Source organism: Ciconia boyciana, chromosome 1 (assembly GCF_034638445.1).
Source record: "Ciconia boyciana chromosome 1, ASM3463844v1, whole genome shotgun sequence".
Lineage (NCBI taxonomy): Eukaryota > Metazoa > Chordata > Aves > Ciconiiformes > Ciconiidae > Ciconia > Ciconia boyciana.
In genome coordinates, this window is record NC_132934.1 from 90,203,937 (window position 1) to 90,276,025 (window position 72,089).

General features: G+C 41.8%; 1 protein-coding gene across 2 annotated transcripts; it reads right to left on the reverse strand.

Annotated features, from left to right (window-relative positions):
• Positions 1 to 7,453: 7,453 nt before the first annotated feature.
• SLC22A15 (solute carrier family 22 member 15) lies at positions 7,454 to 48,271 on the reverse strand. 2 transcript variants are annotated; one of them, XM_072881758.1, is made up of 12 exons: positions 48,067 to 48,271; positions 33,916 to 34,128; positions 30,698 to 30,830; positions 29,497 to 29,577; positions 23,304 to 23,433; positions 21,289 to 21,504; positions 19,819 to 19,959; positions 18,903 to 18,988; positions 15,692 to 15,812; positions 14,658 to 14,730; positions 11,045 to 11,233; positions 7,454 to 7,938 (listed from the first exon to the last, which is right to left on the reverse strand). In XM_072881758.1, the coding sequence occupies exons 1-12, from the start codon at positions 48,151 to 48,153 to the stop codon at positions 7,852 to 7,854; spliced, it is 1,557 nt and encodes a 518-aa protein (XP_072737859.1). In that variant the 5' UTR covers positions 48,154 to 48,271; the 3' UTR covers positions 7,454 to 7,851. The 2 variants fall into 2 exon arrangements, with proteins under 2 accessions (XP_072737859.1, XP_072737848.1); XM_072881747.1 differs by having other exon boundaries at positions 29,497 to 29,661; positions 48,067 to 48,270.
• Between the last annotated feature and the right edge of the window lie 23,818 nt (positions 48,272 to 72,089).

Consider the following 72,089-nt stretch of genomic DNA (forward strand, 5'->3'; position numbering starts at 1 on the left):
CTTACTAAAGCAGGCTGCCTAGGACTATGTCCAGATAGCTTTTGAATATCTCCACACATGGAGACTTCACAACCTCTCCAGGCAACCTGTGCCAGCACTCAGTCACCCTCACAGTAAAAAAGTGCTTCCCTATGTTCAGATTGATCCTCCTGTGTTTCAGTTAGTGTCCATTGCCTCTTGGGCACAGTGGGCACTGACCCACTGCACTCCAACACTGTCAGAGGAGTTTCTGGCACTTCTGCAAAAGCATGTTTAAGAAAGGGCAGTAAATGCCAAGAAAAAGAGATTACAGTGCTACAGCAGTAGGAGGGGAAAAAAGATAAGACCATGCCAGCACAAGAGGAGCAGAAAGGAGAGACAGCTGAGCAGAAGAAATGCCAAAGGAAAAACCATAGGCTGAGAGTAGACTCAGAAGAAGCTACAACTCTAAAGGGACTGCGGCTGGTGAAGAAACCCACACGAGAGCAATTGAGTAAGAAACAAGGAGCAGTGAGAGAACAGCAAGCACAGCAGACCGATCCCAATCTCCTGCGCTGCCTGTTGCCTTGCTGAAGGGGACTGAGCGTAACTTGCAGCCAAGGAATTGGAGACCACTGTGGGGTGGGGGATGGCATGGGGAGAGAGAGGGAAGACTGGTTTCTGGAAGAAAGCAGCAGTGTTTTCCCTAAGTGTTTTATGTATTTTTTTCTTTCAATACCAAAACCAGTAACTAGAAGCTATTTAATTGGCAATAAATTAAATTGATTAGAACTCCCCAACTCAAAACTTATTGCCCCTGAAAAGTCATGTCCTCAACTGAGGTTAGTATTAAATTAAGGGCTTTCTGGCCCTTTTAAAAGCAAACAGTACATACAGGAGAACCCATGTTCTAAGTGTGTAATTATTCTGCTCCTTCAAAATCTTAAGTCTTTTAACTGAATTTAAAAGGCCTTTAAGAAAAACTTTAAACAGAAGGAGGACTTGTGGTCTTTAAGTCATGGGTTCCCACATAAATAAAAAAGGAAATATCTTGTAGTTTCCTAAAAATCAGTTAAATACAAAATTGACAAAAAAGCTCAACATAAAGAGGTAGCTTAAAAAAAAAATCAAAGTATTATTAGATTCTGGAAGGAAAGGTAGTGCAATAAAAGTATCCATACGAAAAATATACTTCCAGTGTCTACATGACTTACTCAAATTTTAACAAGAACAAAATAAAATTTGGGTTAGACTTTGAGGAGTGACAAATACTCTAAATCAGTGTTTAGAGGCATACTTGAAATCACAGCAACCACAATAAATTCTTTTATCACAAATCACCCAGCAGTTGTCTGCTCTATAACAATTTTCATCAGTGTCTGCAACACTGATTTTTTTTTTTTTCCTACAAACTAACATCAGAAATGCCTGTCTCCCAATCAAGTTTTCACCATTTAAAAACATTTTGTTTGAACACAGATGTGCCAGATACCTCTCATGGGACATCTTTAAGTAAACATAACTTCCAATATTGGCAAAGGTTTTCTTACTGCCATACTTTTTGCCTGCCTCCTGATAAAGTAGGTATAGTATGAGCACCTCAGATGTGTTGGCAGGAAGCAGTAACATGCATGCTAAAGACCTGTTTCCTCTACAAACCTTTTGTAAATGAGGGTGGGCAAGTACTTACTTAAACATATGCCATTCTATAAGCTTGCTGTATATGAGAGGACCCTGACACCCCATGATCCTGCTTTATTCTGCATACACACTGGAGAAAGCAGATTATTTATTTTAAACCATTCTTCTGGGGGCAGCCAGCTCTTGCTGCACAAACTTTTAGCCACCTGCCTATTTACTGGCAAACAAGCAGCCATGATAGGACTGACTTGCAGTGAATTTTAGTTGTAATGGGGATTTAAACTCTAGACATTATTTAGCAATGCCTCAAACAGACTGTGCATTTTATAGAAATCTGCTAGATCCTATGAAGCTCCAGGTCAGCTGTTATTACCAATGCTAATTTGTAAGGCTGATGAATGAACTAACAAATTCCAACATGCAGTTTTTAATCAGGTTTTATCAGTCTTAGAGTAAGCTTTGACATTTGCAACTCAGAAGCAAACAGGCTCTGCAGATTTCTCTATAATGGCTACATGGTATTCTGCATGTTCTACAAAACCTACACTTTATCTTAAATCCTTCATTTAATTTCTTTGGTTTCTGAGAAACAAAAGCTACTTAAGTGAACTGAGCAATGAAAGACAAGCAAACAAAGGTAAGACTCTTTCTGTCCCCTACAGCTCCAGAGATACTTGTAAATACCAGTTTTAGCAGGTTGCATGGAAGAATTCCAAATGAATGCAGCTAGAACTAGTCTTGGACCATTGCTTTCCAGCAAAAACTGTCTTTGGCACTTATATAATCCAATTCTCTGATGTTACTTTACACACAGTCCCATATCAAGTTGACTGAGGAAATTAAAGACGACTTTTATAAAACAGGCACTTCAAATTAGAACAGAAAAATCTGTTCCCCATTAGGCAATACAGGAGCTTTTTTCAGAATGACAGAAACAGCAAGTAGTACCAAAAATAAGATGAGAGAGTTCAGCAAGTTCAAACTGTCAGGGTGAAAGTTTTGCCCATCTCTATTAGACTTAAATAACAGTAGCACCTGGAAAATCTGAAGGCTACAATAGACTGGACAAGGCATTAAAAATACATAGCATGGAAAAATTCTGTGTAAATTTGTTCACCCTCCAATTCTACATTTAGATCTGTCACATAAGTTTTCTTATGTAGGTATTTTTCTTCCACTTAATATATTTTGTAGTAAGATACAAGCAATGAGACTCAAACTATAGCTATACCCTAAGTCTCCTGTTTGGTAAACAGCTGAATATAGACATTTCTGACACAGGCGTTAAGTGTGTCAGGCCAGACTAACTTCCACCATCAAATGACAGCACCGCTCTTGGGCTTTTCTGACATATTTACTGCACGGCTCACAACTTGCATGCACAGATGCCTAGATTCAGCTATGCCAAAGAGCATGATCAAAGATGCTCTAACAGGGTGGGAAAAGGTATACATAACACACCATCCTTCAGCTAAAACAAAATAACACTAACCAAATCTGCATTCGGTGATTGTGCAGAAGACTCAGGAACAAGAGTCTTCTCAAATGTTTCCATTAACACACTCTAGGAAAAGTAAGTTTGTTCCTCACTTTCCCCTTTTCCTCAGTAAACAAAAACATTCTCTTGTGAAGTGCTTTTATATGCTTAGGTGAAATAGGCTGGAAAATGTACGGCTCAACTGCATTCCCCATGGTTCTGCAAAGGATATTCTGCTAACCACAGTACATCCATACAGTCCGGAAACCCTGGCATGGATTGTGCATTATGAGCAGAGGAGCATATGGCTGCAATCCTTAAAGCCTTGATGTAACAAAGGTGGCAACTAGCTACAACCTGGTCCATGTTAATTAGGTGTCTCTGGAGAGGTATGGACATGTTCTTCACTCAGCACCCTGACCTGAACACTGAGCCACCTGTGGCCCTCCTTTAACACAGAGCTTCTAAGTTTCTGGTGTGTCAGGGAGTATCTGAACAGCACTTTTCCAATCCCTAAATGGAGAGCACTAGCTTTGTTTTCAGGGGACAGAGTTTAAAAAATAAACTTGTCAAATCGCTTCCCTATACTATTCTCTTCAGCCTATCAAAAATAGCCAGGTAGTAAAATCCTTTTAGAAGGCTGAAGTATCACTTCACAAGAAGTTGTGTGACAAAAATGCATCAAATAATTCTAGTCTTCCTATCTTTCTAAAGGGAAGCTGGCAAATTAAGCGATGACCAGTTATACAGTATTCTCCAAAAGAGAGCTTTACAAATTTTAATGATATTAGTGACATGCCATTTCATAGAAAAGCTGAGTCCAAAAGAAAACTGAAGCGTGCCACATTTTATATTGATCAAAATAAATGTTTCATCACTAAAGTAGTAGTGCTGAACAAAGTTGCCATTAAAGAGGAAATTATGAAACTGGTGTCCCCAATAGGACATCCTGGAAACAATGCTAGCTCTGAAAGGATAAGCTTCAAGTCAACACAAGCAGCAAGAAGGGTATTTCCACCCAATCGCTACTATCTTGTGTTTTCACTTACCCTTGCCCTAAAGTGTTTCTGTTGAATCCTCTGTTCTTTTGACTCCCTCCAGCTAATTCTCCTGCATGCTGTCCCATATGACTTGTCACTCTCCTTCACTCCTAGCTGTATTTAAGTATCACTTGTGAGGTCCCCAGACAGCAGAATCCCAAACATACCTCACCTGAGACAGTATTAAGATCTGACTAATCAGGACCACAGGAAAGCCTCTCTCATCTCTAGCATAATCCCATTAAGTGAGCTGGCTGAAAAAAAAAAAAGACAGCTACAAAACCAAAGGAATTCAGGGAAGGAATTCCTATCCTGGGGGTAGGTATCCTAGTGCCTGTGCAACACAAGAACCAGTTAACAGTACATGCTGCTTAGTATACAAAGCTACTCTAGCTAAAAGTGTGGGATAAGTTTGTCATACTTCACTCAACTATAGCAAGGATATTGGGTCTCAGACTCTTAGCATTACAATATGTAATAACTGTGATAGATCTAGTGCTGTATCAGCCTCTGCTCTCCAGTAGCTCCGCAAAGCAAACTTACTGCCCAAATACTGAGATTTATTAATTGGGCCTATGCAGACTGCTTACATATAACTTCAAAGTCACAAGTTCTCTCTGACCTTCTGACTTGGGCTTTCAAGTAACATGGTTGTGAGACCCGTAACAGCAGACACTGTTCAACTGAAGAACTTCTACTTAGCAATAATTCTCCATCTAGATACAGAAAAATGCTGACCACATAGGCTACAAAACACTGTGCAGCATCTCTCCCCAGTGAATGCTACATATAGCACAAGTATCTCAATATTATAAAGCATTACACCCTATGGGTAAGAAAAAAATGATCCTACAGGTTTCTGTACCAGAAAGCCAGTTCTTATAAAATAAACCTCTCTGAAAAGAAACTTAATGCACCTAATGGATTTGGACTTCAGAACACAGAGGGGGAGAGCAAGCAATTGTAAGAAGCCTGATACTACATTGCTGAGCTCCTCCTGGAGGGATTCTCTCCTATAAAACTTCTGAATTAACTGGCCAGGGAAAGTAACAATAGAGAGTTCCTATGGTTGACACAAAAAAGATGCTGCCCTTTAAAATTCCAAAGACGCAAGCATGGGACAGATTTAAAGTTAAAAAAAGAGCAGCAACTTTTATGGAAAGAAAAAAAAAATTGCTGATGTTTTCTTCACTCTTGTTTTTGCAATTTTACATACGTATACTTACGACATAAAAGTGCATGAGTGGAGAGGTAAGTTTAGTTATAAGTTGAGGACTGTCACCAAATCCAGCTCAGGTCCTGCAAAGAGTGATCTCCTCCACCTGAACCATTACAGCATCCTACTGTTCTAATGAAAATTATGTTGAGGTGTCCCATGGCATGACCAGGGCTGCCAGTAGCAGATAACATCAGTAAAACTATGGAGGGAGGAAGGCTAACAGTTCCTGTCCTGCCTCTCAGGTGACCTACTCCACCTACTGTCCAAAGAGGGACAGAGGCAGCAAACACCCAAAAAAACCTCTTGGGTCTTGGCAGCATGTTAATAATGCCAGGCTTACCAGTGTTTGCTTCTAAGTAAGCACGTTTTATTTATTTAGATGCCATCAGCAACAAAACAAAAAGTCGTTTTTCAGCTGTCCATAATTCAGAATATGAATGCAAAACTAAAAAAATTCGTTGAACAAATAGATTCAACCTTTCCAAGTATTTCTGAGTACCTTATTTGGAGCAATTTTCTTGCATACAAAAGGGCCAAATAAGGCAGAAAGACTATCTGGCTGGGCTTAAAAGTGCCCTGCCACACCTACAACTATTCAACAGTCTGGAAAAAAACAAAGTGAAGACTACAGGCTGCAATTCTTCTAGTGAAGCTCATAACATAGGCAAAAATCACAATACTGACACATTGTCCATAGGGACTGAAGTTCCCAACTTTGCTCACAGTCAATGCCTGGATCAAGTTCAGGCCAAGTGGGAGTACTGCATGTGCGAGCCTGCAGTCTCTGGGCTGCCCTCTACACCAACCAGGGTAGTTGCACTTTGCTCAGTGTTACAGTTTCCAGTGAACAAAGTTCAAGCAGCTAGCTGCAAACTTCAGATGCTATTTACTTTCACTTCCTTTCAGAGTACAGGAGCTTCCCAGTTTAACCAGAAAATATTCAGCAGTCAGCTTTTCGATTTTTTTTTTTTTTAAAATCCAGTTTTTTTTAGTCTAACATCCTCAAAAATGGCTAGCAAGCCTGACAATATACTTGCTGTCATTGTATGGCACTTTGCTAGGAACTCCACGTATAAAGACTAACAAACATTTTATGGAAATCAATCTTAATAAATAGAAAGCCACAGGTTAGAGGATGAAGATGACAATGTAATCAAGAAAACTGAATCCTTGTAAGGCCTCATCTTTGTAGTTGGAATATTTCATATGTTCATGTTTCCTATTTCAAGATTCCATATCCCTCTAATGAAGCACTTACAGAAAGTTCAGTGTAAACAGGAGAGTGAAGTTGTCTTCTTCAACAAGGTCAAGTAACCAAGTGCTTGAGCAAGCACCTGCTTAAGAAACAATATCAAGTAACCAAATGCTGTCTCAAAGAGGTTTGCCCCCCCCCCCATTTTTTTTTTAAATGAAAAATTTATCTACACACAAGAATTTTAAATAAATACTAGCAGCTTCCTGGCAATAATCTCCAAAATGTAACAGCAACCCATAGCCCCTCTTACCACTTCAGAGTTAAGTTTCTTCCAGAAATAGAGACACAGATAGGTCCACAAAAATGAGCTATATATTCTAACACACACCTCACACACACAGTATGTGATAAATACCTCACCTATGTCCCACCCATGAAATTATATCTTTCACAGAATTATTTCACTGCACAGAGAAGTTGCTGAGCTTCAATATTCATGGCAAAGTGAGGACAAGGTAAAAGTAGGCAAAGCTATAAACAGCAGTGCTGAGATGTGGGGAACATGTGGGCATAAGACAGCCCAAGAAAATGCTTGGTGAATGAAACACAGAAAAAAAAAATCAGTAATGTCCTTTACATCTGCAGGCTTTATGGTTGCTCTTTTCTGTAGTCCTTCCTCCCTGCCTTCCATTATCACTAAGTTAATGCACAGCTCATGACTAACCAGCTGCACCCTGTAACTCTATACAGGTGTCTGTGTGCAGAGAGAGACACCTTATGTTCATAGTTGCCTCCCCCCATTCAATATTCAGAAGCCATTTTAGCATACAATTTCAGGAATTTGTTCCCATTGGAGTAGCACAGAGCCCATTCTGTGACCACTTTCACTCTACAGAGAAAAAAAAAAAAAACAACCCCCAGTGGATGTTTTCAAGTTTATCAATTTATACTGAATCAAAATCAACCACCTTGAAAATAAAATACAAACATGTGCTTTGATGATCTGTCTGAATCTGTCTAAGCCTAGGTAATCCTAGGCTTCAGAAATACATGATCCCACCCTTGCAGTCTCACCTAGCTTCACATGTGCTCTGTGCATTGTCATTCTGAACCACAAGAATTTGCACGGCTGTCTTGTATGGAGAGCATCAGTGGTGTAATTAGGCTGAACAGTACTCAAACCTCTCCCCTAGTCAGGAAAAACACAGGCACTTGGCCAATTACATTCCCTGACAGGTGAGGTCCCCAATACTCATCTTACAGCTGGACTGATTGGACAAGTAAGAAAAGGCATAAAACAGGCCAGTGTTTCTTCTTTTCATTACTTGATCATATGAGTCTCTTCATCAGCATCATAAAACTCCTCATCTTCACTTCCACTCCCTGCAGAACTGTCTTTGTCTCCAGACTAGAAACAAAAATGAAGTCATTGGTTAGCACAGAAGCCACTAAATCAATCTCAAAATACATGAGCATGAACCATTACACTTCTGTTGGAATGCTGGTAGAGAAAAAGTAAGAAGAGACAGGTCAAATCACTGTATTAAAACTTTGTAAAAGACATTATGCTAATTAAGATTTCTTTGTGTCCTTGATTCTTCAAAATCTCTTTAAAAGAGATGGGCTTCTAGTGGATGGACCTTCTCTGCTCCATCTGTACACTAGAGAATACATGCAGGAGAGAGACTGGCTAGAATGGTTCTGAAGTGATAATCTGCTCAGCTTTCTTAAATTAAGTCTAAGGTCCCTACTCTGTGGTGAGCTACTGGAAACAGAGGCTCAGAACACACAGATTACGTGATTAGGTAAAAGCTTCTCCATCCTGAATTACTACTTCTCCATGTGTAGCATGGGCATTTTCCTATGCAAGTTTTTAATTAAAAAGATCCCCCTGCAATACTAACTAAAGGTGTTATGGAAAAGGGAAAAAACATTACCACTTCATATGTACAGAAAGTAAACTCCCTATTAGAGGCATACCTACTCCAGCCAGAGTCCTTTTAAAAACATAATTAGTTTGGGTATGTGATATAAAAGTCAGCTATTACAACTAATTGATTTTTATTTGGCCAGTGTAGCATTTTTCCATGGAACTGATACAAATTATTCCACTTAAAAAGATACTCTTGCTAGTATAAACTATCTAGTTTGAGTATTTAGGATTTTTTTCCAGTATACTTGCATCTACCCTAAGACTTCTGCCTGCCTAGTCAAATGCAAAGAAGGGTGAGAGAGAGAGGGTGAAAAAAAAATAGAGAAATGGAAATCATGTTCCTGACTGACAGTACTACGCAAGCAAAATCTGTAGCTTTAGATCTGTCTTCAGAGGAGTTTTGCTACAGCGATGTACGTTAACTGCAAAGGAAATTCAAACAGTTTGAGCACTAAGACCTGTCAGAAGATATAAAGGGAATCATGGTATGCTTTTTTCTGGATTTCTAAAATTATTTGAGGAAAGTCAGGCTATCACTGGGTGCTGTCCAACTTGAATATCACACTCATGTACATTAACAGGGACAAAACCTCCATTCTGGGCAACCAGAATGCATGTTATTCTGAAAGTGGTACAAAAGGACAATGGATTCCACGGGGGGAATTCAGGGTATGCCAAATCAATTCTATATCTTTCTTACAGCAGCTTCATAAGACCTCTCCATGGCCTTGTCAAACAGGGTTAATGTTTAACAGCTTTCCATTTTATCAGCGCTTTCTTTGTAAGCTTTAAAATAAACCCCTAATGTGTCACAGACATTCCAGCTATAACTTCACTGAAGTTATAGGATTACTTCAGGCCTGAACGAACAACTTTTTTTTCATTTGGATTCAATAATTTTAATCCATCTGGGGAAAAGTGTTCCTGTAGAACATTCTTTTTTTTTTTTTTTTTTTTTTCTCCTCTTTTTTGTGGATCCTGTTCAGGTTGGGATTTTTAAGAAGCCTGCAGAAGTGTAAGCAGGGAAGATTTAAACCTGAGAAGACTGCTTGACATAAGTGAACCAAGTTGTGCAACTACTGATAGACAATACTTGTCACCCCAAAGGGTAATGCTGACCTTACTTGGTTAGAAAGGAAAATAAAAATGTGACTTTACCCCTCTAAGTCTAACACCTGCACTGTTTGCTAGAATTGTTTTTTGTTGGTAAACCATCTGCACAGTTAAGATGTAATAATAATGTAATTACCAAAATAACAGCTGGTGTAAACTTGATGTAAATATATATGATGGATTTGTGTACCCAGCAAAAATGTGGTGCCATAACACATTATCCAGTATGGTTAAAAATGTTTATAAAATGTGCATGTAAAGTAGCTAAAGTAGAAAATTAATTGTTACAGGGCTGCCTCTTTCAAGCTTTCTTCAAGGGTGCTTTTGTCACTAAACTGTGCTGTCCTGTCAAGAATTATTACAGCTAAAATTGGTAAACAAGGCAATATGTTGAAGCCTTTGAAAGGAAGCAACTGTTCTCATTCTAGAAATAAATGTTACTCTGCCTCCTGATTTCTGTGAAAATACGTTTATGACTACCTGTGAATCTCAGGCTGCTTGACCAAAAATTAATCAAATGAAAGTAAAAGGTGTTATAAGGATCCTGTCTCATTTCAGCCTAATGGGACAACTAACATTTTTTGTTATGAGTTGCCCTTCAAGTCTTCTGACCACTTATTCAATTTTTATTATTGATACTTAAAATTTTGGGACCAGGATTTAAACATTAAAACCTTACCCAAATTCAAATGCCCCACTCCCAGCTCTATAGCTACTTCTCTCTAATCCCACTCCATTCTCAGAGGAGCAGCCATGTAAAAAAAACCTCCACACAACTGGAAGATGTACACACCTCAAGAGGTGTCCAGGAGTTTGACAAAATGAAGTATAAAGTGATATGAAAAAACAACATTCAAGGAAACCTCACTGAAAAACATGCTGCTGCCACATTTATTTATGCTTATGCCTGGGAGTTTTGTAGTTCCAACATTTTCAACTAATCTCATTTCCCAGAATCAGTGGGACAGATCTCAGAGGTTAGTCTAGCTTTAACCCATTTAAAGACTCTCTAGGATAGACCTAACAATCGACTTTGCAGAACAGCCAGTGCAGGTCAGGGCAGAAGTATAGTGTGCTGCCTTTGAGAACAGCCCTTCACAAACAGGCTTCTGTTTTTGTTAACATCTAAGGCTTCTCAAACTTCAATGGCCATCTTTGCATGAAGTATGCTGCAGCAATCTGTCAGAGATTAGAGAGGCACAGACACCACTGAGTCCTTTATCCCAAAGAAAAAAATTGTAAGCTTTGGGCCTTGAAGGGATGAATTAACCCAGCTATGTTTCAACTTGCATTTCCAGACAACATTTCAGACATGATGGTAAGGTTACTAAACTATCTTCTGTATCTCCTTGGGGCCTACCTTCCACAGGCCAAGAATCACTACCCTAATTCTATTTAGAGTGGCATATTCAAGCTGACAGCTGAAATAAACACAACAGAAAAGTACTAGGAAAAAAAATGAATATACCTGAGAGCCATCTAGGGCTTGCAATGACATGGCTTCATCACCCAGCCTCCAATACGAGCATACTTGCAGGTCTGAAATAGTTTCTAGCAAAGGGCTATTTAAGGTCTCTGGCAACAATAAACTTAAGAGCCCAGACAAAAGACCAGTCGCTCCAAACACAATATAAGGCAGAGACCACTGTACAGATTTCTGGAAAAAAGAAGAGAGAGTTAGGGTGAGATTGGTTCCTTCTAGTTCATATTGCATATTAAAATACTTAACCTTTACAACCATTGCGTCTGGCAAGTGTTTGTGTTCATATTTAGCATAAAAGTTACCAATCCTACTGGTTTGGTTTTTTTTTTTTGTTTTTTTTTGTTTTTTGTTTTTTGTTTTTTTTTTTTAACCGATATTGTCAATTGTATCTTATCAATACTATTAGATCCACACAGATTTTGGGATGGACTTTAAAAGAAATGCCTGCCGAATTTATACTCAATTCTTGTCTATAACATATGTCCTTTTTAACAAACGCAACATCACTTTGTAGTATGGAAGAGATATCACAGAATCACAGACATGCTGGATGGGAGAGATCTTTTGAGGTCATCTAGGCCAACCACCTACTCTAAGCATGACTATAGCCAACACTAGACCAGGTCAATCATAGCTTTGTGTAACCAAATATTGAAAAAACCTCCAAGGATGGAGATTACCCTCTGAGTAGGCTGTTCCAGGGCTGCATTAAGCCTCTCAGGAAATTTGGAAAATAGTCTTTTTATCTAACCCCAAGCCAAAACTTGTGGCCATTAACCCCTGCTGAACTGTTCCACACTGCTGGGAAGATCAGAAGTGCAATATTCCTTCAAGCTTTCATCTGAAACCATGTACTCTAGGCCCCTGACAATCTTAGTTACCCTCCACTGGACCCTCCCCAGATTTTTCAACATCCCTCTAGAACTGGGAGGGAACTTAATCTGTGGGCCACATACTGAATAGGGCCTGATGTAGCTCAGTGTGAAGTTTGTCTGTTTGTGATGAGAGGACACTGCTAGCTCCCATTTAACTTGTCATCCATTGTTGTACCTGGGTCTCTTCCAGCAAGGCTGCTACTCAGCCAGCTGGTTCCCAGCCTGTACCGACCATGTAATTAGTCCATACCAGAAACAGAATTTTATTCTCCTTGTTGGCCTTCATGGGATTTCTGTTGGTCCAAAAGGTCCCACTGGACTCAAGATCTACCATTTGGTGTGCCAATCACTCCTCCTTATTTTGCATCCTCTAAAAATATGAGGAGGTTGTATTCTGTCTTATCTTCCACTTCTCACCAGCCACCAAATACTGAGCCTGTCACTACCCCTTTGATCCTGGTGGTCCATGCAACATTCAAATCTAATATTCCTTTCATCCAGGACACACTTCCTCAGCTTCCAAACAAGAATGCTTCGGGACTGTGTCAAAAGTCTTACAAAAGCCTTTCTTGCTCTCCTCTGTTTCCTCATCCATATAACCTTCTGTGATGAAATGGCTGATTATCAAATCAAACTGGCTGAGAATGAATTGTCCTTAGTAAATCCATGTTCACTGATCCTGATTACCTTCTTGGCCTTCACATGCTCAGAAACAGACTCTGAGAGGTCATGTCCCATGACCTTCTCAGATACTGAGTTTGAGCTGCTCAGCCTGTAACTCCCTGGATCCACTTTCTGATCTTAAAGAGGCACATAGCATTAGCTTCTCACCCCTCCCCTACCACACCCCTCAATTATCAGTGACCTTTCTCTACAACCATGGTTTATCACAGATGATGGACACTTGCCTTACTATCACAGCCAGCTCTTTCACCACCTCTTAGGGAATCCTACCCCCTGGAATGGAAAGCTTTCAGCTTTAAGTGTTCTTGAACCTATTGCTCCTCCACTGTTTGCTGGCCCTCTGCTTCCTCAACTGTGCTGATATGCAGTCTTAGGGTCAGGCTTTGCCTATGAAGGCTAAAGCAAAAGTGTGAAGTAATTCAGCTTATTCCATCTCATCCACCAATAGGATGTCCATCCCATTCAACAACAGGCTAAACATTTTCTCTGAATTTCCTTTAGCTGATGGAATCCATATTTATGCTCCTCGCTAGTTTTAGCTTCAATTGAGGTTTGGCCTTCCTGTCATCACCCCTGATAGCCTAAGCAATGTTTATACTCCTCCTTTGATGCCTGTCCCCGTTTTCACATGGCTTGTTACAAGCAAAACTACACTGGGGAAAGGTGTGTGCAAAAATATGAGTCATCTACAATATAGCTCCAAAATGTGTACATTCACTTTCAGACGACCAGTAAAGCAGGCTTACATATAAAAAGGCAAGAGTTTAGCTGTTTGTTTCAAAAACTCACTTTGTATACTACAGAGCAATTCTACATTGAGAAAATAACAAGCTATGATCAAATGCAAGAGGAACATTTCATCTCTTATCTCAGCAATTAACTTGTCCCATTCCCACCTTTTTTATAAGATCCCCAGAAAAAAAGATACTGAAAATGCATTAAAATGATTGAAGAAATTCCAAAGCACAAAAATACTTAATTCTTTCCTCAAATCAATGTTCATTTGTTATTTAAACAGAGCTATTTCCACTTTCATGGGATCCCTTCAAACACGATGATCCAAGATTTGTGTCTCCTGCAGTGCTAAATCTCTGCTAGATACAACACAATGGATTGCCCCAACTGCTACATAAAAGCTGCCTATTAAATCTACCTGGGAGACCTGCACCAATCTTGGCTTTGCCTGTTGTACCCCAGAGGTGCTTGCACTCTTACCTACCCAATGTTTCATTCTGCAGACTAAAAGGCTCACTGTGCTCATCTGCCCTTTTGCTAGCCCTCTGCCTGACATAACTTTCCTCTGCCATTTGCCATCTTGTTATTCCAGATGAAATCTGCCCCATTAAAGGAATTGTCACTTGACCTCAGCAAGCAGTTTGTGTGAAAAACTGGCACACTCTTTTACCTGCATTTACCTCTTTTACACATAAGACTATGAACATAGAAAAAAAGTAACAGTATCATCCCCATGTTTCATTCTTCAGAATTTTTCTTAGCCTTGACAGACTGCTGTGAAGTTTGTGCTCAAAAGCCCTGCCAGTATATCAGGTCCCCACATCATCATCTTCATTCATTGAAAGATAAACCACTTTGCTGATAATTATAATCCACAGATATTCAGTGAAATGCACTGATAGTAAAACTGATTTATTCTCAGAAATACAAGTTACTGAGCCCGTATGCTTTATCCTGATGCAGTAGATCTTTTAACTATGTGGGTTTTGCTATTGCTTGCTTATGGTTTAAAATCAGGTATCACCATCTTGGTATTTTGAAATTACTATACTGCTGAAGTCCACTAGTTAAGTCTCAAAATTCTTACAGGGCTAAAACACCTTCTGAACTAAATAATGTTGAGTTTTTGTCTAATCACACAGATTATATCACAATGCCTTTGGCCTACCACGATACTGTTAAGACATGCAATTTACATATCTTAGTTTATATACATAATTTATCCAAAATATTCCCACCTCTAAGCTTCTGATACATCAGAGCCACAACAAAAATATACGTAACAGTGAGAAGTTCAGACTAACCAATGAAGGGACGAAAGGAGCAATGATTCCACCAACACGGGAAAACATGGAGCAGGCACCCATTCCAACATTCCTGAGAAGAAAACAAAAATCATTAATCAGTGACATTTGCATAGAAGAAATTATGACTTTTGAAAAGTGCCATTGAGCAAGGAAAAAAAAAATCTGTCATGACCCTGACCACGTTAACTGGCAAAGAAAAGTCAACGTAACTGAAAGCATCCCAAGATGGAAATTAAAACATATGCTTTGTGCTTAGAGAGAAGCAAAAATCCCCTGCACGTTCAGAATTCTAACATACATACACATAGAGAGGGGCAAAAAAAGTGCGATTTCAGTTAATGCATCTTGTGTCTGCCTGAAACTTTGGCTAAATTCCTTTATCCAAATCCTATTTATCAGCAGATTTGCCCACCCATGAAAAAGACCACAGTATAGTTTCACTGGCAGCTGATCATCAACAATAATACCTGGTTAAAATATCTATTAAAAATTGCATCCCTATGATAGATGCTTTTGTCTGCTCTGTCAGCACAAGCATGGAGTACTTCTGCCTCTAGTGAGTGAAACCTTACTGTTGCTTACATATGGCATATGAAGCATCAAGTTACTTTTACAAAGCTTATGGACCAGTCATCTTCACTGTTGCTGGCTAAGTAAGTATGAACGTTTAACAGAGCTGTCTGGTTTATAAAGCACTGAAAAAGTTACAGATATCACTCATTAAAGAAATATCAGCAATACTATTGTTATCCTCATTAGTGGAGAGAGGGCTGTGAGCATACCAAGCAGCCAAAGGACTATTTTACTGTCATAGAAAGAATATGGTTAGTCTGAAGAGAACACTGCAAATTTGAGGGAAGTGAGAAGAAGATAAGGGAAGAAATTTAGCATATAAAACTACAGATAACCATTATATGTAACTAACAATCTCAAATGAAAAGGTATAGTTAATAGAAAAAGTAATAGAGAAGTAAAAGGTGATCAGGTAAGAGAACCAGAAAAACGAAGACCTTAAAATTAACTTGTGTTACCTGATCACTGTGGGATAAAGTTCTGATGTGTAGATGTAGACAATGTTAAATGCAGCACTGATTGTCAGTTTCCCCAGCAAAGACAGAGAGCGACTATTCACCACTGCAAATACTCCAGTATCTGATAAGAGAAAATGTGACTCCTGTAAGGCTTTCGAGCACTTAAATACATCTCCATAATCATTTCAATCACACAACAGTATGGAGTGAAAAGGAATCTACTGAAGAACCTGCTATGACAGCCAAGCGTTTCTGTATTAAAGGACAGTATTTGTCAGAGGTGATCTGTACCGTCAGGAGAACTCTCAAAACCCAAGAGAATCCAAGGAGCCTTCTTTTAAGCAGCAATGGCAGAAATCATCCAACACAGTTTATATTCTGGGTCTACAGACCTATCACCTTTATCTGTGCAATCAAATTTGTACAAAGAGGAAAACTCTCCTTGTAACACACTGTGAAAGAATAACTGAGAAAATGGATTTAAATTCATGGCAGACTTTCTACTACCCCAACATTGTTTCCATTCTATGAAATATAATCCAACATAAAAAGACTGGGTTACATGACTGAACAGTCCCAGAGACTACAGGATGGAACTATTGCTCAATAACAGAAAAAAGAGAACCTGATTTTTCCTTTCCTTGTCCTCAGTGTTACAATAAGTGACATCTTTAAAGCATTAAACTCCTGCCTTAAGGCTCTACTAGAACATGAAATTTTAGAAATGTAAGATAAAAATCCTATAAACATAGTAAAAGCTGAAACTAAAACAACATTTTCTGAGTCTACCACTAATAAAATACTAAAATAGTTCTGTTGGTAAGTTGAAGAAAAGAATAATGGATAAATTTTTCAAAATTGAGCAAGTTCTTTTAGTATCAAGAGCCCTATTCAGTGTCAAGCCCATAGTATGATAACATGCTTCTAACATTATTACTTTGGAAGAAAAGCAAAGGAGAGGAAGATGCTGTAAAGAACTATACCAAATACCCATCCAGCTCAGTTTTGTCAGAATGGCCAGTGCTTATTCGCTAATACCAGGCACATCAGAACATGCATTAAACACCTACCAAGGAAGGCTACAGCATAAGTGCTGTGGTTTAGTGCCACCACCAGGCTTTCCACCACCACCTGGCGGTACCCCACCTTCCCTCATACCCACAATAGAAAGTGGACGTTCTTCTGGCCAGGTGGTTCCTGACATACAGTAATGGTTTCAATATGAAACGTAGATACCAAAGTAAACTCGAGGTCACTGTTTTAATAACAAATCTCCCAGGCAAAACATCACTAATCACTGCAGAGCACAGCAAACTGCAAAAACCAATACCGATCTTTAACATGTACAGCAAAAAAAATGAGCATGGTGCAGATCAGGTAAACCAATATCGAGAACAGATGAATCAATATCGTGGCCCGCAACTATTAACAGATCTAAATTCCTTAATACACTCTGGTTAATCTGTTATTATCTCAAACCCTTCATGCCCCACGTTAGGTGCCAAAAAGGACTGTTGTGGTTTAGCCCCAGTCAGCAATTAAGCACCACACAGCCACTTGCTCACCCTCCCCTCCAGGTGGGATGGGGGGACAACTGGAAGAGCAAAAGTAAGAAAACTCATGGGTTGAGATAAGAATAGTTTAATAATTGGAACAACAACAACAAACTGTAATGAGAAGGAAAACAACAAGAGAGAGAGAGAGGAACAAAACCCAGGAAAAAAAACCCAAGTGATGCAACCACTCACCACCCACCGACCGACACCCAGCCAGTCCCAGAGCAGCAATCCTGCTCCCCAGCAAACTCCCCCCAGTTTATATACTGAGCATGATGTCGTACAGTATGGAATAGCCCTGCGGCCAGTTTGGGTCAGCTGTCCTGGCTGTGCTCCCTCCCAGTTTCTTGTGCGCCCAGCAGAGCATGGGCAGCTGAAAAGTCCTTGACTAGTGTAAACATTACTTAGCAACAACTAGAACACCAGTGTGTTATCAATACTATTCTCATACTAAAATCCAAAACACAGCACTAGACCAGCTACTAGGAAGAAAATTAACTCTATCCCAGACAAAACCAGGACAATAAGCCATTACTGCTTTGAACAAATCGCGCTCAGTAGAGACAGGTGCTTGCTTCTGGCCAGTTAGCCATTTCACTTCCTAAAGTACTTTGCTCCTGGCTGACTTTGGCAGTTCAACACACAGCTGATTTCCTGGAGTCTGGCAGTTCTATCCTCTGAAAAATCTCTTTCTTTTCACATGTTATACTTGGACTGATATGCAAACACTACTTTATGACTGGTACCAGCCTAACCAGAGTATCTCTGAGTGTCTGGGCTCTAGCATCTGGAATACTTCTGGAAACTTCAGTGGCACCCCTTAAAAAAAAGTTTTACCTATTAGATTCATTCCATCTAGAGCAACTTACGCATACTCTCATCAGAAATGTTTAATCTTTTTGAATCATGCTTCAAATGTTTGAAGGATTTTCTCTCCTTATGACAGGTGTTATACATGCACAAATCTTACAAGCTGAGATGAATCTATGTACCTAGTTTTCAAAGGAAAAATTCTTCACTGTGCAATTTTGTTTCTATCATTTGAAAAACATCTGAAAATGAAGAAATGAACATCAGCGTGTCTTTACAAAAAACACATTTCATTTCACATTTCTTAAACACCCCTTGCTTCAGAAGATTTTCAGAATGCTCTCTGGACTATAAGTTATGTGGTCACATTACTAAACCACAATCACACCAGTCTTGAACATTACAGAGCAGTGAGGAAAAGATGGAAACTTGCCCCAAGATTCAATTTGTAGGATCTTTTGACATTGGTCTTTCACTTGGAGAGATACATACAAGTTGCATGGGTACTACTTACACTGACCTATCATTTGGCTAATGGAGATACCCCAAGAAACATAATTCTTTGGGATTAAGTCAGAAACACTGGAAAGGAGTGACTGATGTGATCAGAAGCAAGGGGCAGAATCCAAAGACAAAAGTTCAAATCCAAGCCTTTCTAACAAGCTTTCCTTAAGGTCTTAGGAAGATTGCTGCTTATCCTTTTTGCGAGTTAGCTTCTCTGGCTTCAAAAATTGAGACTCACATGTGGTATGACCTTCATCTACTGGCAAACATGGAATTCTTAGGCTGTAGGATGCTGTGTTTACAACTTATCACATACTCCAGAAACAAAAGGAAATATTTACCTTTCTTTTTAGGAAGAAACATGACAATAAGACAAGCCAATCCTCCCAGGAACAGAAATGCACTCAGTGTTCGCTTCCGACCAAACCTGATGTGCAAGGATAACAAAGCTTTATTCTGCATTAGGTCTGTAGTTTGCAGAGCAATGAGTCCTCTAAATTAACCTTGCCTCTTCATTTGCAGTTGGAAATTCTGAATGCCATCTCTCACAAACGCTTCCTCTCACACTGTTTTTAAACAAGCACTCTTAACTAACTACTGCACTCTTAAAACGAGCATCAAGAAGTCCTTACGCAGTGGCTGACAATTTCTAGGATTTTGATTTGCTTCCCATTGTGCGTGCATGTTTGTAAAACTCCTCAGGAGACATGTAAAGAAGAGATTGGGAGGTGAATTCCACAAAAAGTGAAAGACATTGTCCAGAGTATCATGCCTCAGGAAAAAGCTAAATATCTGAATCAATAGCTCTGCTCACATACTAGTGCACACAGCAGCTATTACATGAAACCACATGACAACTTCAGTTGAGTTTAGTCGCAATAGCTTTGACATAACAGTAAGAATGGGGATTACAAGACAGAGGTGGGAAGAATGCCATCTTGTGTTAGCATGGAATCAGCGCAGCTAGGCTCGACTGATAGAGGAGATCAGCCTCACTCCTGAGCCAAATTTAGATGGCTCATTAATAAGTGAGGTACTGAGAACAAGTTACACTGTTGTTATTTGAAATAAAGATATATTAATGGCACTTTCAAATAAAAATGCATTTCCAAGGAGAATATAATGAAGCAGTAAAATTGAAGCAGGAAGCCTCACACAACAGATAGAAGCCAGGAGATGCAATATACAGCAAACCTATCTTTGAGAAAAATTATAACAAAACAAAGCCCTGAATGGGTTAATAAATTTCACACTTACCATTTTTGGTTAATCAAGTAAATACAGACTGGGTATGCTGGGATTTCTATCAACCCTGAAAGGGCTAAATTGGCATAAATACTTCCACCTAAGTCACCCACATTAAGAGTAAGACCATAGTAAACCAAACTGCACACAAACCTGCAAAAGACAGAAAGGGAGTAAAATTAGAGCTGCTGCTTTGCCTGCCAAATCAAAGCACTGGTCTGGCACGATAAACTATATTTAGTGTTTCAGAAGATAGGTCTAAAATGTTTCTCTGCAAGTGTATGATGCTTTCTAGGTAAAGAAACCATTTTGTTTCTGCACAGACCCAATTCCTGACTTATTACTCAGTTAAACTTAAGACTACACTTAAGAAGAATGTGCATAAACCAGTATAAAGTTAAAATATGATCATGATTATATTATTTGACTTGAGAAATTATGTCTTTGTCCTTTTTGTTTTTATCAGGTTTCACTTTAGTCCATACTTTTCCAATTGTGTGTAGACTCTTTCTCAAACAGTTCAGATGACACTTCTGCCTTCTTTTAATTTCTACACCCTAGTCCAGTTTTAGTCATTCTCCCATTCTGACTTTTTAACTTTTCTTTTGTAACCCCGACTGGCTGTCTTCTTTACAGAGAGGAAAGGAACAGGTCACGAATTCGTTCTGCAGGAAATCAGCAATTCTCATTTAAGGGACAGAAAAATCAACTATTCTGCAGTAAGCATTTGGAAAAGCAACAGGAAAACAGCTCTGTGTTGTCTGCTGACAAAAGAATGCCATTTAGTTTTTTCTTAATCAATACATCTTCCCCAAATATATGCATTATAAAAGCAACTATATGAAGAATAATGCCAGAGGACTCACATAAGGTTTATTTCAAAGTGGCAGCAAAAGACCTCAGGGCTAGCAGTGCTATCTGAAACAAAATAGGCACTTTTGGAGAGTTAAATTTCTGCTAGTGACTAGAGGTAGTTCCTGCTCCCTGTTCCCATCATGGGTTCCTGCTCCTTACTACAGGAAGTGCTAGCACTGGCAGCACTTTCTCTTAAGAAAATAAACACTCATTAGGCAAGGTAGGCCACCCACCTGCTAATGGGCTCCTTACACACAAAACAAAGAATAATACATGTGACTGAAAGTACTGACACATAGCACTGGGCCAAAGAGGAGGACAGCATGACTAGTCTCACCAGCCTTTGAGGGTCAGAAAAGAAGAGATAGTTCTCAACTATTCTGAGACAAAAAGCATGACAGAAATGCAAAGATAAAACACCTCAGAACTAGATTGTAAAAATGGCTTCACATCAGATATGCACTACGGAAATACTATAATACAAGGATCCTTTTTAGGTACAGTGTCCCTAATTATACTGGCTGAGACTAAGTACAATCTGCAGGATAAGCCACTTCTCAGCAACACGTTCTCTCAAAGACTTAGAGGCAACAGTAGCACAGCTGGGCCTACAAGAATTTCAAGTACCAGGTAAACATCATGATCAAGGTGCGTCCCAAGAGAATCTTATATCGGAACAGATCCAAGAAGCTGGCAGCCTCTCTGGAGCTCCTCTCTCCTGGGAGCTTTAATGAAAAAGTGCACTTCTGCTTGCGGTTCCTCTTCGCAATGAGGTAGAGGGCATCTTCTGCTTCATTCAGCCGGCCTTGTGAATAGAGCCAGCGAGGGGACTCTGGTATGAATCTGAAAAACACACACACACAGACAGACAGCTGTAGGGCTTTTCTCTTCTACGAGGCTGGACTTGTCTATGGAAAAAAGGCTGAAACACATTTCAGTATAACAATGAATTTTTCAAACAACCCTTCAGGTATAGAATTCACTTATTGAAACAGAGACGATGCATGTTGAAAGGAAAGAGAACATAAGTCACATGTAATTTAGATAGCAAGAAATTACAGTGAGTATATATATATATACACACGTACTTATACACACAATACTACCAATTACAGTATCATTAGGACTCTCTCTTAGGAGAATTCAGAATTAAGGAGGCACCACATTGCTACAAGTAACCACAGGATGTTTTTGTAACATTAACTAGTTGTCTTCTGTTCCTCATTTTCCAACTTTTTCCCAAATTCTCTCATGTAGACAGGAAGGCAGAGGCTATGCAAAGGTAATACTCTTGCTCCCCATGTGCACTGTTCACTTGATAGGTTTAACTCCAACAGAGCCTACAAAACAAATCTTATTTTATTACTTCCAGATTCCCAAAACTAATTTAAACTCTAGTCTTTTGCCAGAAGCTTTTTAAGATTTTTGCCTCTGACCAGGAGTGATATTTTTTCCTTCAAATTTAAAGGAAAGTGATTCTGTGCTTTTATAAAAGAAAAGATCTTAGAAAGGAACATGTTTTCTTCCTAATGATTAAAAAAATAATAATAATAATTGGATAGCATTTTCTGCAGAGTAATTTTTAAGCAATGTGGAAGGGAGGCAGTGTGAAATTTGGAATAAAAAAAATCCTTTCTTACAGTAAGATAGGCCTCTGAGCACAGTTCTGAAGTCCCAAGCATAAAGCACTTCAAAAAAAATTGTACATATCAATCTGAAAGTTAATTTTTTTTTCCAAAGGCCCCAAACACCACTTTAAGTTTTGAAATATCAGAAGTGTCATCTCTGCTTTTCACCTCATGAACAGCCTCTAAGACCTTTCCTCCAGCTCTGATGCTTCCTTTGAAAGGGTGTGTTGACTCTTTAGCAAAGAGCTTTATTCAAAAAGTTAGTTACTGAAGTTAAATAGATGTTGGAAGGAAAAAAGCCTTAAGTTTAAACAGCAGCTGAAGTTATTTTCTTCTTTCAGTTACTGAGACTTTGCTGTCAGGAAGTATATGAGAAAAGAGCAGCACACTGTATCATACAGCTTTCAGTGCTGAAGCCCACAAACACAAAACCCCTACCATCTTAATAAAGAAGCCTTCTTCCTATTCTTTCCTAATCATATTTGAAAAATAAAAGGACACTGCCTATTTTTTCCTTTTGCATGTCACCTTTAAGACTGTATATGCAAGCAATTTTGATGCTGTTCCTTCTGTGTAAGCACAATTATAAGAGAAACATCATGTTATCACATAACCACAAAAGCATTTCTGTATCTTTTAACATGTATATATAGTGTCTTGTAGCATACCAGACAACAGTTTAGATCATCTACATACACCAGTTAAAGAATAGGATGTGCTCCTACACCACTCTAGAGACTGTTCCCATCTACAGTAAGAACACATATACAATACAATGTACACTTACATTTTCAAATATTGCAGCACTGCTATTTAAAGAAAGCACAGAACATGGGGTGGTAGAGGTTGAGAGAAATACCTTAGTTACACCATTTCATATCATCCTAAGAAAGCACCTTGACTTGGTTGGTTGGTTTATTGGTTGGGGGTTTTTTGTTTGTTTAGGGTTTTTTTTTTTTCTTTTCTTATTTTTGACATCTTTCTTGATGAAACTCAGTTCGAAAAATAACTTACAGAGAGAGAAGAAAGACGACTGTTCCTTCCAGGTTAACCACAACAGCCAGAGTCCTCCAGGAACGAATGAAGTAGCCTAATAAAGCATACTGGGCAATTCCCACAGCAAAGAACAAGCCACCAATAGATCCTAATATACAATTAAAAACAAAACATTATCACTCCTTTAAGGAACATTATTAACTCTCAACACATGGGATCAGACAGAAACTAACACTTCATTAAGAAAAATTCACTCAGCACTACAGACAGAACAACAGCTATTTGACCAAGGAACATTCTGTCCTTCACCCATGCAGGGCAGAAATATTACATCTAATTGCAAAGACCAATACAAGTCCAAAAAGCACCATTCTAGATCCTCCTTACCCAACAAAGCCCCATAAACAATTAAGTCTTGTAATTCCAAATATGTTTCAGCTTTCTATGTGTAAAAAAAAAAACAAACTACAAACCATTGGAAAACTGGTATTTTTAGGAATATATAGTATTCATTTGTGGCTCTCATGATTTATAAGATATTCTGTTTTAAAACAGTCTCAGCATAGCACTTTTTTGGCACTTGTCACAGACTGGGTAAGTCAGGTCCCAGAGTGGTAATGCTGCAATTTATACACATCATATCTGAAGGACAGCTTCAACACTAACAACCAAGACAGTTAAGGGTGTCTGTATCTTTTATTCTAAGGTTGATTACCTCATGGTGTAACCAGATGTAACCAAAATTATTAGTTCATTCTTTTGTAACTAAGCAACATAGAGATAGGAGCAGGTTAGACAATGCTTTAATATTGTGTTTGTACACCTATGGCTATGGATATGCTACTATGCCCAAAGACAATTGGACAAGGAGTAGTACGGACATGCTGCTATGTTCCCAGTACAGCCCCAGCCCATCTTGACAAAGAGTCGAGGGTGGTTAGAATAATTGGTTTGTGTTAAGGGTGCCAAATCATTGTTAGGGACCATGCACCATGAAGAAGGGGAGCAAGTTACATAAGCAAGGTGGGATTGCACATGTCCAGAAGAAGGGGTCAACTAAAGGACACACCTGTACGACCACCAAGGACCACCAGAGACCCCCACGGAAGCCCCTCGGAGCTCAAGGACGCATGCGTAATGACCACACAAATATGATAATTAGTTCCAGGAAATAGAATGAATATGTATGATCATTCTGGGAAACTTGATGCACATGTATGTAACTGGACAATATAAGTTTCAGCTGATGTAACCTGCGGTATGCACGCTAGGTGGAACGATCTCCCGTGCATCCGGCGCCGTAATAAAGAATGCCTGCTTCTTAATACTACATTGGTGTTAAGGAGTTTGATTCCCGATTTCGGTGACCCAGATGGGACTCTGCTTCTGAATTTCGACGGATCCAAGGGATCGCAGGACCTCCAGCTGGCACCAAGGGATTCTCGGGGAGAACCTCCGATCCCCGGACCGAAGAATTCTGAGCAAGATCCCCTGGAACAAGGTAATAAGGCATTCTTCTAATGGGTAACAGAACTTTAGGTAGGACGTGGGTTAGAGTTCCACCAAGCCTGCTCGTAAGGCGCAGCGAAAGCTACGCAGGGTTGGGCTAAGAGGTACCTCGGTTGGTAAGTCTCTGCTAGGCGAAAGCCTGTGGAGCAGGGCCCAAGGGGGAGTCTTCGACAGGGGGTTGAAGTCTCCAAGGTTGGGATTTCTGGCAGGGGGCTGGAATCCCAGAGGGAGCTCCAACAAGGGTTGGGGTCCCTCTGACTAGTGCTTGTGATAGTGCACAATCACAACCACTAGTCTTTTGGGAGATGGGTACATTTCTGAGTAAGAAACCCATCCCACAAAGAACATCTTTGGGATGTATTTCAAAACACTGGAAAGATCTGGGGGGTGATCCTTTGACTCGGAAACAATTAATTGAATATTGCAATCATTGGTGGCCAATGAATACTTTGGGAGGTGGGGAGAAATGGGCAAAGAATAGTACATTGCAATATAATACCATCTTGCAATTAATGTTATTTTGCAAAAGGGAAGGTAAATGAGATGAAAGAGCTTATGAGGTATTTATTTTTGCTTTGAGAAATCATCTGGAGTGGCAAAAACAGTGTGGGATTATCCAGTAAGATTTTATGGTATTGACTTTGGAAAAAAACAGGGAAGGAATAAGAGTTTAAGATGATGTTGCTCTGCCTGTAGCATTGGGAAAAGGGAATGTCCCAAAGTAAGAGAACTGGATCTTTCACTACAGGCAATTAAGTTGATGACTCTGAATGATGAGGACTGAAGGAGACCAGGGGAGTCAACCCCAGCTGAACGCCTGGTTACATTAAAGCTGAGGAATGATGAAGTAGAATTTTTAGTTGATACAGGGGTAACATATTCGGTATTAAATATATGCAAAGGGGGGCTAAGTCATAAAACTATAAGTGTTGTTGGGGAAGCAGGGTGGAAGAAAATCGGCGGTTTTTACAAGCTTTGAAATTCAAATTGGGAAAGCAATGGGTAACTCATCAATTTTTGTATATGCCAGAATGTCCATCATCTTTGTTAGGAAGAGATATATTGAGTAAATTGAATGCACAAAATAATTTTTAAAAACGGGGAGACTCACCTGTTAATACCTGAATCAAAAGCTGTGGAAGCGAGAATTTTTATGTTACAGAACACACCACGACCAAAGGAAGAAATTCCTGCAGAAGTAGAGGATGCAGTAACACCCTTGGTATGGGCTAGTGGAATTCCAGGTCAGTCTAAATTGACGGAATCAGTAAAGGTTGTTCTAAAATCTGGAACTAAACCGGTAAGACAAAACAGTATCCTATCAAGTGGGAAGCTAGAAAGGGGTTGGAAGAATTAATAATGAAATGTTTAAATTATGCATTATTGATAGAGTGTGAATCAAAATATAATACCCTGATATTGCTAGTGAAAAAGCAGAATGGCAAGGAATATAGGTCAGTTCAAGATTTAAGAGCCATAAATCAGATTAAGATGTTCACCCAGTAGTAGCTAACACATATACCTTGCTGACATCCTTAAAAGAAAAACATAAGTGGTTTACTGTACTTGATCTCAAGGATGCTTTCTTCTGCATACCTCTACACAAAGATAGCCAGGCATATTTGCCTTTGAATGGGAAAGCCCCACCACTGGATGCAAGACACAACTCACTTGGACGGTGCTACCTCAAAGGTTCAAAAATAGTCCTACAATATTTGGTAATCAGTTGGTAAAGGAACTGGAAGTGTGGAAAAAAGAAAATTCAGAAGGAATAATATTGCAGTATGTAGGTGACATCTTGATAGCAGCAGAGACACAGGAAGACTGTTTACAAGTGACCATCAGCTTGTTGAATTTTTTGGGACAAGCAGGATACCGAGTATCAAAAAGCAAGGCCCAGATTGGGAAAGAGACTGTAATATATGTAGGCTTTGAAATTTCACAAGGACAAAGAAGATTGGGAGCAGGCAGAAAGGAAGCAATTTGTCAAGTTCCAGAACCCAGAACGATACAGGAATTGCGGACATTTTTGGGTATGGTCGGGTGGTGTCAATTATGGATCCTCAATTATGCAGCTTTGAAAGGATCCCAGGAGAATTACCTGTTGTGGACACCTGAGTGTTGGACAGCTTTTAAAAATCTGAAGAAGGCTTTGATGTCTGCACCTGTGTTAGGACTCTCAGATTAGGAAAGCCTTTTGAATTGTTTGTACATGAGCGATAACATCTTGCTTTGGGTGTGTTGACTCAAAAATTAGGAATCTGGAAATGGGCCGTTGGGTATTTTTCTAAGCAATTCGATAATGTCAGCAAGGGATGGCCTGGATGTTTGTGAGCTGTGGCAGCAACTGTACTCTTAATCCAAGAAGCAAGGAAATTAACCATGGGGCAGAAAATTACAGTTTATGTCCCACATATAGTAATTTCTGTCTCGGACCAAAAAGGGGGGCAATGGTAGTCCCCAAGCTGCCTGCTTAAATACCAGGTCACTCTCTTGGAATAGGATGATGTGGAACTTAAAACTACAACAGCAGCGAACCCAGCAACATTTTTGAGCTCGGAAATGGGTGAGTCTTTACACTGTGATTGTTTGCAAACTTCTGAACAGGTATATTCTAGCAGACAGGACCTGAAGGACAAACCCTTGCCTAATCCTGATTTGGAGCAGTTTACAGATGGAAGCAGCTTTGTCCGAGATGGAAAATGAATGGCAGGCTATGCAGTGGTTACCACCACCCCAAGTGATGAAAGCTGAAGCTCTCCCTGTGAATACATCAGCACAGAAAGCAGATTCACACACATGGAGCTATCTGGAAGGAAAGAGGACAGTTGTCAGCTCAGGAAGAAATTCTTCAACTCCTCCAGGACATCCAGCAGCCCAAGGAAGTAGTGGTAATGCATTGTAAAGCACATCAATTTGGACAAACCGTGGTAAATGTGGGCAACTGATTGGCTGATAAAACTGCTAGAGAGGCAGTGGAGCAAAGCATCCTTGCCCTGGTACCAGTAAAACAGGTAAAACTTCCAACCCTAAAACCAAATTTTGGTAAATTGGATAGATTATTGGCAGAACAGTTGAGAGCAGTAGAAAATGAGGTGGGTAACATCCACCAGACAAGTCATAGTTACCCCACAAATAATGATAAAATAGTAGAGGAAAAATAAGAGAGAAACACATGGGGGAATTGAAGTGATGATTGTGGATTTAGAGAAATCAAGATTGCTGTGTGCACATCCCAAATGTTACAGCTGCTTTGAATGAACAAATAGATGATGTGAAGAGAGTGGCACAGCAGACTCAAGGTTTAAGGAGTGAAATGCAAACAAATTGGTTAAGCCAAATTTTGGAACATTTTTGATTTCTTCTTAAAGGATGGATAACTGAGTTGTTACAGACACTAATCATCTTGATTACAGTTGTTTTGGTGATTTGTTTGGTTTATCAATGTTTAAAGAAAATGTTGACACAGAAATCAGCGATGAAGCATCATACACCAATGCCGGGAGAGAAGCCACCTGCTTATGTTGAGTTATGAAAGATTAAGAGTGGAAGTATTGAAAAGATGATTATTTCAAAACTTCCAAAGGGGGGAAATGTAACCAGATGTAACCAAAATGATTAGTTTGTTCTTTTGTAACTAAGCAACATAGAGATAGGAGTAGGGTAGACAATGCTTTAATATTGTGTTTGTACACCTATGGCTATGGATATGCTACTGTGCCCAAAGACAGTTGGACAAGGAGTAGTACGGACATGCTGCTATGTTCCCAGTACAGCCCCAGCCCATCTGGACAAAGAGTCGAGGGTGGCTAGAATAATTGGTTTGTGTTAAGGGTGCCAAATCATTGTTAGGGACCATGCACCATGAAGAAGGGGAGCAAGTTACATAAGCAAGGTGGGATTGCACATGTCCAGAAGAAGGGGTCAACTAAAGGACACACCTGTACGACCACCAAGGACCACCAGAGACCCCCACGGAAGCCCCTCGGAGCTCAAGGACGCATGCGTAATGACCACGCAAATATGATAATTAGTTCCAGGAAATAGAATGAATATGCATTATCATTCCGGGAAATGTGATGCATATGTATGTAACTGGACAATATAAGTTTCGGCTGATGTAACCTGCAGTATGCACACTAGGTGGAACGATCCCCTGTGCATCCAGCGCCGTAATAAAGAATGCCTGCTTCTTAATACTACATTGGTGTTAAGGAGTTTGATTCCCGATGTCGGTGACAATGGGACAATTTTTTTTTTAATATATAAACAATAGTTATGTCATCTTCCCATTATATAAAAACACTTTTGATTTCTTTTTGAGAACTGCCAGGAATTAAAGAATTTATATTTAGCATACAAACACTAAGCTCTGTTTAGCAGAGTCCAAAATTCTGATGGATAGAGCTCAGCTATCATGAACCTTGGATGAGTATTTAGCTGTGTAACATTCACAGGGGATGTTTCAACTGGACCTTTGTCAACTTGAGTGATGCAGAAATCTGAATGGCCCCAAGTCATCTACTGTGCTTGTCTAAGGTTCATATTAAACAAAGCAGGGCTCAAAGACTGTGGTCACACAGATCCTCAAGCAGAGTTAAATTCACAACTGCTATGATCTTAGCTTTGGTGTGTCTCAAGTGGTGTGTGAGACTGAAATCCATAAATTCTGACAATAAAGACACTGACACTCAAACTTTACCTGCTAATGCCCAGTAGGCAGTACCCACACACTCATTCAGTAGAACAAAGGCCACCAGTGACATCCCACCATTCATCATCCCTACCAAGAAGCGAGACATGGCAAAGAATTCATATGAGGGTGAGAATCCATTTGCAATGGCAAACAAGATGTCCAGGGCAAAACCTGGAAAACAAGGCAAAAGGTTTCATTTCAGAAGAGTACCTAAAAAAACCCAGAAGCATTTATCAGTATCTTTACTTGATGTTCAGTGGCATCTGTCCTAAGTAATCACAGTCAACAACTACAACACACTGCTACATACCACAGGTTTGGGCAGAAACTTAAGTACCTAATGTCAGTACCATAAAAGGAGGGACACAAAAGGAGTGGTTTCTGATACATAATTTGCAGTACTAAACCTTCAAATTCAGTTCACGGCAATTTTTTCCCATACTCAGAACTACTGTCTGGCTCCAGTTAAGATGGCTTGATATTTATCCCCATACAGAAGCCACAGATTAAATATATGACCAAATATCTCCCCTCATTCTTGGAAAGTAGTTCATACAAACTAGAGAAGAGAAAGTTACCAGGGGACAGTACATGGGGAGTTTGCACTGCATAGCAGGCCCACCTTTATCTGCTTTCAGTGAGGTTGTTCCTTTAAAAAAACAAAACCTGTTTTTTAATTCTACATGCTCATCCATTGACACACAACTTTATAAATACATACACAAAACATGAAGTTCCAAATGTTGTTTGATCTGGGGACAGTAAAAAAGGCTTGTGAGCTTTAAAACATAACGAGGATCACAAATACATAAAAATTAAATCATGCAGACAGGAGATAAAAGGTGCAACAAATTCCTAGCAGGTTATACATGTAAGAACATTGCTAACAAATTACTAGAAATATTAATTGCAACCTGTGGAGATCCCATGAGCATGACATGCATGAGTGTAAGGCCTTATGGTACGATTCCTAAATCCAGAACACCTTGACTGAACAGTCAAATACTAATTTCTTGCCCCTACTTATATTCCTGAAGTATACTGGAAGGACAAAAAAAAAAAAAAAAACCCAAGCAAACAAAACCACCCCACAGCACATTATTCACTGCTGCGTTATCAAGCTCTCAGCAGAAACTGGGCTCTTGTCACTGATCTTCAGAGACACAACACCTCCACCTCATTCATTTTGTTAGGTAGCAGTGGTTACCTGTAAGATAGACTTTCTTCCTCCCAAAGCGATCTGAGAGCTGGCCAAAGGAGATTGCTCCAACAAACACACCACTGAAGTAGAAAGAACTGGCAGCACTGACTTTGTATGATGTGTTGCCAATTAAAAACCACTGGAGGGAGGGGGAGCAGGGGGGAACACAAAAAGAAAAGGAGAATTAACCAGAATCCAAGCAGTTCACCAACAGCTAATAGTTGGAGGGGGATGATACATTCTTTGAGGAAGATCAAACTTTGCATAAATCTCCTAAGCATCACATTCAGTCAGTCGTCAGATAGTCACCAAAACACAACTGCTGTCTCCCAGACTCACCAGGTGGTACTAACCAATTGCACAGTTCCCCCACACCACATGCAGTCTTTGATTCTGAAATCAAGGACAAATCCCTCATTGAATATTATAATATTTGCAGCCTTCTCCCATTCTCCCTTTTATTGCCTTTTCTCACATAAATCTATTAGCTTAAATAGACTTAGTCCTACCTCTTAACATACGTCACTGCAGTGTGTAGCCATACTATGCAGAAATAAAAATTGTGGTTTATGTCCAAAGATAATCCTGCATAGGAGTCTTGCCACTGAGAAACACTTTGGTAGCATTAGACAGGTTTTCTGGCATTGCAAATACTCATTTTTTTTTTTTTACTGTCTACTTTGTGTCATTTCCAATTCTTTTCAATTCCAAATACAAACCTGATCTTCATATGTTTGATTCTTACAGACTTAATGGCTCAGGTTGAACCTGACAGGAAATTCTTTCTCCCACAAAACTGTAGAATGAAAATGTGCCATGCTCTCACTGTTCAAAAGTTATTTCCTTTTGTATTCTAAAAACTCCACATCTTGTGTTCTTTTTCTACTCCTCTTGCATCTTGAGATAATGTTTCCTCTTAGTGACACCCAACTCTTCTTCCTGTGCTGGTAAGCTGGTGATTATGTCATTATCCCTGCAATAACACTCTAATCTTCTCCTCGTAATCTTCTCTTCTTCTACCAAAACCCCATTAGATATCCTTTCTAGCAAAGCTTATATTATTTCAAAGCTCAGTTATAAACTACCTCACCACGAGAACAGAGCCATGCAATTAAATCTCACCAAGATTAGGGAGCTAACAAAACAAAATCATTCAGAAGCTCCAAGAAAATAACTTGCTTATTCTCAGTATATGCTTCATTTTGAATTGTCACTTTAATGGTGAGGTGTTTACTGATACGGTAGGTAATGTGCCCATAAAGCGTCAAGACTGACAAAATTCAATTTTGTGGTCCATGTGACCACAAATCAGCTTTTGAAGCTTCTCTAGAATTTAAAAACAATTCCCAGAAAAATACATTTGTATAATAATAGCATATGAGATTAATTTTATCTTGAAATAACATGGTCAGTTTGTTTTATAAGGGCTACAAGAATCATGCCCTAACTTTTGGTATAAAAATTAAAAAAGCTGCCAACACTGAAACTCAGTGACATTAGATGCTTTCTGAATCATTCAGAGATTAAGGGATAATTTGGTTGTGAAGCAAAATTTGTTCTGCAAATTAATCTCAACAGCTAAGAAGCTCTTTAAAGGGCTCAAGGCTTCTCTCTTCTAGATAAAGCATGTAACATATATATGCCTGATATTCACAAATCAAGTTTTTTACATCAGAGTATTTTTCAGTGTAAATTTGCAATGGTCATGTTACTGGTAAGTGATGTCACAAGATAAGCATGAAAAAATCCTCCTGAAATGTAGAAAAAGCTTCTTTACACATCAGTGTGATGTCACTAAGATCTTTGTATTTAGCACATAACTCAACTTCCAAATATACCACACATTCAGCTAACAAATTTTGAAAAAAATGTATTTAACAGTGGGAAACAGAAGAGGCAACAAGATTTTATACACGTGGGCCTTTATCGAGAAGTATGTTAAAGAACTTCAAAGCAGAATCTACGCAAGTTGCTTTGGGATTTTTTATTTAATTTTGTATTTTTCAAGTAAACTTCATTCTTTACCTGCATTTCTTATCTATGTAACTAAAATGCATAAGAATCTTTAAAAAATTTATTTCCTAAAGCGCTGCTAGGCTCTACAAACATGTCTGACTTGTCAAGTTTAAGAGAATAAAAGGTTCTTGGATAAACTGAAAAGCAAAAAAGAAAAAGCCCAGAGAAAGTTTGAACACCTTACTGAGCTTTAAATAATGCTTAAAAAAAAAATCCAGCTTCCATTAGAATTTTAATTTAAACAGTGGCATAAGTACTCATATCCTCCTTATTACCAGAATAAGAAGCAATGCCTGTTGTACACAACTGCTTGGTACTATTCCAAAGCTGCAGTTTTTATTAACATGCTCATAACCAATAAAGCTAAGTGCTTTACAGGACTAATTCAGATAGCATTAATGGCTCTGGACAATAGCCATGAATTATCAAGTGGTACTACACTTGACTCAACTGTATAGCTCTAAATTCAGGTCTTGTAACAGATGCACTTGGATAGGGCTCTTGCACAGGACAATTTGACATTAACAGATACTGAAGGCCCCAGGAAGGGCAGGTGTTGCACACATCAGTGCTGAGTCTGGAATCATTTCTGTAGGGACTGTGGCTAGACCACATGAAAGAAGGCACTTACAAAACACAGAGGCCACACCAATAAAGCTAAAGCTTGTTTTGGGATAGAATGGGGGGAGTTGTTTTGTCCACCTGACTCCCCACTGCCCACACCTTCCCTCACATTTGGAGTTGCAAAGACTGCAGAAGCCACTTCCTCTCCAGGTTCCTCCACTGCTTGCTAACTGCATGATGGATGCACTACACGCATTTGACCTTAGCAAGGGAATCACAAGAGATGGCCAGAAAGAGCTCAGGGTCCATAAAGGATTTTGAGCACATTAGTACAACGAATGACATGATTCCAGCTCAATTGTGGAACCAGGCTACAGGATCCAATACATAAGTTCCACATGGAAAAGGTAGGAAGTTTTGGAGCAGAACTTTGATCAAGATCTGCATAGCAAAATAAAGGTAGTTCTTGTTGCCAGTAAAGAAATTAATAGATTACCTGTTCTGTACCTGGAGGTAGCACCTGTTTCATTTGTTAATCAAAACATGCATTAGTACGAGAAAAAGCAGTACAACCAGCCCCCCACAACTGACCCGATAAGATTTACTACTCACACATGAGGCAGCAAAACCCATTTCAGACTTACCTCAGAGACTATTGATGTGAAGGTGCTGCTGAAGTGTATGTGCTTGTGCACCTCACTGCCATTGGCGGTCAGAAGCCATTCCCCAAAAGCTCTCTGCTCACTTGCTGACTGGTTACTATGGCTCTGATTAGCTGAGAGCTCTTGGAGATCCCAGTGGTAGGGAGGAGTTGCACCCACCAACGCGATGAGGATGGCTTCAGTGGCCACATAGAGCTGGCACGAAAGACAAAAAACATCGAAGATGCTAAACATACATCCAAGCAATGTTTCCTCTGCAGTTGGATCAAATCAATGTTAAAAAAATATTCCTATTTTATATTCACCTTCTACCACTACAAGATGCTATGTATAGCCCCCATCTACCAAATATCATACACTAAAGAACCACAACTTCAACACAGTGGTTCTTGCGCTTTTTATCTGTTGAATATTTGAGAGAAAAGAAGTTCCCCTCCTGACACCCTTCCCTCAGTCAGAGACCCCCCAACTCCCACACATAGAAAGTACACCCCTGGATGCATGAAAAGTTGTTAGTAGTACTAAGGAGACAAAATAAAACTATTTCTTAATGCAAGTATATTACTCTACTATATCCTCTCCCTCCACCTGTGCTGTTCATTCCTCTAATTTGATATTTGGAATAGATCTCCTCCTCACTGTTTCGTATCTAATCTTTCCCAGTTTTACCTATTGAAAAATGAATTCTTTCCTATTTTTTAATCTTCTGTGAACCTGTTTCACTCTTAAAAAAGATAGAGGCACACATGTGAATGTACATATGTATTTTTTATATATCTACACATTTATACACAGACACAAAGTCTAAATACAGTGATTAACAGCTGGCTTTGTTTAGGAAAGAATAAATAAAACGGCTGTAAACCCAGACGTTTCAAGCCTGATCTAGAGCTGGGTCACTGCTGCTTGCTCAAAAGAACATTCACAGGCCACTGCTTTTAACAGTCTATATTGCAACTCCATCTTAAAACCCAGTGTTTTTAGACCTGTTTGAACACAGGAATGCCACGAGTTCTGCAACAGAAGACAGAAGATGAAGTCTTCTGAGACAAAAGCTGTTGCTGGTAACAACACAAAGATGCCCCCACTCTCCAAATAAAACTGCCTCTTGTCTTGAGCCCTCACTGAGAAAGAGTAACTCAGTACAGTAGCTCCTGACAAAAAAAAAAAAAAAAAAAAGAAAAGATCCTGTTGCTTCTCCTGCTTACTTACTCCATAAAAAAAAACCCTCAGCCATGCCACTCCAGTCCTCAAACCCCACTTCAGACACCTCCTGAACACAGTCCTTGCTCTGCTCCCAGCATCTCCTCTGTATGTTCTTGGGAAGAATGTACCTGCAGGAAGTGTGGTGTCTAGGAAGGCTGCTACACAAATAATTCTCAGAACTGGGAAGGCCATAGATAGGCACAGAAAAAGAAGTCTGAGGACCTCTGAATTCTGATGCAAGCAACACCAGGTAATCCTATTCTGTTCTGTACAACAGCTGAGCAGTCGGAGTTACACCCAGATCTAAATGAGAATTACTATTAAATTAACACAGAGACCCCTGAGTTATTACCTGAAAGCATTTTCTTTCCATCAGCTCCTTTTTGTATTCTACATGATAAACTGCTACTGCAGTGGCAGGAGGTAACTAAATATTTTGAAAAATCATTCTTTCCATTTTTAAAAATATAAAATTACTGAATATCAAAAGGAATTTGGAAGAAAAACCACAATCTGTTAACTATGTTATTTAAGCTAAAGAACAACTTCTAGATAGACAACGATGAAAAGTAAAAGACCTCATCTGCGAAAGAAGGCAATGACTAAGATTACATGGGGAAAGAGGTGTGAAAAAGCTGAGTGGCCATGTTGCTAGGGATGTGTGGATACAGTACTCTCAAGAACAGTTTGAAATTACTGAGAAATGAGAATTACAGGTCATGATCTGTGGTGCATCCCTCTACTCTGACTCGCTCAGACAATTCCGTGTCAGGACTAAGTGATAACATCCTTGCTTTTGTCTTGTGAAATAATAAACATATTTTTGAAGCAGTTCAGGAAATGAAATCCTCAAGGCATTTGGTTTAGAGAAAGAAAGCATAACGCTTTTCATTTTTGCTCTAGGTGAAACCCACTCTGGCTACAGAAAACTAAATCAAAAAATAAGTGATTGCAGGCACACAAAGAAACACTACAGATATTTTTTCAATGAAAAAGTTCAGCCTTAAGCATCCTAGTGGCTGCAGCAAGCAAGGATATAACAAAGATAGAAACACTTTCAACTGATCTGTTGAATCAGAAAAATGTATGAAGATGGAGACATGTTTTGATGTTATCTAATAGTATTGTTCTATGTTCAAGTTCACTGCTGTCACAAAACTGTTTTTCCTAGTGATCATCTGCCTTGTACTTTGGGCAACAAGCATGGTAAACCCTCTTCATTTCACTGTAAAAACAAAACAAAACAAAACACCACAAAACACATCCCAAAATTCATTTACACTTCTGAAGACCAGAAACGTTTTCTAGAAGTGGTCTTAAACATGACGAAGTGAGCTCCAAACTTAAAGAAATTCAGCATACAGTTTTTAACATTCAAATAAAAGGCAGGGGTTTCTGTTGATGAATCTGGAGATTCCCCCCTTAAGAATTCTAAATGCTTGCACTTAGCAATAACATAGTTGTGCAGACTGGTGATCAATATAAAATACTATCAAATCAAAATAGAAATATTATATAACAACTTCATAAGGTATAAAATGGCTATATTATATGCACTGTGGCAAACAACAAAGCCTTTAATTTTTCATTTGTTCTATAACCCATATAGTATAAGTCAAGCAAAATTTAAGTCATTTAATGTATACCTTCTATTCATAAAACATTTTAATTGGCTCTACATGGATGTTAACAGTTCCCCACCGAATTCCCTGCACAGATCTGTATTAATCAAGATGAATACCAAGCACAGGGGGAGGAGGCAGGAGCTCATAGTCACTGATGATGAAAAGCTAAGAGTTTTGTTAGTTTGGTTTAAGTTTCTCCTGTTTGTTTATATTCTCTGTAGGTTAAAATTTTATAGTTGTCTTTTAGAAGCCCATGATGTAAGGAGTTTTAATAAAAGGCAACATCTTAATAACCTGTAAACTTTCACTTTCTCTGCTAAATAGAAGGAATTTTAGTTAGCCATTTATAGCTATTTCATTAACAGCTTTTGAAATTAACTTAAAATTAACATTTTAAAATTAATATTAATAGAAATGCCTGGAATGTCTTGCCCAGCTTTCTTGGTGTTAATTTTCATAATAAATTACTTCCAAGAAAAATGTAGAATCTCTAATAAGACTAGCAAGGGAGGGGGAGGAAGAACTTAAATAGTTTCATTTGTGGGTAATGAAAATAGACACACAAAAACAATTTAAGAAACTCTTTTAGACCTCATAATTTACCCATTATGAAGCACAAATGAAAAACAAAAGCAAGACTTAAATTCTACCAAGAAGTGCTTTCAACCTTTTTAATCAGATCATTAGCATTTCACAACCAGCCTGGTCATTCTAGACAAGTACCAGCTGAAGCATTCACTGCTGAACAAAATAATGAGTAAGCCACTAACTTCTGACCTTTCAAATACAGAAACATTAAAACTGCACCTTGAGGAAAGACAGAAATTAAGGGAGAACAACAAATGACCTTGCTCTGGTAGAAGCCTACTATGAAGAAATGGTTACATTTTAGGATTAGAGTAATTTCTCCTGAACCCATGACAAGCAGCTGAAAAGCTGGAGGGACACCTTATTTTTTAATTTCGATGATCTCATCTTCTCTGAGTTATTTCAAAAGGGTGATTTACCTTTAAATGCACATGATTCTTTTCCCCCCTCAATAACTCTTTTGTGTAGAAAAGCCCTAAAACATCTTTCTGCTGCAAAATTATTATCTGCTGCTGACAACATGCTCTTCTACCAAAGTATCTTTCCCTGCTTGGTAGCACAATAAGAGAGAGAACATCCTAAAACAGAAGGAAAGGCTATGTTGTAGTTACAAAGCAAAGAATCACCATGTGCAGAAGAACACGATGTAATCTCTCAGACACTTAACAACCCCAACCCCATTCTGATAGGAAATATTCCCCCAGGAAGAATGTAACCACTGTTAATTACCACCTGTGCAATGACACAGTTGACATATTTTGAAAGAACTTAGGGTTTCTGTAGAGAAACTGAGAAAACCTACCCCATTTAGAGTTTTTCAACCTTAAAATGCAGGCCTCCAGAATCCACAGAAAAAAAGTACAAAGTCGGTCCAAACCCATACATAACTTTATTCTAGAAATTCTTCAACATCTACATTGAAATCTAACACTGTAGAGCAAACCACAATTCACAGAGCCTCATTTCCTACAGGTTTGTGGAAAGTGTCCCCTTAGCTTCCCCTTCTTTGCCGTTCCAAACATTCAAACACACACATCTCAACTCTTGTTTCATGCTCAGTATCATTTTGGTGGGCAACAGCAGCAGTAGGGGTTTGGTGCTCCTTCTGCTCAGACTGCCAGCCAGCACATGTGCCGATTAGTCAGGTGACTGCTGCCACCAAACAGCACATGCACAGAGAAGGCCTGCTTTGCTTCCCATCAGCACAGGCAAACATTTGAGTCTCAAGACCAAATAACTTCATTGTACAAGTATTCTGCAAAGATAATCCAAACAGTAGCCAACTCCTGTGTACGTACCTTTACCTGACAGGGCCACTGCACTCATCTTGTACCTGTACTCCTGCCTACCTAACGATGACAAAACCAGTTATAGCATTGGTGATAGGACTGCAGGATGCATACCTAGGCTCTCACCTCCTCAGCTCAAGTTGTTTTAATAATTATTTTGTAGTCTATCACAAGAAAATGAATCTACCCTTTTTCTGCCAACATGCAGAAGTGATCTTTACCAGCAAAATTTAGTGAAGTACTTTCAGCTCTGCAGTTTTTTCACTAGTGACATCCTAGAGATACAGTATTTCTAGGTAAATTGATACAATTTGAAATTTCTCAGTTATCATCAATGAATCCAATACAGAGGGTATGTCAGAGTCTTCTTGTAACTGGACAGCAAAACAGAGGGTGGAATGCAGATGGTGACAAAGGAAAGTCAAAACAAAGTTTCACAAAGGTTTGTCCAAGAACAAAACAACATTCTTCACACAACAAGATCACGAGTGAATTTAACTCTGAATATGCATACTTCATTAAATTGTGCCAGTAGCATTAGATTCTTCTATCTCTTCCACCACCCCATTCTCCCAAACACCAGAATAAACAAACCTACCATCAAGAGACAGGTTGCTATTACTTCCTGCAAGCTGGATTTCTCTATAGTGCTATAAATACAGATAATGAGTCTGCTGTCAAGAAGTCAGCTGTCAGTCTTGTACTGAAGCAAAATCTTGCAAAACAATTATCTATATGGTTTGCTCTGGGACAGATGAAACAACTTACAGGATTGAAAAGAGCTCAACAGGATTCCTCTATGGTGGTATATCAGTCTCTCTAATAAATGAACACCCAGGGTACTACCTACCACAGAAACATTAAAAATGACCATAAATACATTTTTTTCTTCAACATAACATAGGAGGTACAGGCAACGCACATGATACTAAGAGGACCTGGAATTTGCCAGAGACCTAGAATGGAGAAGCAGGTGCTACAATGCTTCTGGCATGTTACAAAGTACACCATCAGTGACAGAAATTAACAGAAGTTTTACTATACGTTTAAACAGTTAGCATAGCAGCCAACTGCATGCTGCTAGACTGAAAACATGAGTCCAGAACTGCTACAGGCAATATAGCCTGAAGTATTTGCATTTTTGTAGTATGCTTGATTACGTGCAACAACACTTAAAGGCAAACATACTTATCTGGCATGGACTCATATACTGCATCTCAAAGGGCTGGGACAGGACTTGCCATTGCTACGACTGGATCACCCTGAGCAAGTGAAATAAAGTCATCCTCATATCATAGGTTGACAGGCCTCTGAACATGAATAAGGAAGTTGGAAGTATTATTTTTCTGCCTTTAAAAACAAAAGGCAGAAAGAAAGCTTAGGTGCCTTATTAAAATATCTACACATAAACTTGCAGTTCCTCTCTGCCAAAAATGCTCTCACACTGTTAAGTTAGAGAACCAAGCCAATAAACAAGAGCCAAGAACCAAAATTATGAAAAGCACTATAAATACTACCTCTGCTTGAACAGGAATATTCAAGAAAGTTAAATTACATTAATGTGCAATCAAGTGCCAAGACTCCTCAGTTGAACACGAGCTATACAGTTTCATCACCACCACGTCAGAAGTGCCACTCCACTCTTCTTATGTAAAGAAGGACTTACAGGAGAACAAAGCAAAAAAGTGCCAGGAGTTCCTATTCCAGTTTATGAATATACTACAAACCAGCCCAGGACTGAATCATCTCAATGGCATTATAGGATAACATGAAGAAAAAGTCAGCAACTGCTGGTAAAAAAAAAAGCAGGAATTGTGGGCTGACAAGTATCAGGCAGAGTTTAGTCCTGCTTCCACAAGCATGATTATTCTTTTGTCTGCATTTTATCTTTGTCCCTCTTTCTCTCCATATATTCCAGCCTGCTTTGGCTATCAACATATCTGAGTCACAGCCAGTATCGTAAGAGATCAAAGTTCACACCTGAGTATGCTGATTTGGGACACCGGCAAAGAATATTGGGTGAGCATCTTGGTCTCACAGAGGGAGTTCTGCTAAAAATATGAGAACACATTCTTGGTTGTGCCTGGACTTCCTCGCTACCAAATGACTAAAGCATTTAACTTGGTAAAAAGATGCAATAAAAGCATACACTGAGTAATTCAGAGGTTTCTGCTAATTAAGTATCCAGACTAAAAGAGATTGCTGACATTTGTATAAGCTGCTTTCATTCATTTATTCATTTTAAGGACTTGCCTGAGGATAACCAATTGGATCTACTTGTGTTTTGTTGTTTGGGGGGTGGGGGTGTTGGGTTTTTTCTTGTTGTTGGGGGGGGGGGGGGGGGGAGGAGGGGGGTGTTGAGGGTTGTGTTTTCTTAAATTAAAAAAAGCCTTGGGTTTACTGCTATTTCAGAGCAACATGATACTCCAGAAGTGAAAGAACAGTTATTTCCAATTTTGTGGTGGAACTTGCTAAACCAGTGATTTTCAACTTGCAGCCTACAGGCTTCAGAAGTACCTGAATTAATTCTTAAAGTTCTGGGAAAAATAATTAAGAAACACAAAGCTGTCGTCAGTCTTAAATTTACTGTACAAGGATTTAACATCTTTGGTGGGAGTCTGTAGGGGGTCTGCAAATTGAAAGAGATTGAAGAGCTCTGGTCTCTATACATTTTTAAGACACCAATAACTGAACAGCATACCACAAACAGAAAGCTGGAATAAGCTATACATACAACTCTCTGCAGCTTTCCTTACCTGAGGATCTCAAAAGCTTCATCGTGCCTTCCAAGGCAAATTCTTAACACTTTTCCACCAAGCCCACCAGGATTAGAAAAATGACCAGGTGAACACAAATACAATGCGTAATCAGGTTAAGTCCCAACCTTAGTCAGAGATCATATTGTAAACAGACAAGACCTAGAAAACAGATGCTATTGCTTCAGAGGGACTCCAGTCCCATTAGGCTAGTACTTGCAAAAAGCAAGCAGAGGTTTTACTTAACGAAAACAATGCACATGGAGCACTACACTACCTACAAATAGAAGTAGTTATATTAACTACTCCAGTAAAAAAAAAAAGTATTTGCGAGCACAAAACTTTATTTGGATCAGAAATAAAGAGCAACGATCATGTGCAAGTTGGAAACAATTCTTCTGAGTTCAATTACACACCTACCAGTTCTATCACCTGAGAAATGAAGAAATTAGAGTCTCTAAAATGGAGGAAGTGTCAGTGAGGAGAGCCCTGATGATGTGGCTTCCTAGTGGAAAAATACAGGTAATTTATTGCCTACAAAACATGGGAAGTTAGAGACTGTCTGTACACATGGGCAGGGAAGAAGGAAAGTGAGATAATGTGTCATCATACAAATATTTTTAATACATAGTCTTTGCTATCCAGTAGAGTTATGCCTGTTAACTCCCAGGCTCATCTTCTGAGGGTGCTCAGAGGAGAGACTGGCTAGATGGATTGTTTCTGCAGAATTAGCCAGGCTGAAAGCCATCTTGATTAATAGCAGAAGATGGGATTGCTTCAGCTCCCACTGAATCCAAATACCATCCCATTGCACAAAATATTCTATGTAACAATAACTTTATTGTTAATAATCTGAAAATATCTTCCCATATGTTTTACCCACACTCCATATAAAGATGCCAATCACCATTGACACAGTGGCTTCCAGGCACCTTCCATTCCCAGTTGTTAAAGAGACATTGCAAAAGCAATGCATTCAGCCACAGCAAAAGAGCCTCAGAGCAAGTTCCTTCTGACAACTTCACTCTTTACACAGCATGTAGCCTTCACTTTTTAAAAAAAGTTCTATTTGTTTTTTTTTAAATAGGCAGAACAATCTGCTTCCTTCCTTCTGTTGCTAGGCCTTCAGAATGTCTACTTCTCTGTGCTTCTCCCAAAACTCATGCTTCTTGCTATGCCCATCTGCAATAATTCTGTTAAGGTCTTTACAACTGCACATTGAACAGGCATCTTCTAGGACTGAACTGCACAGAAACTGAAGTCACCCTTGTAAGTTAAATTGCAAAAGCTGACTAGACGTGTTTACATGGATACATACACACAGAACATGTGGTTTCAGTGTCACAGTGAATGTAGTGATCATTAGAAGAACAAGACCACCCGGCAATTGTGAATGACACTTAGAACCACCTAAATATGAGCTCAATTACATGTGCTTTGCAGCTCAGATGCAGCTAAAGAAGGGAAGGTCTCAAAGCTACAGCTCATGTTTCTTCTATACCTCAAGCTTGCTCTGACCATACTTTTCCCCTGCATACAAGCATAAATTTAAAGTTCAGCCTTATGGATGATGCACTGGCTTGGATTAAGACACAACATAATTTTGAGGGAAGATGGAGATGTAGGCAACTGATAAGGTATTCATGACTCCCCTCCACTCAAGACTATTTTTGGAAAAAATGATAGCAAGTTAACTATTTAAAATTAATTGGCAAGGAACCAGTTATTAGAATTTAGACTTCTGTCTTACATCTGAGACTTAAGGACCCCACTGCTAATGAAGCATGTCACAACTCAGCATTGTTATTTCAGGTTTTCTGCAGAATATAGTGCAATGTCTGCATCAGCTGCATACATGTTTTTAAGGTTATAACTATAATATCAGAAAAGATAAGCGATTGTTTCTTTTAAGGAACAGATAAGGATCTGAAAGAAGTAATTACAGAAAGATGGACCACACTGGGTCTCGACTATATTTCTGATTCTTCTGGCAGCTACGTTTTATTTACAGAAAGCCACTAAAGGACCAAGGAGCCTTGGTTAGCATCTAAATCACTGAAATGAAACGTAACACGTGACCAAAGAACTACCTTTTTTTCCTTAAAATATTCCCCCCACCCAATTGGAGCAAACAGTAGGATTGGTCTTCACTTAGAAGTTCCACCAACTTTCAGGCAGAAATATTCTTAGCTAAACAAGTAGCAACATATCTTTCTGTGCGATTAGTTTACATACTTAGCCCACCTAGTTTATTTTTCTTCCCAAGCAGGAATAAGCTATATCAGAACAAGGAATTATATTCAGTGATGCAACTACTCTAAAAGCCTTCATCACCTCTACAAGGAAAGCAACACCATCCTTTAGCATAAGCATGTTCTGAGTAAGATACAACACACGAAAAGATATGGGAATAAGAAGCTTACCTCAAGAAATAAAAGTTTGGGCCCCTACTTTTTATGTTTGTATTCATGCCACATTTGAAACCACCCCTCCAGGTAAGCGGCTGCATGTTTGACACACATTCTGCAACTGCTTTCTTGAGAATCAGAGGGACTTAAAACTTTACTTCTCCCATAGACATAACGAAAACACTGAGGTAATCAAAGTGAAGGAAGGTTACACAGAAATTCTATAAATCCTTTTTATATCTGCCACCTTGCTTACATACCTTACAGATACTTATAGTTGAACTAGGTCTAAGTTACAGTGCAAGTAATTTTGGGTAAACAGCATACCTGTCATGAAGCCCCTGGAACACCTTCAGCACCCTATACTAGCAATTGTACATCATGAGACATCAACTACAGAGTGATGTCTCATGCCATTAATGAGGTAGAATGTGTACGGGGGGTAGATGAGAAATGTCAAGAAACAGAGTTAAACAAGGCTATGTATGGGATCACATTTGTATCCTACCTGAAGACAGACACTACTCTTTAATTATTTCTAAAGATTTGGGATGAGCCTGCCTTACTTAAGCCACATGTCCCAGAATCTGCTTTCCCTCAAAACATTTGTGCAGATGGGCTGATTAAAGAGCAGCTTTCTGCATTGGGATATTCTAATGATAAAAGTCATACATGACCTTGCTGCCAACAGCAAGGAGATGTTAGCAGCACCACTCATTACAGCTGCACTGCATCAAGAATGCCTTTGCCTTAAAACAAACTATTATTCAAGGAACTTGATGTTACTATCTTAACTGTTTTTCCATCTTCCCTTCAGTTAGTAATAAGTCCCATACATAATCCATACTGCTGTGCAATGCACATTACCTAACTTTAAGCAAAGCCTTTTTCAGCTGTGCAAACAAGACCTCCCTTTTAAACTCTAACATGTTTTTAAAAGCCTTTTAGTAGAGATATAGTAGGAACACACTTCCATTCTCAGATTTCTGCAGGTTCAGTTTGTACTTGGGCAATCCTGTAGCTCAGATTCACTGGCAAAGGCAAACCTCTTTCAACTGCGTATGTTAAGTCACAAGAGACCAAGAAATTTTTTTTTTCTTAATATGCTCGTACGTTCTCAAGCATCTGATCAAGATGTGAGATTTTTGTCTAATGTTGCTACACACACTAAACAAACACCAGAAGACACCATTCTTTAATAATGCTTCAATATAATTTCTTCAAAAAGGTAGTGAGCACCTTTCTAGTAATCAATAGGTGTCAAGCAATGTTTGTATTCAACTTTTAGTTCAAAGTAAAGTCCTAAGTATTTTAAGAGTTATGAGCTCCCTTTATTCCTCCCTCACTCTCTTAAAGATACACTGGAAATGCAAGACTAATCCAGCCTCAAATTCACATCATTAGTCTATCCCCACATTCTTCAGATAGGTTCAGTCTTTGGGTAATTCCATAGATTTTGGAAAAAAATGTTTCTCTACATTAGCTGTCATCACTCCATTATAAAGTTAGCAACCACTGCTACAGAACATTCCTAAAAGTCTTCCAAAGTCCTATGAAGTTGGTAGTGAATAAGCCAGGCATACCTCAATACAGTAACAGCTCAACAAGTTAACGAGTAACAGCAGCAGATAGCAGAGGAATAGTACAAATCAGTGAAGAAGTGAAGATGAAAGAAGCAGCCCACAAGACTTAATCTAGTTTTATACTGATGACATACAAAAACATTTTTCCTACTATAAGCAACCTGGAGGTTTTCTTCCAGAGTGTCAGTAAGCTCATTCCACAGGTTGAGTACCAGTTCACTCAAAGTCACATGAAAATTGACTATCACGTGGGAAGTCTCACCCATACAGACATAAGTGTTTAGTACAACTTCCCTCAAAGTTCTGTGAGCTAAACTATGCTTGTAACTAGAATTCAAAGACCAGATACGTTGGCATATCAGTAAGGCTACATGGTAGAAGTAGTTTACTGTAGAAATGTATATGAGAAGAAAAACACTAAGATGAGGGAAAATACCTATGAAGTATGAAATTCAAGAGATTAGAAACATGCAGAGATGAAAAAGCACAAAAGCCTACAAGGGAAGTAAGAACATCTGCTGGGAATCTTACAGGACAGGGAAAGCACAGATTTTAAGCTCAGTATATCAGCATCAGAGATGAAGGGACTTGACACAGCAAAGACAAAAACAGTTTTCACCCATGTGGTATTCTTCAAGAATGTAGAAATATTTTTTATGCCAATAGGCTAATGTGAAAATACAAGCCAACTCAGGGAGCACATGGGAAGGGACAGGGAAACAAGCAATAAAATGGAATAATCAGTCCGTACAGAGCCAGTGACATAGACTAACAGGAGTTCTCATTCTGCAGCCAGACGCTGCATCTAATCCACTAAAGGAGCCCATGATTACCTAAACCTACAATCACACACACCAGATACATTACTTACCTTTGGCTCCATACTCCAAAGACTGATGATAGACCAGACAAAAGACTAACACCGGTCATGGAACCTGCCTTCAGTCTTGCTCTTGCACATCTCAGGGACCCATTATGTTAACTTGGCACCGATACAGGAACACAGAAAGCAATCAAACACCCAAGCAGGAACCAATTGTGTAAGTCCAAATCTATTCACAGACTGAAAGACAACCACCTTCACATCTAAATCCCTACGAACTCATGCGCCTGCATGATCTGAAGCAATGAAAACATATCAGTCAGGGGATGACCCTCATTGGTAAAGTTCAAGAATTAAAGATAATATGAGAAGAAAAAAAAACAGGCCTGCAAACCTGCTACCTTTTTTTCTTTAGTTATTCTGAAGTAGTTCTAGGATTTGTAAAGATCTTTCTGTTTACTTCTCCCAGGAGAAATGCAACTTAATCCATTAAAAAGAAAACAAACAAAAGCATTACAGAACAGCTGACCCATACTACTTAAAACGCTGGGAATACAGAGCACTTCTCGTGGTTGCAGTTCGTTCCAGAACATGACCAGCACTGGAAGAAAAAATAACTATTGCTTCCTTAATCCCTAACCTTCAGTGAGCATACAAATTTTCTAGCCAGTCAGCCAGTAGAACAAGCTCTAAGCAACATCTAATTTTAAAGGATTAATCAGCTAAATCATTTTTTTTTAAAAAAGGAGAGAGAGAGAAGCAAGACAAGGAAATAAGAAACCTACAAAGCTTTTGCTGTTCATCATCATAGCTTTGCAACCAAGTACAGAGTTCCCGACTGACAGGACTGGCCATCTGAATTTTCTCTGGTCATCTCATAAAACTTCTTAATACTTCTGTCAGTCCCCTAGCTGCCAGGAGAAGACATCTTCAGTCTCACAGCTCATAACTGGAAGTTCTTGATTACTACAAAACACTGGTCAGCAGAGGCAGGAGGACACAAATTTCCCCCTTCCCTCCTACAGCTGGTAAGTTTCCACAGTGGCAGTAACCCAGCATTTTTCAGCCTAGCTGAATTCACTACAATTAAGTTTTTGAAGAGTTAACATGGAGTAAACCAAAATTCTGTCAGATTCACACTATACTTTATGCCTAGGCCTGACTGTGAAGGTGAACATATTATCCTCATCTATATGAGTCACATATATGTGCACACAGAGGTATCAGTGACCACCTGTAGCTTTTCAAACATTTTCACAACAAACAAGCCACATGCAACCTAGAAATCACTAGCCTAGGCCACTGACTCTAGGTTGTGTAGGATCCCCAGCAAAGTCTCTGCCAGAACTCACTGTCTTCCAGTCCAGCTCATGAAACTCTCAGCTTAATTTCACTTCAACCAGCCTTTCACCTGACAAACTGCATACTCCCGATTTGCTCACCAAGTGATACAAGGTTAAACTCCTCAGGTTAAACTCCTCAGTTAAACTCCACAGACAGCATCAGCCATTTGCCCCAAATACATTCTGCAGAAGTTCACTCTGCCTTTGGGCAGAGGTCACCTTTGCCCCAGGAGCACAGCAAACTGCTGCAGCCTAAACCCAGAGCAGAAGACCAGTTACTGCCACCAGCAGCCCTCAGCAGAAGACCTCCAACACCAACCTTCACACCAGGCAGCACTCACCACAGGCACATCCACCCAACCACTTGACAGGGCAACTGCCCACAGTACCCACACTGTGCGGGCGGGGACATCCCCCTCCTGGCACTGCCTCCCCCACGGGTGCTCCCAAGCGAGCCAGGGCACTGCACCCCACCCTTGGGAAAGGGGCGGGAAGGGGAGGCGACCTCTCACCTGGAGGAGCACGGCCAGCAGGACGCACAGATACACCTGGTAGGGCCCCATCTGCCCCACCAGCGGGAACGCCTCCTCCACCTCCATCCCGCTCCCCGCCCGCCGCGCAGCTCCTAAGAGCGGCCGCCGAGCAGCGCATCCCCGGCCCGGGGCGGGGCGCGGAGCAACGGCCGGGCCCTCGCGGAGGAGGAGGAAAGGGCGGGAGGCGCGAGGCGGAGCTCATGCGCAGGCGCCGGGGAGAGCAGCTGGGAAGCGGCCCGGCCAGGGACGCACGCGCAGCCTGCCTCCCTCCTTCCTTACTTCCCCGGCGTCCGCCAGCGAAGCGGAAACGCAACGGCCGCCGTATTGCCGTTACGGGCGTTAGCGCACGCGCACGTTCCTGATTGAAATGGGGGTGGGCGGGGGACGGAGGCTTATGTGCCCCTGTGGCGGCTGTTGGCTGGTAGTGGGGAGAGAGGCGAGGGGTGTGTGAGGGGTCTGGGAGGGGGGGGATTGTGAGCGGTGTGTGACAGCGCTGCCAGGGGGCTGTGAGAGAGGACTGTGAGGGGTCAGCGAGGGGGGTGTGAGGGGGCCGTGAGGGGTCTGAGGGGGCGTGTAAGGGGTTTGAGAGGTCGGAGGGGTGCGTGAGGTGAGGTGTGTGAGGGGGTGCGAGAGAGGACTGGAGGGGTTTTTGACGGGTGTCGGGGAGGCAGCGCCGAGGTGCCTTGAGTGGCTGGGTTGCTTACAGCGAGCGGGCGCTGGACTGGAGAGGTGGGTGCTAGGCGGAGGGGGGTGGTGTCTTCATGAGGTGGAGCAGCTCTGGTCATACTTGTTTAGCCAGGGAGGGGTAAAGAGGCGTTATCCCTGAACCCCTGGTTAGACCAAGGCAGCGTACTGGCCCTGCGGGCTTGGCAAGAAGGTTGCGCTGGGTCCGTGCTAGCGAGGGGGTTCTGGGTTTTATGGTATTCTCCATGCAGCAGCTTAGCTCTGATCCAGTTTCATCATAAGAGCGCAGCTAAGTTACAGTCTGCGCTTAGTGGGTTTGTACCTTCATTGAACAGTGTTAGCCCTGTGTCTGGGAAGCTGTACCCGCATAGAGCATGCTGCTTAAGTTCTGTAAATTCATGCAGGACTCCTAAATGCTGACATACCTCAACTGTGGAATATTCTGTAATTATACTTCATAGCGTACCTGCTGGTAGTTGAAAAAAAACAAATTTGGTGTGAGACTATTACATACGTGCCACTAGAGTTCAGTTCTGGACCTACACAAATCTTGCTGCTCTTGATTTAATCCCTAGTGAGGACATGCCTCTTTCTTTTACAGCTGTCTTCATAAAACTGTAATGCTTGTCATGTGTTTTATGAAAAGTATTTGCCATGTATTTAGAGAGCCTTCATTGTGAATGCGTGGTAGAAGTTCTCACTTAGACTTAATGAGGCTGGTTTGTGAAGGAATGTGAACTCTACTGAGTGGGAAGGGAAGGGAGATAAATACACCTGTGAAATAATAATATTAATGCAAAAAGGCCATGAACTTTTCATGGTCCATTTTCATTCCACCTTTACAATAAAGGTCCAAGAACATGAAACAACTTGGATTGTTGAGGCTTTTTTTTACCTGGTGGTACCAAAAAGCAGCAGCAACATCTTTATGCTTGTGTCTTTTATTGTATGAACAACAGCTGTACAAAAAGGAAGGGAGTTGTGTCGTCAGATGTGACCTTTAGGACCATGCCAGGAGCCTGGGAAATAATACCATTTCCTTGCTGTAAAAATCTTGGCAAATTGACAAGCATCAAAGCAATTTACTCTTAATATGAAAGTCACCTTTGCCCTAAGCACCTCTTTTCATATATGAGGCTTAGTACAGATTGATTAAAGGCAAAACAGCAAAGGATTTCTGAAATGTCAGGACCTTTCTGGTGTTCATCCAACCGCACTTGTCTCATTTTATTACTCGGCGAAGATGCAGAGGAGGCATCTCAGTGCTCAGGATGCTCTACGTTCCTCTCCCCTGCACCCTTCCCACCCTCACAGTCAGTTCAGCCACACTCTGGCAACCGCAGCTTTATTCCAGCTTGCCCAGCACCAGGGAGGGCTGTTGCCTTTGCCATCAACTATTGGTCCCTCCTCGACTCTGGAGCAGAGTTAGGGGAAGGTGGTGGTACTTGCTCCCCATCAGGAGGGTGCTGCCTCCCAAGTCGCTGTGCTCCCTTCAGCCTCCAGGCACTTCTCTCTCTCGCCTGGGACCTCAAGCACCCCTGCCTGGGAGTTTTCCTTCCTATGTTACCCACTTCCTTACAGCCACACAAGCTACAGGCTCTGCCCGCTGCTTGGGCAGCAATTAGAACTGGCAGCTCTCTGCTGTATTCACCTCCATGTGGTGCTGCCTTCCAGACGATGCTCTTGCTCTGCTCCTGCCACAGCTCTGCTGAGGTAACGCCTCTGACTCCCGCAGTCCCCAGTCCTGACCATACCAAAGTTACCGGGTTGGCTTTAGGCACGTCCGTACCACAGAGCAATGCCCTGTGCCCGGGGAAAACAGCTGTCGGGGAGCTGTCTTCTCTTGTGTGGGTGCTTCCCTAGCAGAGTCCAGCAGAGGACCATGGAGATGATTAAGAGACTGGAGCATCTGTCATGAGAGGAGAGGCTGAGAGAGCTGGGACTGTTCAGCCTGGAGCAGAGAAGGCTCAGGGAGGAACTTCCCAATGTGTATAAATACCTGATGGGAGGGAATGAAGAGGAGGGGGCAGGCTCTTCTTAGCGGTGCCTACTGACAGGACAAGAGGCAATGGGCACAAATTAAAAAAAAATTAGACTCAATCTGAATACAATAATTTTTAAATTGTTTGTTTGGTTTTGGTGTTTTGTTTTGTTTTGTTTTTTACTGTGAGGGTGATTAAACACTGGAGCAGCTTGCCCAGACAGGTTATAGAGTCTTTATCTGTGGAGATATTGAACACCCAACTGGACGTGGTCCTGGACAACCTGCTCTAGCTGACCATACTTGAGCAGGGGCAGTTGAACTAGATGATCTCCAGAGGTCACTTCCAACCTCAACCATGTTGTGATTCTGTAGCTAGCATGTCCCAGCTATGACTGAGCCTCTTGTATTTCCACCTCATTCTAAACCTTACAGATTTTGGTCACACCACCAAAACCGCCTGAATTTAGTAGGGATTTGGCTTTTCATTTTTTTGCAGTAAAACGTGAGTGTTGGCAGAAAGGTGGTGTTTCAGGGTCCGCTTGAAGGGTGAGACTTGGCAGGAATGGGTGCAAAGAATACACCTGTGGGACACTGACCAGAGGTATGAAGCAAGGAACCCAGGTGGAGTGCAGGGGGAGGAGAGGAAGAAATGGCTGGGTGAAGTAAAATACCCATAAACCCTCACCCTAAACCCCAAACATGCAGGTCACCTCATGTCACATTCCGCAATGACCATACGGTGAATTTAGAGGAAAACAGGCTTTTTCATCTTCCTGATTTTCACTGACAATGAAAGGTGTCTGCCCCGTGGGGCTGGTGGTTTTGGAAAGGATTAGGTGCAACGTTCAGAGGTTTCAGCGTTTTGTCAACATAATGATAGCACCGCACTCCACTTGGCCAATGATCTCTCCTCACCGGAGCCCTCAGACCTTCCCAGAGTATTATTGTCTGTGAAGTTCATTAATGTGCAATTTGCTTCCTTCTCCTCCTCCTCATTAATAACCATGTCAAATAAGAATAGTCTTTAACAATCCTGTCTGTGGGGAATTTTTCTTTTAATGAGAATGATTCAGGCTTCTTACTCAGCCATAAATATGATATCGCCTAGGTTTTCCCACATCGCTCCCAATCCCCCCTCTGTTATCATGGTTTTGTTGCTCTTCAGAGGCTTACATGTCAAATTTACATGGGCACCCCAACACTGAGACAGCTGCATGGCTTCTTTTTCAGACTTTCTGAAATAATAGTCCATGTACGTTCAGCCCCTTTCTGTCTGTATGTAATGATGACTCAGAGCATTCAAAGCACTAGATATATGTAAATGCAAAGATATATGTAAATCTAAGTATATGTATACTTAGATAACCCTAAGCTAAGTTTCTCTAAAAAAAAAGTTAGATATCTTAGAGCTAAAAACTCATTCTGGTTCATTGGCATTGTGTTTACGGATGCGCTATATTCGTTTGTAGTAGATTCTGACATGGCTGTTAATTTTGCCTTGGAAACACAACCAATAATAGTTTGAAAAAAGATCTTGAACTATTGAAGTTCCCACCTTCTAGGTGGGGATTTCTCACCCATTCAAAGGGTGGCCACACAAATTGTGGATTCAGCACTTAGAACAGATGAGATCTAAAGATCTGTTCCTGATGGAGGAAGTCTCAGCTTGTCCATCAGTGGACATTATGAGTAAGCTGTGAAACTCCTTAGCCCAGGCTGCTGTGGATGCCAGAAGATCAAGGGGGTTCAAGTGAAGGCTGGACAAGTACACAGAAGGAAAGTCCACTGAGGTTTATCAAATGCAAAGAGGAAACACCTCTGGCTCCAAAACGTCCCTGAGACACAAATTATTCAAAGCTGATATCTGGAGGAAATACTTAACCTCTCTTCTTATACTCTTGCCTAGGCACTGGCTTTTGGCCACAGCAGGAGGTGGGATTCAGGGCAAAAAGGACATTTTCTCCCATGCTGCACAGCCACTTTTGTGATCTCGAACTTCATCAGGTTCCCATCCCCTCCTGACCTCCATCCCCTTACCTCACAGGAGGCTTCCACCTGAGCTGAACACTGAATGACTGAGCTCTGACTGAGGCAACGAGAATGGCAGCTGCGGGGAGAGGTAGTAGAAGCCTCTTCCGTAAGAAAATAAAAGGGTTATGGTTAATAAAAATGGTTACTATTAAACAAGCCTAGGGCTAAAGGAGGGTCCCTCCTTTAGGACGAAAATAAAGCAGAGGTTCTCTTGCTCTCCTAGCTTCATCTGATCCACAGCAAGATGACAGGAGCAGTCAGAAGGGTTGATAGTACCTGCCAGAATGCTTGCCTTTGCTGGCCTCCTGTTACGGAAAATGAAGATTTTTCCAACCAGACTAATCAGCTGCACGTTGCAGCTGGCTTACCCCATAATACTATGCAAAGCTAACATATGGCTCATTACAGTATACCCTGACTAAGTGTTCAGCCAAACAATCCACCAAGGCATTTTTGCTTCTTTGATGTGCCATTTGCACTTTTTGCAAACAAAGCAACAAACAATTCCTTTGGAGGCACTTTTCAATTTTAGATGAGGCTTGGGGATGCTGAATTGCTGGCTGTGCTGTGAATGATGTTACAAGCTGATTCCCTATCCCATGCTAGATGGACAGTTGTCTGTTGCAAACCAGCTCCAGTTCCGGTTCCAGAGAGATCTGAGCTTCCTCACAAATCACGTTATCTCTAACAGTGGATAGCTGCTCTCAAGATGTCTCCCCTGGTCATGTCCGAAGGTGCACATCTGCATCCAACACCCTTCTTGGCCAATGGCATCTGTAACTACTGTCCTGATCCTGCTCAGTTTCCTGTCACTTAGACATTACCTGGAGTGTCCACCCTGGGGTGGGATCTCTGGTTTCACCACAAACACCTTCAGGGGTTTCAGGCTGAGCAAAGGAGTTTATGGACCACGCTTTTGTGTTTAAACATACTAAAAACTTAGACATAAACAAAGAGAAAAACAACGTAGTCCTAAGAGACAGGATTGGCCATTGTGGTCTCCTAGCAGTGACTGAGACAAGAGATAGCAATGTTGAACATAAAGGTGTGTGCTTGCATCTCAAAATAGTTCTCTTGAACAGTTGTGCCACTGCACTGCCTTTGAGAAAACCCATGTGTTCTTTGTAGGCTCTTTTCTTTACAAGTAGTTGTCATTTGGCTGGAGTAGTGCTCATAATCTTGACATTTACCCCCTTCATTCTCTGCCTTGTCACCAGCATGCAGAAGACTTGTTTGGACCGCATCTCTCACTCTGGAGGCTGCTGAAGATCCCACAGAAGTACACAGAAGCACTTACAGGTGGTTTGTCTGGCAGAAGCAACAGCACTCTGGATTTGGAGGGAGAGAGGGCGCTTGGCAGGTGGTAGCTTCCTCACAATGCCCTCAAAATGCAAAAAGCCCTTAACAAGGACATTTGCACGGATTTCAGCAGCTATTCCTACCCGGGGTGTGCCATGTAGTGCAGTACTGGTACCCTGCTCAGTATGTTTGGCCCCCATTAAATTTATTAATCACTGCTGGTGCAGGTTATCACAGGAGTAACTTGTCCTTCAACAGCAACTCCAAACTGCAAAATAAGGCTTTTGGTCCTGTCCTGTCCTTGCAAAAGAAGTGAGATAACTTAGAAAAACCCCTCAGAAATGGTGTAAACACAGCCAGACATGAGACAGGTGCTGCTGAGTGTCAGGTAGAAGCTCACAGTCAAAATTAGCAGAAGGTTGGAGACCTAAGAGCACTGTGGCAAAGACATGTAAAGTCTCATGAGGCCCTACTTGTCTGACCTGATGGGTTTGCACCAACTGTGCTATGTGGACTGCCAGGCAGTGGCTGGCACTAGCTCAGGGCTATCTGAAGTATGATCTACAGAACTGTGTAGACATACCTTAGGTTTCTGTACAAAAAGAGAAAGCATCCATGCGTGATGTGATTCTGCATTTTTAGCTCTAGACATGGGAGGTAGGGGATACTCATTATGTCAATAATCAGGATGCCACAGAGAGGTTTTCTATAGGTAGTAGTAGGGAATTTCTCCAGCAAACAGGTTTGCACCTTGGGGGAGTTCCCAAGACACAAAGGTCTTGTGGACTTCATTTCTCCAAAGAGCTGTAGTTCTCAAATATATCTTGGGATCGTGTAGGACCATCTACACAAGACATCTGCAAGGGAAGACCCTCACTCAATAATACCAGGAAGGGACAATGCAGGCAATCAAGGTTTCGCAGCAAAGAACACTTTTGAAGCTTGTGCAGCTAGGCAGTGGAAAAGGAGAATTTCAGGTGCTTCCCGTTACCAAAGAAAACAGGAGGTTTCAAGTCATCCTTGTGTTCAGACGTGCCAGTTGATATGTGGGGAAAAGAAAGACACCAAACCCCTTACCCAGCACAGCATCCCAGAGAAACAGCTGGCTTTGCCCTGCAGCTTCTGGACACCTACAGTCAGAAGGATCTCTCCGCCATCCACAATACTAGTTTTTCTTTTCCCGAGTTGATTGTTGCCTCAAAAACTTAAAGTCTGGGGCGAGACATGAGTCAAGGAGAGCAATGAGGGACAGTGAAAGAGGGAGGCAGTAATGTGAATCGAAATGAATACACAAGTTAGCTGGATGCAGAAAACACGGAGACAATGGGTTTTAGCACTGAGGTAAATGGTACAATACAAATGAGATAAATACGCTGGCACTGAACTGCCCGTTACAGCTAATACGTGCTGGCAGATTTCCACAGGCACTCAGGTGGAAAGAGGTCCTGAGGAAGGCTTTCAAATGGAGTGGATTTGGACTATATGGGGTTTCTCCATCAGAGGCAATGGCAAGGGCTGTTACATATGCTGGACGTGAAAGTGCAGACATAGTGATAGCTGGTATTACAGTGTCCTGACAGCAGGAAAGATGCTTGACTGCCTATATGCTAAGGACCTCAGGAAGCCTGGAGGTCTCAGCTAGGACCTTCCTGTTCATTTGGTTCAGGACAACCTGCAAACCACTGCAACAGGATGGACATCCAGCCGGGGTCAAAACGTTCAGCTGGCTGTACAAAGAAACAACGTGGCTACGTCTGAATTTTGGAGAAGGTCAGGTCTGTACCAAGGCTGGCTGTCCCACTGCTCATAGTCTGAACATTAGTTGCCATTTGGTGAGTCCGGGAAGGAAATTCTGGATTCCAAACACTTCAGTCTCACCTCTTTTTTTACTATGCAGTTACAACCAGCTTTAACACAAGCTTAAATCACCCAAAGTCGAGCATAACCATTGAAGTAATTCCTAAGATAGGCCCAAGAACAGGGCTTTGCAACTCAGCTGGGCAGGATTAGTGTAAGTTTTTGTATAGGGCACAGCTTCTCATGCTCCTGCTCAGCACCCTCGGCAATTTGCGCTTCTGAAAAAAGAACTGGGTGGGCAGAAAGCAAAGCGTGCCCCGCTGAGGTGCGAGTGCGGCTGCCTCCGAGCCCCAACGCTTGCCCGACACACATGAAACAAAGGCGGGAGGGTGGAGTCCTCCCACCAGCGAAAGGGCCGCACAGAGGAACCGAGGAAGATGCCTAAATCACCCTTCAGAACGGGAAAAGAACATAAATGAACTGCTCTCTTTGGTTCCCTCCGTGCTGGGAACAAAGGGTGCCTGCGCCGCCGGCCGGGGCCAGCAGGGGGCGGCCGAGCGCTGCCGCGCCCGCGGGGCCGGGGCCGGGGCCGGGGCCGAGCCTGGGCCTGAGCCCGGGCCTGAGCCCGGGGCCGGCCTCTCTTAGCGGGGCCGGGGCTCCCCGCTGGCAGCCGGTCCCGGCCTTGTGGCGGTCGGGAGGGTCGTTGCGGGTGTAAATCTCCCCATAGCGGTGGGGCAGGTTTTCTCCCTCAGCCGGTACGCTTCCTGCGTGTGCTTGAGTTCAGCCCTGATCTTAGGAAAATGCAGTGGGGAGCAAGGAGGAGCTCCAATTCAGTGTGCATTTTATTTAATCGCTGCAGATCAGTTCTGTGGCCGCACGAGCGTCAGTTACAAACTGCTTAGACGCAGCAGTATTCAAGCAGCAGCCTCTTGGCATGTCTCCTGAAGCAGGAGTCGCACAGGGCATTACAACAACTTTCACATCTTGCTGCTTAAATACACTATTTAAATATGACCGTGCTGGCATGTCTGAAATCTGGGTTTGAATGCTGTAGCCTGGATTAATCTTTGTCAGAATATGAAGGCAGTCTCGTCAGATGTTTCTGGCAAAAGATAGGCAAATTTGCCATTCAGACTTGCAAAGATCTAGTTCTTAATTGCTATTACTATCAGTCACCGTGCCCATCACTGTAACGCGCTATACAGGCGCAGAGCTATAATATACAACAAAAGCGAAAGAACTTTTTTCCACCAGAGGTGAGAGAAGCAGCTGCTCTGTAGAGGACTGACTTACCCGACATGGCAATGCTAAGTACCAGGCTTAGCAGCATATCGGTCACTCGGCCATGATGGTCACATTTTCCAGGCTGCTGGGGAGTATTAAATTACCCTAAAAGGTACAGAATAGCTGCAAAATTTGTTTAGGATAGCAAAACCTAGGAAAGGGGCAGAGAGAGAATGTGGCCATTCCAAGTCTAAATCACATAGTTGAATTCCCAGAGATAAATGCATGCCGTGTTTTTATACCTATTTAAGCCTCTGGGCTATCGCACAAAAGCAAATTTGCCTTCTTTGAGTTAGCGTAGGCTGCATGGGAGAAATCCTGCCAGAAAACTGAAATGGGGGAATCCAAGTCTTGTGCAGCAAATTCAAAGACTTTTTAGAAAATCTGGGTGATGCTGAAATCTGAGAGAGTCACCTTTGTCCTCCAAAAGGAGAAGGATGTATCTGTATTAAAAATATATGCTCTTCTGGTACAATGCATTCTAGAGTAATTTAAAAAACATTCAGCAAGAGGCAACCAAACTTCTGGTCTTTCTGGATTTGTATGATAAAGGAAAGGGAGATCTTAATTCCATTAATATTTTTATCCTGGAAAATTGTGGGTGATTCTCTGAACAAACTCGGTGACTCTGCTTTATGCATTCCAGGCCAGATTCTGTTTTCTGTAGGTCTGTTGAAAAATGTGGATAGTCTTGCCAAAAATTAGTCTTGGTGTTCTGGGTGGATTTCAGTAAAAGTTCTTCCACAGCTCCATGGGAGTGAGTTTGGACATCCCCTTCAATCCAGAATCAAAAGCCATGAGTGCCTGCACTTCTGTTCCTGTGAATGCCTTAAGGCTGCAGAGAAGGCATACTCTACCCATGTTAGCCAGGGTGGGCTATCTGACTTTGAAATTAGCTCCTTCTGGGACCTATGTTGTCCCGTTCACCCTTACCAGTATCATTGGTATGTACTTCATATATAAGTAGCTCTACTGGGTCTGACCAAAGATCAGAACTGCCTCCACCACTGACCAGTTGCAGATATCAAGGGAAGACAGAAAGTATACCCCAAGACTTCCCAGCCCCTTTTGCCACTCTTCTTGCGATGTGTGACTGGTTCAGCCACAGCTGATGCCTTTATGCTTAGTAAGTCTGGACAGGTTTGCTTCCATTGCCCAATCCCCTTTGGAAGTCCTGCCAACTCTTTTGTTCACTGTGTCCTGTGGCAAGGATTTCCCTTGTGTAACTGCATGTTCTGTGAAAGAGGACCTCCTTTTGTTATCCTGGGACCCACCACCTGCCAATGCCATGTTCTTCATTTGGTGAAATGGAGGAGAGTTCACATCCTCCATGCCACTTGTAGTTTTATAAACTTTGGACAGTGCAGAGAGGAAGAACTTCCTAGGGAAAGCTCCTTAGCTCGAAACATAGGGCAAAAGCATGTAAAAGGTTCTCAGATGTGTGATTTTCTGTGACCATCTCCCAAACCACTTTGCTCAGTCCAGAGCTGGCCATTTGGAGCAATCTGATTTAGGACTGTTGCTATAAATGAACTGAAAGCTGGAGAGCACTTTTGCTGCGAGAGGTGGCAGTGGTGCTGAATTCAAGCTACACATAGCCTTCATATCTACAGACTTCTCAGAGAAGATTGGAGGCAGTGCTCCTGCTCCATTTCCTCCTCCTGGGAGCTCTGGATTGTGAGAATAGTCCATCCAACTGAGTTTGGTTTCCCAGTCTAATTCTATCTGATAGTAGCAAACAGGCAGAGAAGGTAGGATACACATTCCTCCCCCCAAAACTCCAGACATCCACCAGCTGTACTTGTCAGCTAGCCCCAGACCCTGCAGTTCTTCCTGGGATCGCTCTGCCCATCCACCCCCAGACCTGTATCCAGGAGACCTGTGTGGAGCCAAGGCAAGAAGTTTCCTGAGCAGGAGACAGTTCACACAAGCAGCTCTGTTGGATTCTGGTGACAAGCAACATTAGTAGGAGCTGACATCAACTCCAAGCCCCTGTAGGCAGCAGCAATAGAGAACTTTCGTTCTGCTGCTTCCACCACTGCCACTGGGGGCCTGAGGCCTCCTCTTGGAGACCGGGTTCATTCTTCATCACTTAGCTCCTCATTGACTGAAACTGCCAAAGAGGACATCTGGTAGCAAAGGGAGCTGGTGCTTTTTCTGAGGCGGAAAGACAGTATCTTTATTAGCAGCTGCATTTAGACTCCTAACTAATTTCATCTAGGCCACTGAACAGTTGGAGGATGACAGCAACTCCACTGAGTTTTGAGGGTACAAGTGCACCTAAAGGCTTCAGCTGTATTAACATGTTTGGCTCCTGTGTGACAGATCTGCCATCGGGTATGAATTCAGGGATGGCACTCTAAGAGGAGCTGACATTTTTGATTGGTTCATTGGTCATGACACCTGAGGCAGGAGTTTGCATAAGTCTCAGACCCTATTTCCAACACCTTTAATGATTGCAGTCACTGAAGTGAGTTGTGTCGAGGGGGCAGAGGCTCCATTAGGAGGAATAAAGGAAGCACAAGTGTGAACAGCTGCGTTACTCTTCACTGAGGGTGGGATATCCATCCTAACCCCAGGGTGGGCAAGAGAAAGGGCTCCAAGCTTCTCAGCAGGGATTAACTTCCTCACTGCCTCACAGTTTATTTTAAAGATCCTCGTGTGTGGGTATTGGGAACTGAATCCCACCCTAGATTACCAGATCTTCCAAGGGGTAGAGCGGAGCAAGAATTCAGACATCAGTGTAGGAGGCTTCGGGAAATGGAGGCCATGAGCTAAACTGATTTCATAAGCTTTGAGATGCAGAGGGAGTCAGCAACACTACTGGAATACGTTAAGAGGTCTTTTTCCACATGTAGCTGTGAAGTGGACTGCCACAATCCCTAGTCTTGTTGCAAAGTGAGAGAGTGTAGCGAACAGAGAAACAGATATGATATTCAATGAGGAAGGACCAGAGCATAGCATGCTCTGGGCTGGCAACCTTCCTGCAGGAGGGGAGGCCAACAGTAGAGAACTCCCAATTAGGGTAGACACAGTAGGGCAACAGAGATCTAGGAGGGTAAAATAAGGTCTCTACAGGGATTTGTATTTTAAATAATTTGAGATGCGTGGTAAGCCAGAAGGGTTTTAAACAGGGATTGGAGGGACAAGCTCATTGCTCAAGGAAAGAGAATCCTGATCTGGTTGATGTCTCAGATGCATGCCATGTTTTTTTATGCTGAATGGAAAAAGAAACCCAACTTCTTGGACTTGACTTGCTTTGCTTCCTGTGTAATGTGTTTGAGGATCAGTTTGTGGAACTGAAGGAGATGCATGGGACATGAATGGAGCATGGTGCAGTGATGCTAACATGCTACAGCATTTCCAGTACCCTGAATCAGGTATTTCTGCATGGCACAGTGTGGACCTACAAGCTCATTCAAAATCAGCTTACAACTCCTAACCTTGACATCTACTTGTATAACAGAATCAGCCATTCTGGGCTTGCTGAGAGGGACTTTGTTCTTTCTTCACTGGACATTTTTTTCCTAGTCAAAAATTCCATGTCAGTTCAGCCCTGTTCAGTTCAAGTTACAGTAGTGGGAGAGGGAAAGCTACCAATGTTTGCTTTCTGTACCAAGAACAATAATGTTGGAAGCATTAATGAAGAGTAGGCAACATGTTTTTTATGTTTCATAGAAAACATGTTGCCTACATTTCATCCGAGAATGCGAAAAAAAACTGTGGTTGCCAGCTCTAAACTTGACAGGTTGCTGCCAAAACAGAGGCATTGCCAATAAAAGCAAGGAAAGATTTGCTAAGAATACAGGCAAAACTGCCTTTGCTCCTCATGCTTGGAGAATAGTTGGGAAGTGATTAGTCCACAGTGCCACTTACAACAACTTTATCATATGTGCCATATGGACTGCAACACAAACTTCTCTATAGTTTAATATTGGCTAATAAAAAGGAAGAAGTTAAGTGAAAAAAATTGCATATATGTCTATGTAGACTGAAAGGGAGAAAGTCAAAATGGAAATGGAGAGTCTTTTTTGCTAGACTTACAAGCAAACGGTCAAGAGGTGGGACCCCCAGATTTGACCATGGGGAGGAAAGAAGAACTAGCCGTCAGCCAGCATGGATGATACAGCTCCTGGGAAGGGAAATGCAACACTGGTGGTAGAACTGAACAGCCCCTTCTTCAAAACCTGCTGTGATTTTAGTAGTCCTGTGTTCCCCTCTGTCATGCTCTGGCCCATCTTGACCACTAGTTAAGTTGTATTCCTAATACAAAAAGAGGAACCACACTCCATAATTCAGATGGGGATCTAGTTTTTCAGCTATTTGAAAGTCAGGAGAGAGTTGTCAGTTGAGTCAACTGAGGACTGTGATCATAGCCAGGTCAGTCCACAGCGCCTGAGGAGGTCAGTTCCTAGGTTTTAGATTGGGGGATCAAGCTTTTCCCTAAGCCAGGAAAAGCTGGGGCCAGATTTGGATAGTCTGAAGTATTTTCACCCCATGTGCCAGAATGTACCTGCTGCCACCCCATCCATCCATCATTATTGCCTCTAAGCGAGACTGTTTTAAGTATACACTCATTAATTGCTGATTTCTTTGGAGTTCCAGTTGGCTCATTGAATGAGTTTATATTCCATTTCTAATTATCTGTAAATAAAACATAACAGCTACACAGACACCAAAGGAGGGGGAAGGCAGAAATTGAAGAGAGAATAGTCAAGGGAGCTTTTTGGATTCAATTAAAAGAAGTTTGTCCTTAATTCATGCTATACCAAATCCATATGAGGCTCTGGGATTTTTTTAAATTGAAAAGTTTCTTGAAGTGATTTGAATTTGCACTTTGAAGTTTAGCCCATTTCACATCAACTGATCATCCTCACCCCATGGTCAGTACTTCTTAAAACATAGGTGTTTACCTAGTGTCAATCTCAGATTATCCAAGCAGCACCAGACAAGCCATTTTACTTCTGTGCCTCCATTCCCCCCCATCCCTCCCAAAAGGAAATAGATTATTCTTGCCTACATGCCAGGATTTTCCAGAACCTGCACATTTCCTTATTTTGGCACTGATCCAAAAGCTGCTTAAGGCCAATGCAAAGATTTCAACTGATTTCCCTGGGCTTTACCTTAGCTAACAAATATACTCTGAAGTCTTCGGACAAATAGCACCATAGAAATGCACTGTGTTAGTACTAGTGTGTCTTATTGCCAGCCAAAGAACTGACTGAAGACGGCATATTCCCACAGAATACAGACCTAGCAAAAGCCAAGTGTCAAGCTCCAGATTTCACCCATAGTCTTCTAAAACAACTGACTTGCAATGCAAATTGTTCTGCTTTGTTAGGAATGAGGTGTAGCAACTCACCAAAAGTGATTATTCCAAGGGACATTTCTTGATAGGCAAGATGCACTGCACCCAGGTGGTGGGGCTAACACCCTAGGAAGTTTAACAGACACAGGAGATCTAGCTTTTTGTTACATCTTAGGCAGTGCAAGCCTGGAGAGAGCTTCCCTAGTGAGCAGAACTATCCTTATTTCCTAAGTAGGGAAGAGGAGGCAATGACAGTTTAAAGCCAAGCTCCTGACAGACAACAGGAAAACTCCCATTAGCCTCAGAAGTACCCAGGTTTATCTAATGAATCAGTAGCACAGGCAGGGATCTGACCCAAACCTCACATGAATGACAGTAGCTCTGCAGATTGGCCCCATGACTCTGTTCCTTCTTTTAGCATTGCCTAAACACCTTGCATTCATTTAGTTGTGTTGATGAATGGTTGTCAGCTTTGGCCATTCGTCAGTACTGATGCTGAGAAGCAGTGTGGAGGCACTGGCCTTTTAGGTCCCATTTGGTTTAACACTGATCTACTGAGGTCTCTGTTTAGTGTTCAAGATCCTGACAGGAGCCTTTCTGTGGTGAAGATCCAGCACTAGTTAAAACTGGAAAAGAATCCTGCCAGATGGAGAAATCCTGCAACGTTTCCTCAGCATCTCCCAGGCTATAAGGGTTTACCTCTTAACAAGATCGCTGAGATGAACAGATGCGCCCTGACCTGAAAATTCTTGGCATTTTGATCAGTGTATTAACACACAGCACTTGAATTGTCAAAATCATTTACACCTCCAAACACATTCCTTTTGCCAGGCAGTTGGAAGTGTGTTGAATGTCTAAACAAAGGCACTGACCTATCTCTGAGACTCAGCTAGCTCTTTGGATCATACACCCTGTAATGTTGCTAGTCAAAGGAGGACAGAGGTATAGTCCCTGAGTCTGAATTGCCACTCTGGAGTCACACCAGCCACGACAGACATTTCTTTCTTTCTGGCCTAGAAGAGGTGCCACATGCAGAGAATCCCCCATTAGCTTTCAGCAGTGCCGCTCGTACAAGTGCACGATGTCACGTGGGTAAGCAGGGAAGGCACATCGCACTGCTTCTCACAAGCTGCTTCCCAGGGCTGGGCAAGAGGAACAGCATTTATGGTCAAATAAAAGTCAGGAATCAGTAGGTTTCAGGGCACATTTCTATGATCTGTTAATCAGCAAGTTCATCTTCAGATCCTGTTACAAAAGTGTGCTGCAGCATTCATCCTCAGGGGCTGTCTTTGAGGGACAGATATTGAAGATTTTGGTTTTTATAGCCTATGACATCTTCAAGAAACTGCCAACATCTTATTTCTGTCTATCAAGTAATATACCAAAGCCATCAGTTCATCTCAGAGAGGACCCAGGGAGTGAGGAAGGAATGGGTAACAATTTATTAGACCTGGGCTGTTGACTCCTTCCACAGATGAACAGTTTAGCTATTTGGGATCAAAGACATTGCCTCCAATGGGAGGGATTTGCACACACATCTGCTTGGCACTAACAAAGCAACTAGTAGACAAAGTGGAGACTCCAGCCTTTGAAATCTACCCATCTATTGTTTGGGGCTCAGGGCTCACAGTTCCTTGGACCTCATTCGCAGTGATTTTGAGGATCCAGCAAAAGGGTTATTTTCTGTTGTAGCAGTCCATGTCAGAGTGGGAAGAAAATATCCCAATATTTTTGGGATATCTTGGAACTGGTAAGTCAGTCTACACACATGTATTTTAATGCTGGCTGCCATATCATTGTAAAAAGACATCTTCACCCCTAAGGAGCCTTCTCTTTTACAGATGGAGCCCTTTCTGGTTCTTACCCAGGGAGCATCAGTCCTGCGAGAACCACAGCAAGAATGAGACTACATGGAAAGAAAGAAACTTGCAGAAATGGTGCAGGGATACTCCATTTCCAGTCTCAAAACCACGTGCCCAAGAAGCCTGCAAGGCAGTGTTCTTGCTTTGGTGCTAACATCATTGGTCAAGGAGCACATGGACACAAAAGTTAAAGCTACCTCTTTCACATCTCACTGGATGAAAAGGTTAAGTAGCAAGTGAGATACACTTGTTGTGGGTAAACACCCCCACATGAAATAGGGAAGCCTGCAATGTATTTGGTGAGTACAGTGACCCCAGGGAAATGAGAGTTCAGAGAGCTGCTTTTGGGGAAGTTAAAATGTGTTGGTGCTTGTATGAACATATAATGCAGAAGAAACATTACTTAGAGCAACACCACCACTGGCATTGGAACTCACTAAAGATCTCTGCAAGTGACCTCCACCTCTGAACTGAGGGAACTCCAGTTTGTCCAGAGACACAGACCCAGGCCTAGGGAAAGACTGGCAAGGGCTCCTGAACCAAACCAAAGACAGCATCAAAACAATGGCTGCTACAGTAGAACAAATATATTTGCCAGAGCTAACAGTTTTCATGAAGCAGGAAAGCCGACTAATAAATCATAGTCCAGTGCACACCTCACAGAAACAATTCAAGAGACAAGAAAGATAACATATGGGTCACAAACACGTGTGGAAGATGTTGGAGAAACAGCACCATTTCACCTCCCAGTGGGTTATCTTCTGCAGAAGGAAAGCACAGCTGTGTAATAGATGGTAAGGTACATGACACAGACTTCCAGTGAAGATGATATCTGTAGCATAACAGAGCCAGGGAGATTCACACATGCTAGGCACATCTCTGACGACTGCTAGCCATTCAGCTACCATTGTAGTAACTCTGCTCTAAGATCATGACCAATTTGATTTCTGCTGGACTGCAGACCCAGCTGCCATGTAATACTAACAAAAATAATAAGCAGGAAAATGAGCTGGGAGAAGTACATCCGTGTGCTGATGATATGCATTGGCCAGTGCAGGGCAAATACAATTCACAGTAGGAAATGCATTATTCTGTACAAGAAATAGCCACCTATTACGTGCTTGAAACAGTTAAACACATCCTGCTCTCAGGAAGGATTCAAAGGAAGCCACAACCATACCTCAGGAGCAAAACCACAACAGTGGGAATAATTTCAGTATTGACATGTGCAGTGTACTAAAGCAAGCTTATCTGGGTGCCAACATCTCCCTGAATATTATAGGCATGATGACTTCCTTGCCTCTCTAGATCTATCACAGCAACATTCAGCCATTTCTCCCAGCAAGAACCAGAAAGTTTACCACCTTTTATTGGCATGGAGTTGACCAGGCAGGACGTGTCTGACAGCACCGACATAACACCTGTCCAGGAACAGCATGATAAGGGCTACTCTGCAAGGGAGGGCAGGCAGGGAGCTGAGGGTGACCTCAGCATGGGCAAGGCAGCACCTTCACCAACACAGCACCGTCCCACAGTACCTGACCAGGGCAGAGCAGTCCCAGACAAGGTGAAGTGATGGATCAGGTCAGGGGAGCCCAATCAGGAGCAGCAGGAGAGAGGATCAGAGCCAGGACTCAGAACAAAGCTGCTTACAACACAGATCTGGCATCCAGCCTTGAAAAACCAGCCAGTAAGGGAGGACAAGACAGAGGTGCACCTAGGATACAGTTCAGGATAGATCTGAGCACCTGTGCCCTGAGCTTATATAGAGTCCTTGGGCCTAAGGGCAGAGGGTGTGTTGGTGGAGAGCTTAATAAGGGCTGGGCAGGGCAATTAAAGTTAATTGATGCCCTCAGGGTCCTAATAGCACACAGAAACACCCTTTTCAAGTAGTGAGTATTCCAAACTTTCGGTTTGGAAACCTCAGGAAACAAGAGATGCTATTGCTTAGTTTATGATACAGGACCATGGTGGAATGCCAGAATGTCCTCACTACGTGTAAGGATGAAAAGGTTACTGTAATTCTTATCCAGCACTGTGTCAAAATATTTCAAGACGGTGAAAGCCCTGCGAGGCTAAGATGAAGTTAGATGTTGACCCCTTTGTGCCACCTGTGAGACTACTGAAGTATAGAGTTCTGCTGGCCTTGACTGTCAAGCTAGCAAACAACGAAGAACAGATCCACATCTATAGACTTTTTATGCCAACATGAAGAGGAAAAGCCAGTAGCAAGACAAGCCCTGGTTGTATAGTGAAAATGGAGTATGCGGTCTGCCACAGACATGCCTAGAGTTCATGACCATACACAGCATTAAAATGATAATTTCCATGAATGACTGGATCCTTAAAAACTGAGATACATTAAGGATGTGATGGGAATCCAGGAACTTATGGGAATAGATTCTGCCTACACCACTGAGAAGTGTACAAGCTCCTGAATTGGGCCACACACCTACTGTACATCTACTGTATTTCAAATGCAAATCTGAATATACACTTAAAATCAAACTTACCTCATGTCATCAGCACACACCTAAGCAGCATTTGCCTTCAGTGTGGGCAATGGGAGACACACTGTTTCTAGCCTCAGGCTGCCGCCATGATTCATATGTATCATCACAGTGATACCACATGGACAGTGTTGGGCAGATAGAGCCTCTATTTGGTTCTTACAGTGCCACAAACCACAAGGGCCCCTGGGATTTGTAGGTGGCCCAAGGTTGGAACATCCTTATAGCAGCATGATCAGAGGAGTCGCAGGCTGGTGATGTACATGCATGGAGCATGGTGAGGGGAATGCACCACAGTTTTTGCTCATTTCCTGAAAATATGTAGACATAACCAGTGAAGCAGCATGAGCATATCCAGGGAGTTGCAAAAAGACTTTTGAAAGGAAATCATGTGGGAGGAATCAAACTTGAAATGCTACGATTTCTGGGACTTTTATTTAAGAGATCCCTAAACTAGTGATTCTGGAAGCAGTCCCTCTCTGTTTGTCTTGTTTTTTACATTCTTCCCTAGCCAGCTGCTGCTGGCCACTGCTGGAGGCAGAACACTGGGCTTGGAGTACATTTCATCTGATCCAGGATGGCCATGCTTGTGAGATGTGTGAACTCAGTGAAGTGTAACAACTAGTAACAGAAAGAGACTCTCCATAGGCTTAAAAACCCCAACCTACATCTAGAAAGGGCCAGAGGGGCTGTTCACTGTTCAGTGACAGGATCATGAAAAGTTACTCAAGCAAGGACTGTGATCAGGAAGTTGACAGTGAGTTCCGCAAGGGCTGGCATACCAGACCCACCTTTCTCACACAATGGATCAGAAGGCACTGCAAGACATGACTAATTAGCACTAATTGGGAACCGCTGCTCCAGATGCTGTCCCTTTTGAACATAGCAATCTTTGGGAAGGTAGAGTCAGTAGTGAAGGCAGCCAAGCAACAGATGACAAAAGCAAAGGGAGTAGAAAGGGATGCATGCCAAGCCAGACCATCACAGGACAACCTCCCCGCATAACAGAATCGCCCAGTGTAAAGACTTAGTGGCCAGAAGAGCAGCACTCTCTCACCTGAAAAGTAGTCTCCTGCAACCCATGGCAGGAATGATGTGTGGGACACAGAACCGTTGAAAGGGCTATCAAGACAGGCAGGCCAGCATTACAGCAAAAGAGTCTGAGGCTGAGCTCAGGAGTAGGTCTGCTTCAGCTATAAAGTATCACACAAAGGGTGTGCGGCAGGCAGCAATTTGAGCTATATTGAGAGGCAGCTGTAGTCTCAGGGGTAAACAGCAACCAAAGGCAATGGAAGAGAAGCGGCAGACAGCAATCCCAAAGAAACAAGAGCCATGTCCAGAAATGGGACCACTTATAAGTAGCCTCTGCCGTCATCTTGCTTGGCATAGGGGAGTCGGGAAGAAAAAGCTGTGGGAGCAGTAAGAAGGATCAGCAAAGTGGATGCAGCAAGAGGAAGGAAATTGTGCCCCTGAGAACAGCAACAGTGCAAACAATGAATAAGAGAGGGATTCAAAGTCTGGCAAACTTGAAAGGCAGTAATAAATGTTCTTTCTAGATGGGGCTGTGCACTGGTAACCACAGGGTATGGCAAGCCAGCAAACATTCAAACAAAACAGAGCACTAAAAGCAGTTAAAAGGGAGGTAATAGCAAGCTGTATGGGCCATGGAGCAGTGAGTACTGGCTTGGAGGAAGCCAGAGTTTGGAGGATGCCCTGGGAAGTCTGTCTAGCCACATGCATGTACAATGCCTGCTGTAGCTGCAATGCCTCTAAAACAGGTGTTGCCAGTGAAGCAGAGGTTTAGTCTTAGAAACGTTGCACTGTTCCTTGCTGTATGTCCTACTAAGCAGTGCATGAAATAATCTCAAAAGCTGTACTCCAGGTTGAATTCACTGCCAGTAGCCTCAGAGAGATTTAAGGCTCTCCTCCTGCCTCAAACTGCATCAGCTCCAGCACAGGGCAGGTTTCTAGAAGAACCTCAGGTCCAAACTATACCAGGACACCTGATTTTCCAATTAAATTGGCTTTTGGGCTGCTGAGGGTGAGCAAAGCTGTGCGATAAGACACACTGGAACGCCTGACCTGAAGCCCCTGTCTCCAATTCTTTCAAAACAAGTAGCATGCAAAAAAGGAACAGGTTTTAACCAGCCTTCGTTTGCAGCCAACATGGGCACATGGTTAGCTTTAGCAGGACTGGACAGCATATGGCACAGCGACCTGGCTTGTTGTGAATAATGGAGTATAATAAAACCTGTCAAACTGCTATTGGCAGCTAGGGTGAGGAGAAACTCTCTGTGCACAGGCGGTTTGAGAAAAGCTACTTGTCACTGCCATGCAAAATATTTTCCAGCAGTAAATATACATTCATAAAGTGCCTCTCAGCCTAGGGTGTTTTATCCTCAGTTCCTGAATTTCTACAGGAATCCTGCACTACTGCAGGGATGGTGAAGTGGGGAATGCTAACAGCTGGGAGGAGCAAAAACCAGGTGCATGGGGAGGGGAAGCAGAAGGAAAAAGAGCCAAGGAACAGGTCCAGAAGCAAGAACAGCAGGAGGAGCTAGAAGGGGTGGTAGGAGGACAGAGGAGAGTCGTGACCACCAGCAGGTGTGTTGGCTGAGAAGCACAAGGGGGCTGCCTGGTGGCCGGGATGGAAGAAGGGGCAAAGGTGTGTCCTCAGCCAGGCAAAGGGAGGAGGAGGCAGGATGCTGTCGGAGAGGGTAGCACTGGCTGGCTCTGTGATTGAGGAGGTCTTTGTGGGTGATGAGAGGGCTGCATTTTGAGTGCTAAAGCTTGAAGGCGAGGAATCACCAGAGGAGTTTCTTTGTAATCCATCTACCCACCCAGTGTTGGCAGGGAAATGAGGGCTAGGGGAAGTGCAGATCTTTACCTATGAAAGTTCAGCCAGTGCCTGTCCTCTGTGACATCTCTGCAGAGCACGTGGGGCCATGAGGTGGGTTTGCAAGTGCAGCTCCAGCTGACATGCAGGGGACTCCAAGTCCCAGTTCCACCCCAGCCTGGAAAGGCTGAACAGCTCTGCCAGAGCAACACAGGTCAGAAGCAACCTTGAATTTTCATGTCTTGAGTCATCAGGCTGAGCTTTGATTTTAGGCTGCATCTCTGGACAAAAGGAAGTACCACAATGCTTAAAGGCAGCTCAGCCTGGGTTTATTTGTGCCCTGCAACGTTCTTCTCCCTCTGGCCTGGGATTTGACTGGTGTCTTGGGTTGTTCTGCTCCCTGAGAGCATCACAGAGAAGCAGGAGCATGGCTTAGTCATTACAACCTGCCATTTCAAGCATCAGTCTTGTTTTTTTGATGAAAATGCTGAAAGTACATCCCTCAAATGCCTTAAAATGTTGCTACCACTGCTTGGAGCGGCTGGTTTGTAGTATCAATGGCCTGTCTTAGCTGTGCTAAATGCACTTACATGGGAGCAATAGCAACAATCTGGAATTCAGAAAGTCTACAAACAGGCAGCCCCGTTTTAATTAGTTGAGTACAGAGACTAATTAATATGCAAATGAAGAGCTTACCAATATTAATCATCTGCTTTACTAGGCTGCTTTACTAAAGAGTTTCTAACCAATTTGCAGATGAAGTTTCCATGACATTAAAAATCAGCTAAACACCTATCTGAGAAATACTCTCCGCTTAATATAAGGGAAGGAGAGAAAGGGAGAGTCAGGTTTTGGTTTTTTGGAAGGAAAACAGGAGTGACTAAAACTAATTTTGTCTTTGGCAAGTGTCGCATAGGCTGACTGAGTCAACCTTTTCCAAACCCTAATTGAAAGCATTTCAGCAAGCTAGACACCAGAAAGCACTTGGACCAGTAGCCGCGCACGCGCGTCTGCGTGTGCATATGTGCATAGGTGCTTGTGAAGCACATATTGACTAAAAAATTGCACAACTGACTAAAAGCATGATTGACTAAAAAATAACTATCTACCATCGATATCTATCAATAGCTGTCAACACTGTGGAACATAAGCCCCAAGTAAAATCACGCTGGGTTGTATCTTGTGTGATTTTCCTAGCTCTATTCCTGTTACTAATGCCTTAAAACATGGTAACTGAAATCCTGCCCCTGAGCTACGCCACTCTTTACTCTGCTGGGTTTACATTTTGCACTTCGCTGAGCTTCTAGGTGAGTTTGGAGAAGCTTCTTGTCAAATTCACTCTCTGATTCTCATACATTACTTCAATGCAATTGCATATGGGTTCCCCTCACTGCCCCAGGGAACGCAGAAATCAAATGAAGAATGTTTTCATTTCTAACAAAGCATTTCTGTACCTCCTGGTTTTCTTTTAATATCCCTTTACCCCCATGTTCCCTCTATTAAAAGTGGAGCCTAAATTCTTGGTATGATGTGTCCCTTTAAATGACTGAAAAGGTGAGAATGAGATTTGCAAATCTCTTCTTGAGTCACAGGTGGGACCAAAAATCCGCCAGCAAGATACTTCAAAAAATTAAAGACAGCCTTAAAAATGAATCCAAAAACACTGGCTGATCTTCAGTGCCAGTGAATGGAGCTTGGCGGGTGGCTTGGATTAAAGAGGTTCCTGAGGTTGCAGAGCTGGAAAATGGAAATAGCTCAGCAGCACCTGCCATCACTCCTGAGATAGGCTTCTCCCTCTGAGCTGATCACGTGGAAGATACATATTTCATTTATTCAGAAACAAGACCTGGGCTGAGGCTGCCCTTGCTCTTCATTCACCTGCACTTAAGTGACAGCCAGGGCATGTTTCCTTCCTGAGCTGGGGATACTGAGGTGAGAAGAATAGCTGAGCCCTGTGCTCACTTCCAGCATCCCCTGAAAAATCCTACTGCTGCAAACTGGTAACCAGTTTTCCTGTAGCTGCCTGTGACATGGAAAACTGCTTTAATTTTAGTTTCTGTGTTTAATGCAGGAGCATTGCTCGTTCTTCCTCCCAGCACTGTCTCTTTTCATCACCGTGCTGGTTTTGGCTGGGATAGAGTTAATTTTCTTCATAGTAGCTAGTATGAGGCTATGTTTTAGATTTGGGCTGAAAACAGTGTTGATAATACAGAGATGTTTTCGTTATTGCTGAGCAGAGCTTACACAGAGTCAAGGCCTTTTCTGCTCCTCACACCACCCCACCAGCGAGCAGGCTGGGGGTGCACAAGAAGCTGGGAGGGGACAGCTGGGACAGCTGACCCCAACTGACCAAAGGGATATTCCATACCATATGGCGTCATGTTCAGCATATAAAGCTGGAAGAAGA

Excerpts from the sequence above, each read along its gene's own strand:
- SLC22A15 (XM_072881747.1), bottom strand. The coding sequence starts at position 48,153 with ATGGAGGTGGAGGAGGCGTTCCCGCTGGTGGGGCAGATGGGGCCCTAC. Across the intron at positions 29,662-30,697 it reads GAAGAAAGTCTATCTTACAG|GTTTTGCCCTGGACATCTTG; the intron begins GTAACCACTGCT and ends CTTGTTTTCCAG. Across the intron at positions 11,234-14,657 it reads CTCCTTTCGTCCCTTCATTG|AAATCTGTACAGTGGTCTCT; the intron begins GTTAGTCTGAAC and ends TCTTTTTTCCAG.